This window comes from Phodopus roborovskii, unplaced genomic scaffold (assembly GCF_943737965.1).
Source record: "Phodopus roborovskii unplaced genomic scaffold, PHOROB, whole genome shotgun sequence".
NCBI lineage: Eukaryota > Metazoa > Chordata > Mammalia > Rodentia > Cricetidae > Phodopus > Phodopus roborovskii.
In genome coordinates, this window is record NW_026126482.1 from 23,754,256 (window position 1) to 23,826,344 (window position 72,089).

The 72,089-nt window shown below is 44.7% G+C and overlaps 1 protein-coding gene across 3 annotated transcripts; it reads right to left on the reverse strand.

Annotated features, from left to right (window-relative positions):
- Positions 1 to 3,792: 3,792 nt before the first annotated feature.
- On the reverse strand, positions 3,793 to 58,414 carry Rreb1 (ras responsive element binding protein 1). 3 transcript variants are annotated; one of them, XM_051194432.1, is made up of 10 exons: positions 58,211 to 58,414; positions 53,802 to 53,891; positions 53,126 to 53,289; positions 37,270 to 37,414; positions 36,345 to 36,481; positions 24,223 to 24,412; positions 20,602 to 23,512; positions 14,397 to 14,558; positions 8,240 to 9,016; positions 3,793 to 7,133 (listed from the first exon to the last, which is right to left on the reverse strand). In XM_051194432.1, exons 1-10 carry the CDS (start codon positions 58,379 to 58,381, stop codon positions 6,655 to 6,657), a joined length of 5,226 nt encoding a protein of 1,741 aa, XP_051050389.1. In that variant the 5' UTR covers positions 58,382 to 58,414; the 3' UTR covers positions 3,793 to 6,654. The 3 variants fall into 3 exon arrangements, with proteins under 3 accessions (XP_051050389.1, XP_051050390.1, XP_051050391.1); XM_051194433.1 differs by lacking the exon at positions 14,397 to 14,558; XM_051194434.1 differs by lacking the exons at positions 36,345 to 36,481; positions 37,270 to 37,414; positions 53,126 to 53,289; positions 53,802 to 53,891; positions 58,211 to 58,414 and adding an exon at positions 31,749 to 31,848.
- Positions 58,415 to 72,089: the final 13,675 nt, after the last annotated feature.

Genomic DNA, 72,089 nt, shown 5'->3' on the forward strand with positions numbered 1-72,089 from the left:
TTTTCTTCTCCAAGCTCCTGCCTGGGCTCCTGCTCTGACTTCCCTCTAGGCATGAACTGCGGTTTGGAGGTAAAAGCCAAATAAGACCTTTCTTCCCTATTGCTTTTGGTCACTGTTGAAAAGATATCTTGCTCAGGCTTTGAACCACCCAGGGCTGAAGTCTGGATCTCAGATCTAAGGCTTTCTCTTCTGTTCAGGATATCCCCAAGACTTTCCTGTACTTCCTGTCTCATTATGTCTTCAGGGAACAGCCTCACTAGTTGGTCACCATCCGGGGTTTCTGGAATCTATGTCAGTTTGTGTTCTTCAGGACAGGTGGGCAGCTGACCTGGCAGTAGTATGGATATAGGGAAAAAGATGGGCAAGCAGGTGTGGGCTAGACCCAAGGGTCCCTGTGGGCAGGTGGCTGGGGAGCCCAGAAGAAAGACAAATCTCCCATATCCCTGGAAACGGGCTCTTAGGTGCAATGCATTTTTCTGCCAAGATCATTTGTCAGGAGGGGGACCTCTCTTCAAAGCTAACTCCTGGTCTCCAGAGCAAGCCAGAGATAGCTAAGTGTGCCTGTCCTCAACTGCCCTGTAGCACTCACACTGGATCTGGTTTATCATCTAGTCTTGGAGATAATCCTGAAGTCCTCAGCTCTGTCTCAGCCAGGTGTGGCTGAGCATGCCTTTGATCCCAGGGCTCAGGAGGCATAGACAGGCAGATCTCTGTGAGTTTGAGGCCAGCCTGGTCTACAGAGTGAGTTCCAGGCCAGCCAGGGCCACACAGAGAGATCCTGTCATAAAAACAAACAAATCCTGCCTCTTCTCAGAGTCCTATAAGAAGGCACTACTGTGATCTCATTTTAGTGGTCTCCCTGTGTTCATCCTCGTCACCCCAGTATCAACATGAAACCAGAATCCCACAGACCTACCAGTCTACTATAAGCTTCACACCGTGTTCATTCTACCTGTCTCACCGGCTTCCTGCAGGGCTTGTGGCCTGAAGGCCTTCCTTCCTTCCTTCCTTCCTTCCTTCCTTCCTTCCTTCCTTCCTTCCTTCCTCCTTCTCTCCCTCCCTCCCTTCCTCCCTCCCTCCCTTCCTCTGTTCCCTCTGCAGACATCTGTGTGGGCGACTTCCTCAGGGCTGGCTCTCCCGTCCCATCCTGGTTCCTTTTTCCCCTTGAACTCACATCTTTATCTTCCTCATCTACTTCCTTTACTGTCAGTTTCCCTGTTAGAACTTAAATTGCCAAGACATCAGGTTTCTTCTATGTGTTTCTCTCAGTATCCCAGTCTGTGTCCTCTGGCAGTGGCTGCCAGGGGGAAACACTTTATGTAAGTGCTCAGTCAAGGCTAACTGGATCCTGGGGGAGGAATGAACAACTCAAAGGCCCCCCTGGTGCTCAGTGCAGTCGGTTCTCCCTTCCTTTCTTGTTAGTGTTGAGACAGGGTCTCTATGTAGACCTGTCCCTGGCCTGCCCCTGCCCCCGTCCCTACCCCGGTCCCCATCCTTGCCCTCCCCCCCCCAAGGCTTGAAGATGAGTTAGGGCATTTTCTTGATTAATGTGATTGATGTAAGATAGTTCAGCCCACTGTGGGCGGTGCCATCCCTGGGCAGGTGGTCCAGGGTGTATGAGAAAGCAGTCTGAAGCCAGGCGTTGGTGGTGCACGCCTTTAATCCCAGCACGCAGGAGGCAGAGGCAGGCGGAACTCTGTGAGTTTGAGGCCAGCCTGGTCTACAGAGCAAGTTCCAGGACAGCCCCCAAAGCAATAGAGAAACCACCCTGTAACAGGAGAGGGGGAGGAGGAGGGGCCAGCTGAACAAACCAGGAAAGCAAGGCAGCAAAGAGTATCTTCTAGTCTCCACTTCTTGCTCTGACTTCCTTCATAATGGACTGTGACCTAAGAGCTCTAGATGAAATAAACCCTGTCCTCCCCAAGTTGCTTTTGGTCATGGTATTTGTCACTACAGAGAACAAATGGAATACGAGCTGCAGTCCAGTGTATCCGGGCCCTAAGACCACACACACTGGTGTCCTACCCATCACCAGTGGTTGGCAGTGCCCTTCCACCCAGCTGGAGAGGTTGGAGGCTGTGCTGGTGAGCTGCTTGTTTTGGACCATTACCAGAAATTTTCTTTTAAAGATTTATTTATTATGTATACAGCGTTCTGTCTGCATGTATCCCTGCTGGCTGGCCAGAAGGATGCACCACATCTCATTACAGATGGTTGTGAGCCAACATGCAGTTGCTAGGAATTGAACTCAGGACCTCTGGAAGACCAGCTAGTGTTCTTAACTACTGAACCATCTCTCCAGTCCTTCCCCCCCACACCAGAATTTTAATCACTGAGCCATCTGTCTAGCCCCGTGGGACATGTTAGGATACTTGTTGGTATCTCATCAAAGCCAGTTGTTGGGGCCAACAGAGGAGCCTGAGCAGGCTGAGGGAGCCCGTTCCTCCTGGCACTTAGGACTGTCAATGACTTCATATCATAACCTGTAATTAGTCTCCCCACAGGCCAGCTTCTTCTAGGGTTGCCTTTTGAGGGCTACTCCCCAGTGAGGGGTACAGGGCCCTGCACGATGACAGGTGCCCCCACACATGGGTTTGATCAGCTGTCTCCAAGCCCTGGTTCTGCTGCCCCCATTGCTGGGTTCTCACTAAAATCTGCAACACTGAGATTTCAGCTTTCCAGAATGCTCAGCCTTCCCAATGCTGCTACCCTTTAATGCAGCTCATGCTATGCTGACCCCCCAACCATGAAATTTTTCCATTGCTGTTTCATAACCATAATTTTGCAACTGTTATAAACCATAGTGTAAGTATGTTTACTGCTTCGGTGACCCGAGAGCCACAGGTTGAGAAACACTGCTCTACTCCATACCAACTTGACCCTTTACAACCGAGTTAGTGAAGAAAAGGCCAGACATTCTCCTTATTAGTCACTAGCACACAGGAAACAGATTTGGTTGTGTGGGCCACCCCAGCTGTCTCTGCTGCCACCCCTCAAGTCTCTTTCTGGCCTCATCACAAAATTTCACCCCAGCTGCTGACATACCCACCCCATCTGCATTACCAAGACAGAAACTCTTAACTGCAGCTTTTTTTAATTTTTGTTTTTGAAGATTTATATAGTGTTCTGCCTGCATGTGTGCCTGCACACTTTAAGGGCACCAGTTCTCACTACAGATGGCTGTGAGCCACCATGTGGTTGCCAGGAATTGAACTCAGGATTTCTGGAAGAGCAGCTAGTGCTCTTAACTCCTGAGTTCTCTCCAGCCCCAACTGCCTTTTATTGATGAAAGTTTATTCATCTCATGTGTATTTTGCTCCAGTTTGTCCTTTTGTCCGACAGTCCTTTGTCTTTCTTAGGTGGGTCCTAAGGACCGGTCTCAGGCTGTCAGGGTTATGGGTGCCTCTACCCACTGAGCCATCCTGCCAGCACTCCACCGTATTTGAAGCAGGACCTCTCTGAACACTAGACCACCAATCTGGCTGGATCTGTTTGTTTGTATGGCCACCCCCCCCAAGCTGGAGTTAGAGGTGTGCCACCACTCACAGCTTTTGCGTGGGCTCTGAACTCAGACCCTCCACTCTTGTGTGTCAGGCGCTTTACTGACTGTGCCATCCCCCCAGCCCCAGCTGCCTTTGAAACATGCTGCCTGGTTGGGTACCTAGGCTTCTCAGGGATCACCAGTTGGGAATTAACCTTGGACCGCTCCCTGGTGCCTGACCATTTAGACCAGCCCTGAGTGGGCAGCAGGTTTGGAGATGGGACTGGAGGAACTCACAAGCTGGTCATGTGCCATTTTTTAAATATAACATTTATTGCTTAGATGGTTTGATACAGAACAGCTTTATTTTCATTCTGAATTTGGAAGTTCTATACAACTGAGTACAAAGAGAAACAAAAAGTACCAAAACCAAACTTGTGATTCTGTTCATGTGGCATAAACCAGTTTTGTATATGACATGTAGCAGCAGTTTTTAAGTTCCCTTTAGAAAAATATGAATTCTACAGTTATTATTGTTTCCTGTTTAATGCATGGGCTGAAATCATCAGGATCAACTTCTTGAGGAAAGAGAGAAGAGGAAAAAGACGAACGTAGGATGATCTATTTGAAATCGGCATCCAACTCACCGACCTTCCCCAGAGCTGCTTGGAAAACAGCCCCACGGGGTCTTTTTGTTTTGTTTTCACAGCCAGGTATTTTATGTAGTGATTGAATCTCAGCATTGTGTCCATTAATGAGAAAAACAAAAACAAAAACAACAACAAAAAAAAAAAAAACCAAGAAAAAATTTGCACCTCAAAAATTTCAGACGATCCATATATATATATATACATATATAATATATATATATTTGTAAAAGCCCTGAGGAGAAAGAGAATCAAACAAAATGTATAGAAACAAATTAGCTGGACATGCAAACTAAACTATGATTCACCCAGCGTTTAAACAAATCACAAATTTCACAGTTTAATATGTGGGGAGGAAGGCGGGCAGGACAACAAACAAATAATACATCTCTCAATCTCACTAATAAAATGTGGCAAGACCTTATTGACTATGAAGGAACAGATCAGACTAAATAAAGCTTTAAATCAATAGTGATTATTGCGAGCTGCAGCCCTGGCTATGGCTGCTGCCGGGAGCCAATCCCTGCTACATCTTACTGCAGCGTAGAGTTCAGTCATGGCTTCTCCCCACAAGATCATAAGTTTAGTGTGGAGAGTTGCAAAGAAAAACAAAACACAAGAAACCCCAATAATAACAATGAAAATAACAGTTGTAATAATAATAAAAAACTAAGGGATGCAGGAGCTGGCTTTAACTTAGAAGACCATGGGGTCATTGGTTCTGATTTCTTTCTCTACTGTAAATAAAATCTCAATTTTAAACTGGTTCATACATCCCTAGTACAGTTAAAAAAAAAATCATATATACCTCAACATTTTTCTTTTATATGCAAATATATCACTTTTCATTATCTCTAGAATAGCTGTCTTCCATTAAAGTCAGGGTGGTTGGATATCAGCCACTAGAAACCGGTGGACAAAAGGGTATGCGTGTCTCCGGGACAGAGGAGCATATGAAGCCACAGAGTGAGGGGAACAGGTGAAGCAGAGGAAGACCCCCCTAGGGAGGTCCCAAGGCTCTGCAGGCTAGGGACAAGCACAGAAACTCTAGTAGCAGTGTGGCTCAGGCATCCTCGGGTCTCCGCTAAAGGACAGGGCGCTGAACAGTGGTCAGCTACAGTAGGAGCGGTTTCTTTCTGCTGAGGGACATCTACTGCCTGTATAGGACACTCAGGGATAAAAGGAACCCTGCCTTTGTGCACCAGGGGATTGGCCAGTTAGGAAATCAAAAGCGCTGCTCTCTCCAAGCAGCAACCCCACAACTGCAGGAAGGTGCAGGAATACAGCTCCCTGGTCTAAACCTTGCACACGTAGTTCAGTTCATCACCAGCAGTAGTATCTCATTGCTTTTCAAATGACAGTAGCACAGCTGGGGAAATGGGGAAAGGCTTGGACCCGGCTCAGCAGGAAGACAGGGATGCCTTGCAAGCTATCTCTGAGGTGCCCCAGGTGTGGCCTGGTATCTCGGATGCCTGTTCCCCAACACACGTGCATCCTTGTCCCCTCTGATCCACTCCTTAGCCACGCTTGGAGGACCACTCCTGGCCCCTGCTGGCCTCTCTGGTCATGGAAGAAAGGCTTGTATGAATACAGTAGAAGAGCCATCTCACTGGTGTGCCAACAAAAGCTTCAGGCACACATTATGCGGGGACCAGGCGGCAGTACAGGTCTCCCAGGACAAATATTGCCCATTTGTTTCTGCTGAATGCAGAGCCCAGCAAACTGATGAACTAATAATAATAATAATAATATTAATAATAATAAAATATACCAAATGGGGAGAAGGGAAAAAAAATCAATATATGACATCCAGGCATGTCCTCCATTGGTTACGCTGTTGAGGAGGTCATTCTCTGTAAATTCAGAATTTGAACAGTAACCATTTCTAACATGGAGAGTGGAGACATGTGAGGTTGAAGCTAGAATCATTCCTGGCTTTGGCTCACACCGCACTGGAACTCTGTCTCAACCATATCCACTAACAACAAAGACCAGCTCACGGCTCCTCCACCAGGTGACCCAGAGAAAAAAGGTCTAGCTTAGAAATCAGCCTCCTACCCTCTTCCCTCTGGTCATGGACAGGAAATTCACATCATTTTCTTCCAGTTATTGGCTATGGGGATCCGAGGGCTAGGCTGTCTTCTTCTGTTTCCAGCTCACAGAACAAACAGTACTATCACAGGTTCACAAAAACAAGCTCCAACACACCAATACAAAAGGTAATGTTAATGCTTAAACGAAGAGGTCTCCCAACAATTCATTAAAATCTTTGTTAAAACGCCATTGGGGGCGGGGACACACCCACAATGACATGGGAGGACCCGTAAGTAGTTAAGGCACTGGGGCAGGGTGCATGCGCACTGGGTAAGGCTATGGCACGAGCTGGTTGGCCGCACTGCCTGTCTGTCTTGCCCTCTTTCCTCTTTCCAGACAGCTGAAGGACACTGAGAAAACCTTGTGAAATCTATAATCGGGAGGCTCTGCTAGCTGTGTCTGTGCGATGATGGACGGGGACAGGGCAAGCTGTCATTCCATCCCCACGAGCTGCGAGGCACTGTCGGTGGCTGCCAGGATTGGGGCAGGCCTCTTGGTGCACAGCTCCAGCAAGTCCTGTACAAGGGCCGCTGGGCTCTGGGGGTCTGTTTCACCTGGAGGCACCTGCTCCTTGGGGGTGTTGTGGCTGGGCTCAGCTGGTTGCTCTGCTTCAGCTTTCTCCTCCCGGCTACAATCCTTCCCAGAATTGGCCGAGTTCTCTTTCCGGCTCCTGGTGATGGCCACATGGTTGCTGGTGCTAGGAGCTGAGTCGGCCTCATTCTCTGAGACAGGGTTGTTAGCACTATGGGTGGACCCATCCTCACTGTCCTCCTCAGCCCGATCGTCCTTGTCGCTGTCTTTTCCATGGTGTTTGCTGTGCCTGGCTTTCTGGTGGATCCGCTGGTGTCGCACTAGGCTGTGCTTTAAGGTGAAGGTTCGCTCACAGGTCTGACACTTGTATGGCCTTTCTCCTGAGCAATGGGAAAAAGAAAAGGAGATGTCCATTAACATGAATGAAGGCCACTGGTTCCCAGCTCCCCACGCTACACAGATGTAGTATTCAGAACTAAATAAACTAAATAAACCTTGCTACTCAGGGAGAGTCATTTTACTTGTCCAAACTGGCAAGTCTAGGGTCACATTCTTTCCCCTGTTCCTCTCAAACTAAGTCTTCTATACAATGATTTTAAGGTCTACAAGGCCAGCAACAACCCCCTCAATCAAGGCACAAGGAGGTCCAGTTGGGCTCTGACTGGTAGTTTACATACCAAGTTGCCACATCTGACAACATCTCTGGCCAGAAGGTACTAGCATGCACACCTGAGTGTAGGGCTCAGCTGGCTATGCCAAGACCACTTATGCAAAGGGGGCCATGGCAGTGAGATCCGGACAAGGGTGCTCTCTTTGGAGGGATGGCGGAGGAAGGCTGTTTTTTAACTTTTGGCTTCATGGTTCTATCGAGGTCTCCCTTTCTGCTAAAGCTAAAATAACAAGACCTTATTTGAACACTGCAGCTCCAACCCTGCAGGTGGCAGGCCGAGCTCCACAAGGAACAAGGATGTGCCCATGTGGCAGCCAGTAAGGAGTGTGTCCCAGTGCCACCAGGTTGGTTGCTACAAGGTCAGGAACAGTACAGTCCCACCCACCTATTAATGGATAACACATGGGGGTCTTCACAACATAGGTCAGGGCAGCCCCTGACTTTCCTGGCACATATCCCTGTGTCCTTCTTAGGGTTTGGCTGAGAACTACACTGGATGATCTAGAAGCCTGTGGACAGGGCAGCCATCCTCCCTATCTATAGAGGACAAGAGTGGGGCTGGGAGGCTGAGGAAAAGTGCTTTCCAAAAAGTGCCACTGCAGAGGGACCACTCTCCTGCCCTGTCAAGGGCCTGTGCCACACTCTTTGGGCCACGGGAACAGCTCCTGAAGAGCCCCAGTTTCCCCAGATCAAAGGACAACCCTGCCACCTAGCCAGTTTTTTCACGGTTGCTGGGACTGACTTCCAGTCAGACTCTTGATGACAACACTAAGTGACTCTGGTCTGTATTGGAAGGCTGAGTTTGGTCTCTCATACCCGTGTGTGATCTCATGTGCCGGGTGAGGTCCTGCAGGGACCAAAAGCGCTTGTTGCACACGCTGCAAACCTTCTTCCTCTTGTCTGCCTTGCTGGCCATGCTTTTCGGGGAGTCTGCCTTTGGTCTCTTGTCACTGTCACCCCTCTTCTCGGTTGTACCTTCCCCATCAGAGGGACCCTCTGTCTCCTCACTCTGTTTCTCCACTGAGTCTATTGCTGGAGATTCGGCAGGCTTCTCCTCAGGCTCGGGGGAAGGTGAGGGCCCCTCCATTGCTCTGCCAGCACTGTCATCGTCCAGCAAAGGCGTCTCCTTCTCCTCCTTGGGTTCCCGGCAGCCGTGCGCCTTCCGGTGGCGGCTTAGGGTACCCAGGAACTTGAAGTTCTTTCCACAGGTATTGCAGGTATGCTTCTGGTCCTGCTGGGCGGTGCCTTGGCTGTCCACAGCGCCTGCCTCACTCTCTGCCAGCTTGAAGTCCATCAGTTTGCTGGCAAAGTCAAGATCCAGGCTCTGGTTGCTGGCGGTGTCGTCCTCCGGCGCATCTGCGTCCCCAGTGTTCTCTTCCATGCTGCACTCTTCCTCTGCCTTCCCTTCTTCACTCTTTTCTTCCTCGGTCTCAGGGGGGGCTAACTCGGCGGCGTTGGCCTCTTTGACAGTGAGGTCCTGTGTGACAGGGCTGAGCTCCACTGCTCCCTCTGATGGTGGCTGCTCTTTATCCCGTGCTGTGAGATCCAGCACCTCCCCTGGGGTGGTCAATGTGTCTGTGTCTGACTGGCTGTCTGTGTAAGCAAGCAGAGCAGGGAAGGGGTTCAGATGAGGTGACACCAAGCATGCCCTTTTCAAGCACTCACTGGGACTTGGCTGGACCCACCCCGGCAGCCTGGACACTAAACCTAGTGAGGACTTTTGAACCTGGAGTTGCAAGAAGGACAAAACCAGCCTCCACATTCCCACAGTTAGAACAGATGGGTTCTTGTGCCTCAGAATTCCTGACCTCCACTGAGTGGACACCCATGTTCACTCAGCTGTCCCTACCCCAAAGAAGGTGTGAGTGACTCAGGCAGTGCAGACAGAGAAGACGTGCATTCCAGAGACTCGAAGCACTAGGGAGGTTGAGGAAGCCAAGTTGTAAAGGGTTATTGTTCCAGTGCAAAGAGCTTTTACAGACATGCAACATACACAGGAACACCACCCCCCCCATCTTCCAAACTCAAGGAGTTCACAGAAAAACAACCCCACGTGTGGATTCTGTGTATATGGTTCACAGACACATCCCCAGGTAGAGGCCAGAGAAGATGCTCCTGTACCTGTAAACAATGCATGCTGAGGATCTTTTAACACAAACCTGGTCAAGAAGATCATGTGGGGAGGGATGGCAGGTGGCTCCAAGGGGCCGTGAGAGTGTGGGTGAGCATGATGATAGGGACCTAGAGGGCAAGTCTCTTGTCGACAGTGACTTCTTGCTCCCACAGCAAAAACAGATGTGGGAAGTTCACTAGCTTTCAAGGGCCTTAAACGAGGGCACCGTGGCTAACATTAATGACACCAAAGCCCTGCACATTGGAGCATACCTGCAAATCTCAGCAGACTAAAATAGGTAGGTAAGAGTTTGAGGCCAGGTTGGGCTCCAAGGTGAGTTCAAGGCCAACCTGGGTATGAGAGAATCTCAGAAGAGAGAGAAAAGAAACAAAACACATGAAAAATTAACCACATTTAACAGTATCAGGAGGTGGGCGGTGGTGGTGCACACCTTTAATCCCAGCACTTGGGTGGCAGAGGCAGGCAGATCTCTGAGTTTGAGACCAGCTTGGTCTACAAGAGCTAGTTCCAGGACAGGCTCCAAAGCTACACAGCGAAACCCTGCCTCAAAAAACAAACAAAAAAGTAACAGTATCAGGAACATTACCTGTTCTCTACTAGGGTTGAACAAGGACTTGATGGTTCTAACAGCAAAATGGAACCTGGCTGAGAACTGCTCTTTTACTGCAGACTTAATGTTCCATTCACTACTATGGGTTCTCTGAGCCCAAAGAGGAAATTCACTGTCTTATAGCACATAAGAGAGGTGCACCCTCTGACAGGCATTATCTCTGATCAGTGCTTGAGGCTGCAGAGATTCTTGCACCTAACCTGAGACTTTTACTTGCTGTGGGGAATAAGCCAGAAGGCCACCACATGCCTATCATTCCTTCTCAGTGTCATATGCTCCATCATGTGCCATCAAGGCGGGTCTTGGGGCTGGGGAGAGGTGCAGCCTCAGACTTAAACGTCATACCTGCCTGGGGCTTTGGGTTCTTCTGCAAATAAGTGAGGACATGTCCACCTGCATCAATTCTTTGGTTTCATTCTTACTGGGCTTGGTAGAAGTTACTGTTGAGTTATCTCAAGAGACTTCAGAAGTAGACAAGAAATCACAGTATGAAGATAGTTTGTGACAAGAAACAGCAACCCTGAGAGACATAGACTGATGCTTAGGCTATACTCGAAGGGAAACATCTATGCTCATTTTCTGGGATAACAGAGAGCATCTATAGTATGGATTTGGTTTAAACTGTACAAGAGAAGCACATAATGCTTTGCTTTCTTGCTTTGTGAGTAATTCTGTGTGTGCATGTATGTGTTTTCCTGCACAAGTTTGGGAACCAGAGGTCCATCAATGTCTTCCGTTTTCCTCCATTACTTTCTATCTTTTTTTTTTTTTTGAAACAGTGCCTTTCACTAACCTGAAGTTTGTTGAATGGCCAGACTGGCTGCCCAGCAAGCTCTCTCATCGTGTCTCTTGCTACCACAGTCCAGGGATTTTAGGCATAAGCCAACATTACCTGATTTTCTTTCTTTTTTTTTTTTTTTAAATGAGTCCTAGGGAATGAGCCATATCCCTAGTCCAGTTAAAAAATATGGTTATTTTCTGGTTAATTCTCCTACCCCATCACGTAGGCTGTTTGCGTTAGGGAGAATATATTTAAAATGATAAACTTCTAAAAATAAACTGGGCAGTGGTGCCACACATCTCAGCATGTGGGAAAGGGCAGGCAGACCTCTGAGTTTGAGTACAGCCTGGTCTACAGAGAGAGTTCCAGGACAGTCAGAGATACACAGAGGAAACCTGTCTTAAAAAACAAAAACAAACACCCCCAACCCACTTACAAAAACAAAAATAAATTCTGAAACCAAACGCAAGTACAAGCACTAAGACTGAATTATCCCATTTGTGATTCAGTTTTGAGGGTGGATACCTTCTCCCTATGTGCAATAAAACTCGCTATTTTGAACAAAAGTGGCTTCGTTGCACTCCAAAGTTCCACTAGGGGGAGTGTTTTAGCAGGGTAGCCTGTGACTTTTTTTTTTTTTTTTTATGATTCTCAGGAATAATAGAGTTAACCTCCTCACATATGGTGAGTGAGCAAGTAGACTACTTGAAAGGACTCATCCTCAAAGCCCCACTTCCAAATGGAGGCAGCTGAGCTCATCACTTCGATGCAATCTTAAAAGGATGTGCTGCTTCACAGTCCCCATGAGTTCCCCACTTAGTGCCCTTAACACTTAAGAAAATTGCTGGAGAAAGCAGAAGGAACCCTAGTAGTCAGTGAGTGTCCAGCTCCTCCTAAAGGACAGCAGATCTCTTGCTTCCTAGAAATTAAATGTCACTTAGCTAATGTGACAGATGCAACTGACATACACAACCTGATGGAAGGTTTTGCCTGCACTTTGCCTGATATGTTCAAGGATGGGGAGCACTTTTGGGTACCAGTGCACGTGAATGACAGGACTTTTGTGTTGGTAATAGAGCCTTTCCATTAAGGAATAGTTTTAAAACATTCAAGTTTATATTGTAACAGGTCCTGTCCAGCTCTACCAATGTGATACATCACTAAGAACCAAGAAGCAGAGTAGGCCACATCTGCCTAGCAGAAGGAAGAGTTTCAGTTTAAAACTGAGTATTTAATACAGCCCTTTAAGGGAAAATTGTCTCCCATCATAGTATTTTTAGCATTGGGTGTGGGGGAAATCTGGGGTGCATTTTCATGGAAGACCTCATATGGTTGGAAGTCACATGACAACATAAAAAAAAACGTGCTTAGGGATTTAAAAGAATTTAACCTACGCACATAAACCAAATTTCAAAAACCAGGAACTTCCTTCCTTGTCATCTCCTGTCTCTTTAATACAAAGTCTATCAGGTGATAGTATGCTTGCCTACCCATGATGATGGATCTACAAAACCTGGCATTGCCTCTAAACACTACACAAACCGGGCATAGTGAGATACTCCGGGGAGCACTCCAGACACAGGAGCAGGAGGACCCGAAGTTTAAGGTCATCCTTGAATTTGAAGATAGCTATCAAAGCCACTCGGTTTATAAATGTCTCAAATCCCTCAACTCCAATGTCTGCTGTTCTTTCTCTCCCTCCTAAATTTGTTCTCCCTCTCATCATGAGCTGTCTAGAATTAAACCAGACACTTATCCCTTGGATAGAACTTTCAGTGACTTCCTTTCCCAGAGGCTTTGTCCCTTTAAGAAAATCTATATAACTTTTGGAGCTGGGCCTTGGAAAAAGAAAACCTATAATTGTAAACTTAAAAAGTAAATACACCCACAGGCTAACACTTGGTGCCAATGCTAAGCTCAGACTATGGATTTTAACTGAGCTCTGTGTAAGCAGCAGAGATCATGTGAACATCCTCCAGCATGAGCAGGATGCAACAGACTTTTCCGAGGGCATGGGTTCCTACCCCAAAGAAACCCCCATGTCAACTGCCTTCCCTCCTGAACTGGTTTTGGAAGAGCCACGGGAGCGTTCTGTAAAGTAGGCTGTAAGAAAGCGTTCCAGTCTAATAGGTGCCCTGGCAATGATGGCTAATCATTAACAGGACAGTCTGCAGCAAAGACAGCTGCTGCAGTGCCTCAGGCTTCCTGGAGCTTGAGAAGCAGATCAGGCTTGGCTCACAGAGACTCAACCATGGCGGGATACCTTTCTTTACCCAAAGATCTTGGAGAACTATGTGAAAATGGAAGTCAGGGGTGGGGGAGAAGAGCCAGCAAACCAGCTGGACCATTCTGGTCCTTAAAGGGTTTGACCCAGGCAGAGGGATCCAGCGAGCCAAAGGCATTCCATTGCTTGCACAAGGCTGAGGGAAGGTGTGGGAAGGGTAGAGGTGGCTTCCCCACTGCGGTCAGCTCTCCCTGAATGCAATCCACTGTGATGTTTCATCACTGAGGTAAGGACAAGGGAGTCGAGGGTTGGGGTGTCTTCCACTTACACAGCACTCTATCCCACTGGAGTCTGAGGAAGAGAAGTCCCAAGACACAACTGAAACCCTAGATAAACATATCGGTGGCTCTGATTCAAGCAATGGGCAAATGCCAGCTTTCGCCGCCCACAGAGCTGGGCCTGCAGCGGCAGTACCCTCACTCCTACCGGCTTCACTAGGCAGCCTGCAGCAGCTTGGTTCTGGTATGGGGTGTTTTGGGGGTATGGGTAGGAGATAGCATACTTCAGCAGTTGGATTATAGAGTGTATTAAATAAAGGGCATAAGTAAATACAGAAGCCGAAGGGGTGAAGGTGGCATAAAAGGAACGGGGCAGTGTTAATTACTCTGTAGGGTTGGGGGGAGGAAGCACACATCAGCACAGGAGAATACCCGGATCCAGGTCAAGCAGAGTTGTGATTAAAGAAAGGACATGCAGAGTGCTTTTTCAAACAGGGACAGGTTTGTACTGGGAAAGAGTTATTAAAAAGAAACACCCTGCTTTGCCCCACCCCAACCCCCCAACTAAAAGCATGGGGGTCACAGCTCCTGCAGCATTGAGGCCACTGGGCAAGTGCTGCTCAAGAAGGCTGCAGAAGCTGGGTCCCCCAAACTTCAGAGCTTTGCATTTCCTTCAGGGATTTACACCAGAAGCCGAACATATAAAACATCCGCACATCCCACCTTCCAGGATCAGAACAATGGCAATATCTGGAAGGAAGGCACTAACATTCTTCCCCCAACTCCGCAGGCCTCGTGTCAGTCAGTTTAGGGTTAGGTGAACTTCCAGTCCTCCACAGAACCCTGTGTAGAGGCTACACTGTGAGTGGCCCCAGCTCACACAGCTTTAACCGAGCTCTGGGGAGCGCCCTCCTCTCTCTGGTTCTCCATCACCTGGAGGCTCTACCTGTGCTATCATGGGATCCAACATCACCCTCTTTTGGGGGAATAAGCCCGTTTCTTCTCAGGGAGCAGGTGGTAACTCCATGTTTGCGCAACTGGTGGCGTTCACAGTTAGATTTGGTAGAAAAGAAGGCATCGCATTTTTGACAAGGGAAGGGTTTCTGACCTGAAGCAGGAAAAAAAAATATGTGTTTATCTGGCTTTCTACTGCAATGGAAAAGTTGCTTTTGATCAGCTCTCCTTGGATCGCTGGCATTTGTTCACCCCTCCACCCTTTCATTTTAAGAAAGAGAAACACACTTGCAAACAAACAAACAAACAAAAAAAAAACTCAGAGAAACAACAACTAAAATAATCATTTCCCCCTAGCCTTCATGTAGCAGACACTGTCTTCAAGTGGCTAAAAGAAAGTTTATAATGAAAGCAAGATACACGTGTTTCAAGTAAGGCAGTGAGAGGTGTTGACACCACCACAAGGTTTTTAAAGCACAGTAAGTGACACCTACATAACCAGAGTAAAACCATTCATTCCCTTTCAGCCTGGCAGGCAGTACTGAAGGTGAGGGTGAGCTGGGACAGGGAGGGAGGCGCAAGCCTCCCCATGGGAGATCATGAACCCCTGGCAACTTTGAGGGTCATACTGAGAAGTCAGAGTGAGTCTTCCATCCAGTGTGGCAGCTCTCCCTCTTCTTGACAAAGCCGTCAGAGGAAATTCTGCCATGACCTCCACCCAGGCCCTACTGGCAAGTGACAGGAGGGCTCATCCCATGCTTCCTGGGTTTTCTTACTCTTGCTTTGTATGGATAGTAGAGACCTGCACATGGCCAAGTCTACATCAGCTTACATGCTCTGTTCTACAGAAGCATAGGGGATGCTAGGCCAGAGCTCAGCCCAGACTCCATGCCAACGCTAGGAATGAACAGGGTGACGTGCTGGGAGGAGAGGTCCTTCCTCCCAGAGGAAGTTTCTGCTTTTGCCTGCTTATCCCCTTATTCATTTGGTTCCCTTTGCACTGTAAACATTCTGTTTCAAAATGTGTTGGAAGCTCGCCTGTGGTTTGTCCTGGGGTTGTGTGGACTGATGTGGAGGGGAAAGGGCAAGGGCTCAGGAGGAGAGTATGCATGGTCAAGTAGGGCAGGAGAATGGGAAAAGATGCCATGGTAAAGAAGGAAGAGGGAGAAAAAGGAACAGAGAGGGAACAAGAAGGGCAGGGAAGGAAAGAGGAAGGAAGAGGGGAGAGGGGGAAGTGACAAGAGAAGGACAGCAGAGGAGGGAGGGCGGAGAAGGCGGAGAAAGGAGAGGTGGGAAAACAAGAATGGGAAGCACTGAGCTTCGGGAGACAGAAGGCAATGTTGAATTGTTCACTGTCACTGCTTTGTCCCCACCGCTTTGGCCCTGTTCCAGTTGCCAGATTCCAGGTCCCAGTCTCTGACTCCACTGGGCCATGGTGTCATCAACTAACACGTGTTTCTGCCTAGTGCTGCTATCCCGAAACCTTGAACCTGTAGACAACCTTTAATAACTGACAGGAAAGTCACGTGACACAGCCCCCTGGAAACACAAACCAGGAACCTTCCCTTTAGATTAATGCTTTAATGTTTGCAAAGCTTAGACTAGTGCAGTGTGCAAGATGGGCACTGCAGAGGCCTCCGGAGCTTGGGAAGAACCACAAGGGCTTCTACCTTCCAGGGGAAGGAAGGCCCAGAGTGCCTGTGCAATGCACCCGGGCAAGGGGCACCTACTCCCTTCTGAGAGCACACAGCTTGCAGACCTCCTTAGGATAGTGCACATGGGTCAGGGATAGAGCTCAAGGGCTTGTGGCTTATGAGGCTCTGGGCTTGAACTGCAGCATTGAAGAAAGCAGCAGCAGCATTCACCCACAAAAGCAGCCAAACAAAGACCCCTACCCACCCACCCAGCAATGTCTACTCTGCACAGTGGAAAGGCACACAAAAGGTGTATGGCGTTGGGGTGACAACACGGACATAAATGTTTGCATCAATCCAACCATTCTTAGAGACCCTGGGAAGGCCACATCAAAATCCTGTCGCATGTACTTAGAATGTACCAACAAGGGACCTATGCACAATAGTTGAGAACCCACCAGCTGCTTGGTGAGTCCCCTGACAAGGGTCTACAAGAGTTTTTCTGCTAAAAGCACAGAAAGCACCTTCATTTAAAAAAAAAAAAAAAAAAAAAAAAAAAAAGAACCATGACGTGACTAACTGCTAATTGTAGAGACATTTTTGCTATGTATTTTTCAGGTGACTGTTTTGCTTTTCATTAATGATTGAACACAGTATGTTAAAATATAATTATGAATAAACAATATAAAAACATAAATAAAAAAATAAAAACATTTAAAATACATTTTAAGATGTATTTTAAAATTTCCTTTGCTACTGTCAAAAAGCAAAATGGCAGCTTCCTCAGGTTTGGCCAGATGGGGAGGAAGAGAACTGAGGAGAATGAGAAACGAGGGGGCAGGGTTAGTGGCCGGGCATGAGCCATGCAGCACAATGAAGCACTGGTTCAAGTACCAGCACCAAAGGTGGGAGGGGACCTTAAAAAGGAAAAGTCAGAAGCTATCGTACTAGAACTTGTTCATGTTTTTATATGTGCCTGTGCATGTACACTGCACGTGTGGGAGAACCAAACAGAGCATGTCATCTCTTGGAGATGGGGTTACAAGAGTTTGTAAGATGCCCCGCGTATTACATGCTCGGGATCTGAACTCTGCTCCTAACCACCCAGCCCTCTCTCCAGCTCCACTATGCTGACATTCTTGATTTCAAAGGAAATGGTAGGTGCTAATCTCTTTTGTGATTTACTTTTTAGTTTTCATGTGTTTTTCCTTTACAGGTGGTTTGGACAGCCAGGCTTTATTCCCCGATGAAGAGTCCTGTTAATGCATGACAGTTCAGTGGCACCCAAGCTTTAGACCACAGGAAGGGCCTCAAACTGACAAGTAATATAATCATTTAAAGCTCACATGTTTGCCGCAAAAAACAAAACAGCATGCCTTGCAGAGAAGCAAAAATGGTGAGGCTCTTCAGTATTTTATAGTAGATCTGAAAAATCACCGGAGGACTTGACCCATATCGCATGACTAAAATAACCATTGGTAACTGTCCTCCTATATTACGTGTGTGTGTGTGTGTGTGTGTGTGTGTGTGTGTGTGTGTGTGTGTGTGTGTGTGTGTGAGAGAGAGAGAGAGAGAGAGAACAGCTGTAAACATAAGGAATTACTTTTGTACCCAGGGCTTGTATGTCCCCCACCCCAATGTGAACATTAAAGCCAGTCAGCCAATATTCATTCATGCAGAGCAGTCAGAAAAGGAAGAGGCATTATCTGAAGGGCACTGGGAACAAAGCCAGGCAGCAGAAGGAACAAGAGTTTGCTGAGGACAACGGGACCTTGTTTGTCAAGACCTAAATGGACAGCGGATGGGATAAAAATGTTCCCTGAAGAGAATCAAGGTTAGAACTCAGATGGAGTTCTTCGGATGACAAGACTGTAGAAGCTCAAGCCTTCCAGAACTTTCCACATGCTCTTCCCTGAGGGCCAAGACATCTTTCTTCTCTTTTCTTCTTCCTTTGCAGTCAAAGCTACCAATTAAGTAAAAGTGGTAAAAACTGGGCTGGAGTGAGTTTAGTGTTCTTGAAGACCTGAATCAGTTCTCAGCGCCTATATCTAATGGCTCACAAGCACCTGTAACTTCAACTCCAGGGGATCCAATAGCCTCTTCTAGCCTCCACAGGTACCTACCTGCACACATATGTGCAGTTATACATACAAACACACACACACTAACATACATTAAAATAGACCTCAGTAAAAGGCATCCAAGTACAACTGGTGCCAGTTGCTTTCTACATGGTGAGAACATCTCCCTAACTCAAACTCCAGTGATTGTTACCCATCAGCAATGGGTAGGAGGTGAGGGGGAGGAGCCCAGACCTGGCAAAGGAGCTCAAAGCACCCATGAGAAAGTGAGTTAGGGAATCCCAGATGTTACAGCTGGAGGGGATTCTCAGAGATTGCACCATCCTGACCCGTCACTGTGGGACAAGGAACCAGAGCAAAGGGAAGGAGGAAGAGAGAGGGCAGAAGCTAAAAGGGACTGGTTGTTTGCTGGCACTCTGTCCTGCTGTGGTCTAAAGTCACAGGACGAGATGCTCAAGAGGGGAACTGGCAGGAACAGTGCATTGTTGTCTCATGAGGTACAATGCATTCAGAGAAGGAATGGTGAGCCACAGGCTTGTAGAGAGTTGGATGGAGGAGGGAGGAAACTGAGCATGGAGAAACTACACAAGAGGACATGAAAGATGACAGCTTCTTCCTCAGATGCAGTTCCTGGAACCTAAACAGGGTAAAGAGCTAAAGTCATGTTTGTGCTGGCTGGCCCCCTATTTGAACATTTAGCATTTGGCCTCATTGCTCCATTGTAGGGCGTGGGTAAATTGGAGAAATGCGGTGAGATAAAGTATAGATGCTAGGATAATCCCACAGAGTAGAAGATAGGATGGAAGGAGGCATCTCTCTTTCTCTCATGATGTAGGCTGTCAGCTTAACTACAGCTGAAATTGGGTTTTGCTCAATGCTGTTGGCTGGAATTTATTATTTAAAAAAATTTATTCTCTCTCTCTCTCTCTCTCTCTCTGTGTGTGTGTGTGTGCGCGCACATATGCAGAGGTCAAAGAACAACTTTTCTGAGTTGGTTCTTTTCATCTACCATGTGGGTCCTGGCTGGGGATTGAACAGGTTCAGATGCTCCTAAACCAAAAATGATGGCACTCTGGCAATCAAAACCCAGGCAATCATAAGGAATGGCCTCTCAAGTGGGAATGTGCCTCTGGTATCTACAGACACCAGCACAAATCAGAAAGAAATGTATGGATGCTTCAGTTTCCAGGAAGACTATCAGTTTGCTGGGAGATGGGCCATCAATAGAAAATGTGCCACGCCCACTGAACCTAGAGCTCTCATTCATTTAGAGGAGAAAGTGGGAGGAGCTGTGGGAAATCACAAGGTCCAGACCACCTCAAAAGGCACAGCTGCACTATCAGTCCTACTTACAGTGTTTCTACACAGAACGCAGCTCACACCCACTCTCCATTACCTCCGTCCTTTACAATACTGTTATAAACTTCCTAACTACCTTGAGTTTCTATAGTTTGTAAGCGAAATGACAAGATGTCCCGTTAAATCTGAATGGTCATTCAAATCAACAAGTAATGCTTTCATATGTCCCTAACACTACCAAAATTACTTGCTGGCCTAAAATTCAAATTTTGCTGGTGACCTAGCAATTCTGTACTATACATATAGTAAGAATAAGTTTTTCAGTCTTATCTATTAGTATTTGAAATGTCAACTCCAAAAGGGTAAGGACCTCAACTCAATGTACATAGTCCAATGATAAAAACCCTAAAAAAATTATACTAAAAAAATTATAATTATGATGAAAGGTATATGGTTACTGAAATAGTCAAGGTACCTAGCATAAAATAATTTAACTAATATTCAATATTTAAGACTTCTAAAATTCAACTTCTAGAAACTGACATCTGAAAAATATTTCTGGAATACCATTTTGGTAATTTAACTCTGTTATTTAGAAATCTGAATTATAGTGTGTGTTTACCTCAGCAGTTGATGTCTTACAATAAATAAACTTAAAATTATTTCCAGTACCAATCATCTATGACAAATATTCAAAACAGGAGAAAAATAAAAAAAAAAAAAAAAAATAGGGGAAGGTGCAGCTTCAGAGAAGAGAAAACACTCGGCAGAATTTCCTTTTACATGTATGGTAGGCAAAGAACGCCATAGAATGTTCAAAATGAGAAAAGCGGCACTGAAGATCCCAGCGTGAGATTTCTCGTGTCAAAGCACTGAGCTCATTACCTCTCCAGTTCCACTTCTCTGGAACTGTCTCTATACTTAGTAGAATAGATTGACACTTGTCAGGCAAGGGATGTGAGGAGGGAAGAGAGCCTAAGACCACCGTCACCTGTGTCTGAGCCATTTGTTTCCCAGAAGCCCTCGGTGCCTCAGACCACAGATTATATGGAAAGTAACAGCCTGTGGCTTCTGAGACACAGAAGACTGGAGCATGAGAAAAGAGCCCCAGACTTTAGGCCTACCCCTACCCCTCACTCTCTTCTTTCAAGGCTCACCGCTTGGTGAGCCTTGAGGGCCTTACCAGTGTGTGTGAGCATGTGCCTCTGGAGGGAGCTGGCCCAAGGGAAGACCCGGGGACAGTGGGGGCAGTTGATCTTCTGCAGGCAGTTGGCGTAGGAGTTCCGCTTTGCTCTCAGCAGCCTGTCTTCTGCAGGGCTACCCTGCTCCTCATCACTGGGCCCATGGTGGTCTGCAGGGGCTGCAGACACCTCATCCTGAACATCATCTTCTGCAGTCTGCAGAAATGGACTGAATTTGTTGGTATCTGTGGTGGCCAGCATCTTCTCGATGCTAGCAAACTCCCCACTGGAGTCCAGGTCCACACCACTGCTGTTGGTGATGGGCCGGTTTCTCATTCCCCTTTTCCTACCCCTCTTCCTCGATGAGCTGGATGACCCTTGCTCAGTAGGCAAGGCTTCCTCTGGGCTGCTGGCTGTAGGGGGTGGGTCACTGGATTCTTTAGGGCTTGTGATGTCAGTGGGGGTGGTGATAGCTTTGGGGATGGAGCTTCCTAAGCTGTCTGTGGCCACAGTGGTACTGCTGGTGATGGACAGGCCAGGGTCAGCAGCCTTCGTTTTCAGCAGAGTAGGGGCAGAGGACACAGATGAGATGATCTGTGCAATGGAAGCCAGTGGGGGAAGCTCCTCTGTCACCGGGGGCTTTGGCAAGAGGAGGGGAGGCTTCGGCCGTAAGGGCCGAAGCAAGGCTGGGTTGTTCAAGAGGGCAGGGTTGCCCAAAAGGGGAGGGCTGCCGATGAGAGCCGAGGAATAGATGGGGACAGCCAGCTGCACGGAGCCCTGGAGAGGCTGAGTGTGGGGTTCCAGGTTGGCAGTGGTGGTGATGGCCACTACAGTGCCCGTGGGGTTTTCCAGGCTCCCTCTGGGCTCCACAGTCACTGACAAGGTAGGGCAGGGCAACGGGCAGGGAGAGAGCTGCTCAGTTTTCCCAGATTCTGGTTCTGGTTTCTTGGTGTCACTAGGCACAACTGTGTCCTTGTCTCCTTTCTTTATGCTCTTGGGGATGGATAGGTCAATGGGTTCCATGGAGCAGTCATAGGAGGAAGAGTTCGGCAAGGAGGACACATTTTCCTGTTTCACTTGGACCAGCGCCAGGCCCTTCTGTGAAAAGTCAAGGGGTTCGTTGAAGTCCATTGCAAAGCTGCTGGCTGGCTCCAACTTTACTGAGATGTGGGAAGGCAAGGGCTGGGTGGGGCTTGTGTGAAGAAAGCCATTTTGGGGCTCCAGGAAAGTGGCGAGGGGCTTGCACTCACCAAAAGCAATGCAGCTGCCCCCTTCTCCTCTGGCAGAGGCCTCTGTGGGCGCGTCAGTGGGGCCAAGGCCACTGTCTGTGGCAAGCACGTAGCTCTCGATGTCACGCTCGGGCACGTGCAGGTGCTGCTTGAGGATGTGATGGACACAGTTGCGCTTGGCTGCAAAGGTGGCATTGCATTCCTTGCACTCGAAGGGTTTGCGGCCTTTGTGGCAGCCACCCAGGCCTCGGCTGCAGTGTGTGCGCATGTGCATGCGCAGGGCACGGTAGTGCTTCAGATCCTCACCGCACAGCCGACACACGGTCTCTGGGGAGCAGAAGGCATCCACCAGCTCCGCTGCACTGCTGCTCACGTACTCTATGTTCTTTTCGATGTCCTTTCGGGTGGCCTTGAGGTGCTTCTTGCGCAGGTGCCGCTCGCAATTGGCCTTGACTGTGAATGGGTAGTGGCAGATCTTGCAGATATAGGGCCGTTCCCCGCTGTGTGTGCGAAGGTGGCGGATAAGAGCGGCCTTGTCTGCAGCGATATAGTCGCAGATGTTGCATTGATAGGGCGAGATGCCCAGGTGGGAGCGAACATGGGCGCGCAGAACTCCAGAGAAAGCAAACACCTGGTTACAAAAGCGGCAGGGGTAGAGAACCTTGCGCATGGCGGGGGTCTTTTTGCCACTGGGGCCTGTCATGATGGCTTTGAGGTCGCCCTCTGTTATCTCCTGTTTGATCTTTGCCTCCATGTTTAGGGGCAGCAGGGCCTCGATGATGCTGTCCTGTTCTAGCTGTGTCTTCATCTCGGGCTGGCCTGGCAACTCTACCCCAGGTTGCTGCAGGAAGAGCTGTGTGGTGGCGTTGGACTGGACCCCAGACTTGGACTGCAGCAGGTGAACGCCGGAGGCAACCTCAACTGACCCCTTGAGGAACTTCAGCGATTGTGGTGGAAGGCTCGGGCTGATACAGCCTGGGGATGCCTGCTGTGCATTGATGAGAGGTGGGGGTGTAGATGTGGCTACTACTGTCCGGGGTGTGACCAAGGGCTTTGGCTTCAAAGGAGGCATGTGTTTGAAAATTGCCTGAAGGGGGGTGGCAGGAGCCTTGGAAAGTGGCGGAAGACTGATTTGTGGTGGAGCTGAAGCTGCCATCTTTAGAATCTGTTGGATATCTGCTAGCTCAATGGCTGACTCTCCTGAAATAGGCTTAACCACAATACTACTGTCTGGCTGGATGATGAAACCCTTCTGGAAGGGCTGCAGGGAGAGATGCTTCAAGCTCTCCTTGGTAGCTGGGAGAACTGTCAGAGAACCACCTAAAGAAGCAGCTTCAAAAGGAGACAGACTCAGCACATTGGTGCATCCAGGGTCCTGAGGTAGCTGGCACTTGAGTGTTTGAAGCTGTATTGCTTGGTTGTCATCCGGCAGGGACTCCTCTGGAGGTGTAGGCCTGACATCTTTGGTGTGCTGCAGGCCCAGAAAGGTCATGAAGACCTTCTGGTCCAGGGTATCACCAGCCAGGGTCTTGGTCTGGAGCTTCTCCCGGCCCTGATCAGCAGGGATGTGGGTCTGCCTGTGCAGGATGAGTGAGGACAGCATAGGGAATGCCTTGTCGCAGGTGTCACACACGAACCGGTGTTGCTCGCTGATGCACCTCCGTAGGTTTGTTTCACACCAGGCCTAGGTGAAATCCACCAGCAAAAGCAAGGGAGGAAAGGTGAGGATTTAAAAACTGGTCCTAAAGGGAGATGTGAGAAGTATCTGTTGTATAACAGCAGCCTTTTCTGTTAATACAGAGAGGCAACCTTTCTGAGTGTGACTCTGAGACTGAAGTAGGAAAATGATGAACAGTGAGCATGAGCCTGGCCTACAGCCTGTGGGCCACATGTGGCCATGGACAGCTATGGAAGCAGTCCAACACAGAACTGGAAACTTCAAACATTAAGAGATATTTTTCTTCTGTCACTCAATTGCAATAGTTCACAAGTGTGAACTCTGTAGATAGCAATGTCCAATTGCAATGGTGTGTGTGTGTCTGTGTCATCCCCGCCCCCTCCGCCCCCCATTAAAATCCAGGCTGGCCTAGTCTGTCCTTCTTGGGATGAGAGGGATCTTTTATCTTAGGTTGTATTTTCTTTGAGTTGTTGTGTGGATCTAGCTCACTGGTGCCTTCTGCCCATTCTTCAGGCTTTGAGGTTTAAAGTTGTAAAAGTTGTAAATTCACCACCACTCTCAGAGTCCTGTTGTAAGTCCAAGAATACCAAGGAGGACAGATTGGGCCAGCCTGGACTTTAGTGAGAGAAAGGACATTACAGAAAATACTACTACCCTACCCCACACAGCTGTAGACTGTAGAGGTAGCTGCAGGTTGAATGGGTCCATCAGCATACCTGAGAAATCCGAGGAAACTTCCTACAGGAGAAATCAGTAAACCCTAAATCATGGAAGCCAGCAGGAATCGAAGGGTTGTTCTGGATGAAAGGCCTTCCCATGGCATCTCTGGGAAGCTGCTTGTGGACAAGTGCATTGTGGCGCAGTAGTCCCCGATGTGTGCGGAAGGTTACGCAGCAAATATCACATCTAGGAGGAAGGAGTGACAACCATGAGGAGGCATTTTAGTCAGGGCCTCCATGGTCTGTTAGCACAACTGCTGGTGGTTAGCGTTCTCTCCCCAACCCCAGCTAGTGGTGCTGGCCCATGCCTTTAATCCCAGCACTAGGGAGGCAGAGCAGGTGGATCTCTGTGAGTTTGAGGCCAGCCTGGCCTACAGAGTGAGTTCCAGGATAGGCTCCAAAGCTGCATAGAGAAATCTTGTCTCAAAACAACAAAACAAAAAACACATATTCTAATAACTCTGGCTACCAAATATTTGTATGTATACCATTATCCAAAGTCTGTGCACAAAGAGAAGACAGTTGGGATACTGAAGTCAACAAAACAAAAAAGTCTATGCTTCTGGGCATGATGGTACATGGCAAAACACAAAAGACACAAAGGCAAAACCTCTTTTCAAAACAAACACCACATGTCTACATGGCACTGGTGAAATCACACAGCACTCCTGGTATTTAACAGAGATAAACTATATTGGTAGTACTGCCACTATTATCTGAAAAATAACCACAGGCTGAGCTCATAATAAGTACAAAAGCCTTGCCTGGGAAGAGGGCCGTAGGCCAACAGGATTGTGGGTCCCATGAGCTCTAGATCTTCACTGAGTGAAATTTCAGGTGCTACAATAATGGTGTTATAAGCATCCCCCAGTCTGTACAAATTACAGCCACTTGACCATGTGGCTAGGTAAATGGAAACTCATCAAAATTCCTCATTCACATAGAGCTCATTGGTGGGGGGGGGGCAGGACAGATGTGCACAGCTGCATGGTGGCAGAGGGTTCCATTTACTTGTATAACCACATCTCACTACTCCCATAAACCCTGGGGGGGGGGAGGTCTTGTGTCTTGTTACCACTGTAAGTATTGCTCCCATTTATACTACATACGTCAATGGAAACTTCCTTTGTTATTCATTCTTTTCCAGAGAGAAAGACAAGGAAATCACCCATGTTGCTCCTGAGCTCATGCTGCTGAAATGTTGAAGGAGAAAGACTCTGTGCAGCCCTGTCAGACAGGCACCTCTTGCCTCTCCCTGGGAAATCTGGGAACATTCCCTAAGCAAGATTTAGAATAACATGTTCCCATCATCCCCTGGAAACACAATGCTCTTTTTGCAGGGGCTCTACTGAGCTTCCAACAGCTGTGGTCATGGAAGTGTTGGACACAGACAAGCAATAGCACACATGCAAATGCTTCAACCACGGGTTCCCCTGGTGTGGCTCCACCTTGAGAATGGGGCATGTCCAGAGGGGACTTGTTCAGGATCCATCCCTTGACAGAATACACATTAGGGGGCACTTAGTAGGGCAGCAGCATAGACACTGGTACTTTTGGCTGAAACAGGCTCCCGTTCTGAGAGCAGGCATGTGATGCTGACCTCAGAGGCTGAGGAAAACCTGTCTGGAAATGGGCCTCTAGCTTGTAGGCCTCCTAGGTTCAAGTCAATTGAACATGGTTACCAGCCCACCTCCTCACTGCTATTCTGGTAAAAGGATGAGAGAAATATCAGAATTAGGCAAACCAACCTCTGACCACATGCTTGTTATTATGAAATTGCTGTTAAGTTTTTGCATGTGCTTTAAATGCTTTTTAACATGTGCATAAAAGGGGAACTACTTTACCTCAAATAACTAGTAAGAGTGAGGTGAGGTTTTCTCACTTTGAGTCTCACAGTGATGACCTCTAGCAGCTGCTGAGTGTGGAGCAGGGCACATGTAATGCTAGTCATGCTTTCCTGCTTATACTTGGGAAACTATGAGAGCTTCTGGAAGGGGTGGGGAGGACACAGGGAATAGAAAGAAGTGCTAAGTCCATTGCTCAGAATGCTCTATCCACAGCATCAAGCTGCTGACTCAAGCCTATGACACTGTTGGTCTCTATGAACCAGAGCTAATTCAAGGGCAATGTCGAAGACAGAAGCTACACTGTGCTTCACTGAAAGGTGAAAAACAAAAACAAACAAACAAAAACCCTGAAAAGGGTACCATAGCAGGAGACCTGTCACTGGTGCTTCCGGTAGGCATCGCCACTTGCTATATTCAGGGACTCATTAACTCATTCTTCTTATGGTAATTTCCTACATTTTCCATAGTACTTGTAGAATTTGAAATGTCCAAGATACTAAGATCCTACAGCATATATCTAGGCTCATTTTATTGTAATTACAGTAGAGAAAGTATGCAAGAGTGGGCAATCAGTCACTCCTGGTAGTAGAATTATTCTCAGCAAATGCCTAGTTTGAGGCTGGCAGGCTTATACTTCGTAGAAGGGCTTGTTAATCAGGTAAAAAAGGTCTCACAAAGTAATTTATATGCACCTTAAATATTGTGTTTGAGATATAACATATAAATAAGTGATAATACCAAACAATGATCTGTATTGCTTAGGAGTTCTGCACCTTTAAATTTATGTACTAAATTAAATCCCAAATTAATACCTATGATGCTTTTGTGTTCATTCACAAATAGGTACAAAGCAATGACAAATCTGAGTTTGTCTAATAAATATTCCCTGCTGAGAGAAGAAGATACCACATGTGGCCTTCTTGTTCAGCACACACTCCCACGCACACCCCACTTCTCCTCAGCACACAGGTTTAATTTGGAGAAAGATTCATATGGAAAAACAAGTGCTCTCTTGGTCCACCCTCTACTCTAAACATCTACTTCTTTAGTCCTTGCCTGCCTGCCCTGGAGCCATAGATGAGAAGAGAACATTCTCTCCAACCTACATGCTTGGAACCTTCAAATCAAGTCTAAGATCTACTTTTCACACGTCCACAGCCTAAGCACCCCTATTTCACATTTTGAAATTCTTCCTTAAGAGTCTCAAGTACGTAGTCCTGGATGGCCTAGAAGTCTCCAACTCACAGGGTTCTGCCTCTTTTGTCTCCCAAGTATTGGATTACCCTGGCCCCCTCAAATAGGGTTTTCTGTGCAGACTCAGCTATCCTGGAATCCACCCTGTAGACCAGGCTGGCCTGGAACTCACAGATCTGCCTGCTTCTGCCTGCCAAATGCAGAGATTAAAGGGATGAGACACCACTGCCCTGCTGAATTTTGTTTTTTTGAAGGATCTCTACAACACCCCGTAGCTAAGACAACAGGCACCTTCAGCTTCCCTTCTGGAAAGGCTTAGAGTGGCTGTGGTCTCAACCCTCTTGGGGTTGCATATCAGATATTTAAATTATGATTTACAATAGTTGCAAAATTACAGTTATGAAGTAGCAATGAAATAGTTTTATGGTTGGGGGTCACCACAACAAGAGGAACTGTATTAAACAATCTCAGCATTAGGAAGGTTGAGAACCACTTAAGAGTATGTCACAAGTAAGCTGCTTGAAATGGAAGCTAAAAAGCAAATAACCAAAACCCCCCATATAACCCCCGAAAAAAAAATCCCCTTAAATAAACCAACCTAAACCAAAAGGCCACATCTGCTTTGGAACCATAAATGCATTGTGAGGTTGGCTAAATGGGGTACTCTGAGAAAACCATGTGCCTCTTTGCCTCACACTCTGTACCTGTTGATAGATTTTAAATAAAGCCAGGGAAGAAAACCGTCACCTAGAAAAGTAGGGCCTTTATCAGAGACAAGGGTTTAACAGCCCTCCCCAGACTGGGAAACATGGCTCTGCAACCTTGTTTCTAAGTGCTTGAAGGACAAGGGAGGTCACTGCAAATCTGGGGAGCCTGTGGCAGCAGGCAGGGCCTGCAGCTGGTGTTACTCTCAGGGTATCACAAACCTCGCTTGGGTTTATCACTCACTCTTCATTAAGGTTACAGCCATTTGCTGGGTGGTCCCCAGGACTCTGTTGTCCTCAACCTGGGTTTGTGGAGTATCTCAGCCCTGCCAGGAACCCATAAAGACAATGATTGCAAAATATTTAGAAGAGACAGAAACATACTCAAGAGTCACAGCGAAGGGAGAGCTGTAGGAGAATTTCATTTTGCAACAGACGCTGATGACGTGCCAGAGAGAACTTTTATACACCAGACGGGCTGTTTTTTGATTTTCTGGCAATGGAAAAGGCCCTATGTTGGAAACAGAGGACAGCTTTTCCAAATGGAAACCAACTTTGCTGTCAGTAAAATAAATGTGTATGGGGGAAAAATGGATTTTTTTTTTTTTTTAAACTCAAAGAAACTATAAGAGCTCACACTTCCTTCCAAAAACAAAACCATCTTGAAATAGGTTACTCCTGGGGGTAGGGGTGGAGGTTCATGGTGGAAAAACTGCCATTGAACAGTTTAAAGAGAGATTGCACATAGAACATAGGGTTAAATACAAAAGCAGATATTTGCCTGACTTTTCTACAGGCATGCTCAACATACTGACTGTCAAAGCATGGTGCTCACAGACACAGCTTTCTGCACCCTAGGCACAACACAGGTGCCGACTCACTTAGAAAGCACCCGGATTAGCCAGTGTATCGAAAAAGATGAGAATTTGAATTTGGCATGTTAGGACAGAGTCCAACATTTCCCCCAGCCACTGAATCTGGGGTCCTACCTCAGTGAGGAGGGGTGGGGGTGGGGTGGGACTTCAACAGTAGTTCTTGAAGGTGGGAGGAGAGGAGGGCTGTGGCGTTGGCACAACAGAGAGCTGCCCGAAGCTTATCTCTTCTCTCCCGGCCTCCCTTAGTACCACTTGTAATATCACCAATGGGGTTCTGGGTAGGTGTGAAGCACAGATAGGAAGGTCTGTAGGTGGGGTCCCAAGGACCGGAAACGCCTCCCAGCAGCAGGACAGGATAATCGAGCAAAGTTTTGATTGTACCTGCTGGTATGTGAAGTTATAGAGGTAGAACGGGGCTGCTGGAAAACTATGATCACAGAGACTCACAGTATGTGCTTATTTCAGTTGTCAAAGACACGGGGAGGCACTGTCACCACCATCTCAGAATTGATTCTATATGCCTGGAGCATAGCTGAGTGTAGGGCAGTTGTTTACCATGGGTTAGTTCTGGGTCCAATCTCCAGTCATAGGGGAAAAAAGTTCTGAATCTCTCTATCCATACTCCGCCCCCCCCCCCCCTTTCAGCAAGCAGGAGACCATCACACTCTAGCTGTGACTTTTGTACTTGGCTCCACAGAGACTGATGTCTACTCCAACCTCAAGCCATCAAGCTATGGAGGACCCAACCAGGCTAGTGAGCACTTAACCTGCTCAAGCTACCTCAGAAAGGAGTGGGCCAGCCAGCTCCACCAGGTCAAGAGAACACTCAATAGCTGAGGCTGTTGTCCTCTCAGTTCTTAAAAGACACTGTAATGACACAATCAATGTTGTTGTCCATACTCAAATCCACTCAGTCTTAAAGGAAAAGTTCAAGTAAAGATTAAAAAAAGCATTGAAACTGAGTGTGGTGAGTGCCTGGGGGGGGTGGGGGGGTGAAGGAAGGAGGATCAGGAGTTCAAGGACAGCTCTGGCTACTTATCAAGTTGGAAGCCAAGCAGTCTCAAAGGAAATGGCTAACTGCTGTATGCCACGTGCCTAATTAGGAAGGGAACTGAGGTATCTATCCCTTTGATGGCAAGCATCCCTGTAAAAATAGCAAGGAGGCATCCTTATTTCATTTACTTTTCTTAAAAACAAACAAACAAAAAACAGTGAGGCTAAGGAGAAATGTAGTGGTCTGTTATTATGGTGTATACATCCAAACCGGTTCCCAACGATGCAGCCCAAAATAGTTCGGGGGGAGGACCAGGAGTCTTTTCTCTGTTAACTTTGTAGCTAAGTGATTTCAGGATGTGCCTCTTCCACTATCTGCTACAGTAATATTTTATTCATCTGGTGACCTTAATGTTGTAGAGCAAGATGAAAACCCTGAAGTCAGCAGGAAAATTTCAACACGTAACCTAACAAGGTAAGCCACTCTTGATGCCCTGTGACCTCTCTTCTTTTGCAGTCCCACCCAGCAAGTGCACCTCCCGGGCAGTGGGGTCTGGGTCTTAGTCTGCCTGCCCTAAGAGTAGCACTCAGTCTGGACTATAGAGTGAGACCCTCCCTCCGAATGCAGGGAGAACTGCAGAGAACTCTGTGGTTAAGAGGTGGTGCTGTTCTTAGTAGAGGAATCCTGTTCGGTTCCCAGCACCATGCCAGGCAGCCCATAACCACCTATAAGCCCAGCCCCAGAGAGCCAATACCCTTGACTTCTGCCTACTCACACTCATGTGCACACACATTTAAAAAGAAAATAACTCCTTGAAAAAAAAATTAAATTGGGTGTTGTAGTCCACACTGTTAACCCCAGCACCTCTGAGGCAGAGGCTGGTGAATCTCTGCAAGTTCCAGGGCAGTTTGATCTACATAGCAAGTCCAGGACAGTTAGGGTTACATAGAGAAATCTGTCTCAAAAGCATAAACAAAAGGATAGATAGGCACCTCCCTCCCCTTAAGCATTAAAAAAAAAAAAAAAAAAGGCTACCTTAAAGAAAATTAACTACCCAAAAGACTACAGTGGCAAATTTAAAAATTAACTATTTTTTACAGCAGCAGGCTTCCTCAACATGCTACAAAAAAGGATGTGTGGCTCTCTTATTAGTAGGCATCAAGGTCCTTCAAGCTTCTAAATCTGCCTATTTGACAGTCTTATAAGGGTTACATTTACTCCCAGGAGGCAGGACTCAAACCCCATTTAAGTAGCTGCTTAGTGTTTACAAAAGCAAACCTTGATAAAAATGGCTCTTTATGACAACAAAGAGCAAAGGACAAATGCTTCTATCCTCTGTCAAGTCCACAGTTCTTCAGAGAAGCAGCCCTGGAATTTGACTCCTCTGTGTCAAGAAAGACCACACCAATTGTTAACTGTTGTGCTAGAGGGCTTACAATACTAAGATGAACACATGCAGGTTGGGGAGACTGCTCAGACATGACGACACCCCACCCCACCAAGCACCCCATAAAAGTGGGTATGATGTCCATTTTTACACACATGAAAGCACATTGCCACACAAACATGTACACACACAAAAATAAAAACCCTTTTAAAAACATGTTCTAACAGAATAACAAATTTAGTATTTGTTACAGTCCCAGGCCTAGATCATTCACCTCCATCCTTACAATCATCAAATCTATTTCCCAGATGGGGAAACTGAGCCTCTACTTGCCTGAGGCCACGGAGGTACCAGGCAGCAGGCTGGGACCACACTGTCTGCAATCCCATTTGCTCAGAAGACAGTCATTTGCAGAAGTCCCAGCTCCTTCTTGACTCGTGTCACATCCTCAATGCCTGGGCACTTTTCCTGACCACCGATAACGCCCCACTCCCCACAGTGAGCAGAGCCCCTACGAAATACCTGCTGGGAGGGTGACACTCAGCCAGTCCGATTCCCGGAGACACCCAATTCCTTGCTCATTACAGGGTTTTGATGGAGTCTGGCATTCCTTTTAAAAAGGGATTTCATGCTTCATTTTTCCTGCTCTGTCTCCAGAGGCCAAAAAGAATAAGTGCAAACAATCCATCGTCTAGAGCCCCACCCCATCCAGACATTCCTCTTCCCTCAGCCCACCCTCCCTGGCCCATCCTGGGGCATAGGACTAACTGACATCCACAGCTGCAGTAATCTCTCCCAGTTGTTGTGAGCAGCAATGATGGCCTGTGACAGATCCCTGGCTGGGTTGCCTTCCCTTGCCACATCCAAGCTGTCTACCACAGACCGGCACCCAGCTAGGGAGGTTCAATGAAGCCTGCAAGACACAAAGCAGGGAGGGAGTAGTCTAAGGGCTCAGAGGACACAGAAGGAGAAAGCTCTGGAGCTGGGTGAACCTGGTCTTTGCTCCGCTCTTGGGTGATGAGGAGGCTGTGAAAGGTAAGAGGACGAAGGAGCTCTAATTGCCAGGCCAGGGGAGTATCATCCCCTATAGGCCTCTGTCCTCACTTGGCTGATCCTCCAACTACTGGAGTCTCAATAAAGACTCTAATACTCTATTTACCTTTGCTCCTGTATTTAACATGTTGAGAATACGGGGTCAAAGACACACCAAGAGTCTCAGGGGGTCTTCGCAGGTGGTAGGTATGCAGTGAAGAGAAACAAAGACAAGAATGTCCTGGTATGTCTCACCAGGTGGCCCCATAGCCAGGATGTACAAAGGGGATGGCTGGCCTGCAGCTTGCTCTGGCTATGGTAGTGCTTAACTTCCCCTCAGAGCCCTGGGTGCTTGCCAAACACCCCTCTGGCTTCCCACATTCTATTGCCTGAATGATTTGAGGACACTGCCTTAAACTTTAAATTACCCCAAGATCAATAATATGACCATAATGATGGCCATAACCTGGCAGGAACGATAGGAGTGCCACAACAGTCAATGTCAGATCCAAAGCTCTTAGTCACTGTGTCTTTCCTGGCCCTGAAGCTGCCTATCCTCCCCCACCTGCCCTTCTTCTGATCAGCCTCCAGGTCCCACTTCAAACATCCCTGTTTTTCTCAAGACTGGTTAAATGCCTTGCACTGTCACAATGAGGACTAAGTCATTTGTTGGATATATTTTAACTAAAATAATGTTAAAATTACTTATTACCCAATTCCCTTTAATCAAGAAGCCACCTAAGATTATACAATAACTTGATCCAAGTTTGCTTTTGGCATCATGGTGACTATCCATCGCCACAGCTCACCCACTCTTGGGGAAGGCCTCACTGCCTTCTGGCTTGTCTTTAACCTGCTCTGTGGGTTGATCAGCACCTGGCATGGGACTGCTTTCCATTAAGAGGAGCTAGGACTGCACATAAGCACTGACAGATTTCAATTACTAAATTATAAGATAGCGAGAAGGTAAAAACATACCACCAATACCACTTTTCACTTCAAAATGTGGCAACTAGAAGATTTCAAATGACACATGGGTCATGCTGTTTGGCTAGCAGCACTGGTCTGCACACTGGTCCAGCTCACTACATCCCCAGCAGTGCAGCAGTCACTTTAACAACAAAGCAAGACATTCAGCGCCAGGCACATTCTCCCCTCTGTACCGACCTGCTCTCTGCACTGTCCCTCACCATCAACACTGCCCAGCATGTTCTATTCAGCTTTCTCCTCTGCCCTATTACCCCTTGCCCAGGAGCTAGATAGAAGGTCTCACAAGCAATACCCCATCTTACGAACAAGTATCTTTGCTAGTGACTTTGTATCTTCCTTTTGTTTGATGCCAGGATTTGATTATTTTGAAACACAGCAGAGTGGAGGAGAAAAGACTCAGCCTATGTACAAGTTTTTATTGCCAACACTTTATTAAGGAGTATGGGCACCTTGCCAACTTTGGTAGCAGGGGAGGGATCCGGAGAAGGGCAGAAGAAAGAAACCAACAGCTGTTTTAAGTTAGAGACTCTGGTTCTAAACTGGTAGCACAGTGACTCTACTGCCTTTTGGGATTTGAAAATGGAGTTGGTGTCTATTTTAGCTCTGGGTTAACAAGCAGTCTCTCCCATCAGCTACTGTTATAATGCACTACCCCAACTCGGCCCCTCCTGGCCCATGCCTGGCCCCAAGGCTTCCTCTGATAGTAGGCTATTATGTGGAAGCTGAGCAGAGAGGAGAAAAGAGGAATTAACTATGTTCTATAATCAACGCTTTTCGGTTTTCAAAAGCCAGCCCCACCCGGCCTCAGTTACTAGATAGAGCCATGAAGCCAGGGCTGGTCTGCTCACCAGGCACACAAGCCACCAAGCCACCCACTTCTTAGGAGCAATCCATGGCTAGCTGCTGTGGGGTTGATGGAATGAAAGGCTGTCTGAAGGGGCTAAGTCCTCTAATGCTAAGAAGCTTCTTCTGTGAACCCTTCACCAAATGGTGTCCCTATTAAGCAGGCAAAGAAAACTTCTTTGGTAACAAACAGTACAGGACTACAGAGCTTCAACCTCAAAGCCTATTTATGCACCATGGTGAAGATGGTTCTGGCCACAGACTGATTCATGTCTAATGTGATTCCCACCTCCATTTGCTCTGAGGAAGAAGGCTTTCTAGACCAGCATTTCAGAAAAGGACACTTGGTCTTGTCTCATCTCGACCACACCAGCCTCACATTACCTAGAAATCACTCACAAAAGCCAGGTTACTTCCTGGTATGATGGAATTTCCAAGAAAGGTAAAAGTAGGTTGGTCTTAAAATAGTACCTGATCCAAAATAAAATGTGAGGTGTGATGAAATATACACAAGAGCATTAAAATCATGGTGGCCTGGCAGGAATCTCCAGCTGGAGAACTGGTGTCTCATGTGCCATTCTCCTGTCTCTGCCCTGCTCTCATGGTGAGGCTTGTGTGTCATCTCAATTCAGTATTCTCCACAGCTCCACACAAGGCAGGTGCTGTGGGTAACGAGACTATGAAGTTAAGTTTCTGGCCAGGCGTGGTGGTGCATGCCTTTAATCCTAGCTCTCTGTGGGCAAAGGCAGGCAGATCTCTGTGTGTTCAGGGCCAGCCTAGTCTACATGGTGAGTTTCAGGACAGCAGAGGATATGTAGAGAGTTTGTCTCAAAAAACAAAACATTCTTGAAATTCTTAGAACCAATGGTTATTGTCAAGAGGGATAGCTATTTCTCAGTGGATAGAAGTTCAGAGACATATTTCAGGATGAGAGAGGACTGGAAGAGAACACGGCATTCCTGATCTAGCCCTACCTCAATGTGAATGGGGAAACAGATACAGGTGTAACTGATGGGAACCACGCTGAAGGAGATGACAGGCTTGGGTGAAGGACAGTAAGGATACTTTGGAGATCTTTCTGGAGTGGGCCCTTTTCTTCTCATAGAGGATGTAGACAGAGTCCCACTGGACACTGGCCAGCCCATGAGGCGCTGTCTTGAGATTGGGAAATTCCACCTAGGTACTTACACCATTCCACGGCTTCATACTTTAACCTCTTGGAGAAAGTTCTTTTTCCCACTCCAGTGAAAAACTGACATAAAACTGGTAAGAGAATTTAGGCAAACAGATACCCAAAACCTGTGTTCCCAAAATGCCTTCTAAAATCTTGACAATGGGCTGGAGAGATGGCTCAGCCGGTAAAGGCTAGGCTCACGACCAAAACAACATGGGGGCCTGCCCTTAGATGAAACTTCAGCTATTATGCTTGAACAGAGGCTCCCACGTAGCTCTTTGTCCTTTTTAATGATTAAAATCTTTGATGGAACATATAAATGACAGCAATTCTGATGGGAAATTTCTAAGCCTATTTGTTCACCTAGAATATAGGATTTTTTTTTTTCCTGGTAAAAATTATCAGAGAAGTTAGGCAAAGACAGAATTGCTCCCCTCTCTAACACTGTTGGAAATTATACCACCATCCATACATTTAACCCCTTGAAGCTGAGGATCAGAAACATGGTTGCTAAGACCTAACATAGAAGCTAGAGGAACAGAACAAGCAGTAAACACCTACACTATGTAACAGGCTTTCCTGCTCGTATGCCCAAGAGTTCTTTTTTACCAACAACATTCAGGTTTCTGCACTATCGGTCTGTTCAATTTAAGCACCTGGATCATGTCAGTGCCATTCTGAGACATGAACCTGGGGTGTCCCTGTCTAGACCATTTATCCATGTACAGCAGACATCATTTTGGTTGCAACACCTTTTGCAAAGAAAGTATGTCTGTTACACAAAAGTACCCCGGGACAGGAGATTCTTCAATGCCTGAAGACTCAGCGATTACTCAAGAGACCTTACTAAGAACAAAGCAAACACAGCCCATGGCTACAGCCATGCTTGCTCACCATGTTCAACCCAACCTTTTCTCCATATCATGCATGTGTTTCTTAAGTGTCTTCCCATTGTCCCAGTAAGAAAGCTCAGTTGCTGGAGCCCAGTTTGGAGTGATAAGAAATAAGAATGTCATATGCCAGAAGAAACAGTAACAAGTAATTTCCCAGACCACTGATATAATTCACCTTTCTCCTACCTTAATGGGTTATCTGAATGGGTCTCCATGTGGGTCTCTAGTCCATACTTGCAAACAAACTCCTTGAAGCACACTGGGCAGTGAAAGACTTCATCAGCTGTCTTCTCCAAATCACCCAACTGCCCATCTTCTACCATCTTAGGAAAAAGCAGAGAGGCATCACCAAGATGGTCTCCCACACAGGTTTGCTAACATTAGTCCACAAAGTTCTAAAAAGTATGTTCTTCACTCAGTAGCAAGGTCTGACTGACCAATCATCCACTCACCCACCCACCCACCCATCCATCCACTCAGTGAGCACTACCACTATACATCCACTCAATCCATTCACCCATTCCTTAGTCCCCTCATCTAATCAACTAGTACTTATGGACCACGTATATCTGCAAGGCATTAGGAACAGAGGTGAGTCCCTAATGCTGATGAAGTTTCCACTTCAGCTACACAAACAATGTAAAGAGCATGGGAACAACTTGGAAATTTCTTCATTTATTTCACCATGCACTACCTGGGCCTTCTAAAGAGAAAACACATATAGGTGCCTTTCCCCAGATACTTTATGATACCAGTATGGGGAACACATGTCAAAAGGCCTAGAATTAAAATGAGAGAGAGAGAGACAGAGACAGAGACCTGAATGATGGTGGCCCCCACTTTTATTCCTAACACTTGGGAGGAAAAGGCAAGCAGATCTCAGAGTTCAAGGCCAACCTTGTTCAAGATATCCAAGGCTACACAGAGAAACCCTGCTCAAAAAACAAAACAAAGCAAAAAAACAAAAACAAACAAAAACCCCAAAACAAAAAACCCAGAACAAAACAAGCCCAGAATTGAAGTCTTCCATGTCTCTACACTGTGATAAATAATAAAGATGAGATATTTCTGCCACACGATGGGGCACATTTGTGCTGTAAACGCAGAGGACCTTTTTTGCTGGTGCTGGGTCTTCTCTCTCTGACTCGGCATCATGACTCAGTTTCCGTTTGGCGGATAGCCGCCTACGCTTTAGAGGGGATGGAGGGGCTGCAGCTGTAGCATTGCCGCTGTCCTTCTCATGAATCTTCATATGTCTAGAAGGAAGACACAGAAAATGGGATTTGATAACCACCACCACAACCACAAGACCCACTTTATTTTATTTTCTAAAACATTATATGTAAGCGGGGCACTTGAAATTCCTTATCAGTTATCATTATTATTTTCCATTGTTGGGAGTCGAACCCACTACCTCGTACACACTAGGCAAGTGCTCTCTCACCGAACAATGGCACAGCCCTAAACTTATCAGTTAAAGGCATCATTCCTATAGCGCCTTCAGTCCTTGTAAAACTTCATCATCTCCTTGAATCTCTCTTTAAGATCTTGTGAGGATAGCCAAGAAGTGTTGCTCAATGTCTTGTTGGAAAAGTCACAAACTTGACTGGCATTAATAAGATGGAAAGGAACTATCAGGTGGTCCACTGTACTTGGACAAAAAGCCTATTTTAGGACACACCATTTTACAGTAAAAATAGAGCTCTCAGGCTCTTAAATCATTCCACTAGATCATACACCAAGTCCCAATTCTGTACTAGCCCCTAGAGACCACTTTCCCCTAACAGGTGTATTTGTCATTTTCTGCCTGTGAAAGCACCCAGGATTGTCAAATTGGAAGTGTACTGACAGAACAGATGTCTGGGGTGCTTAAGACCTATGTGGACTAATAGGCCATGAAACCATCTGGGCAGTACAATGAGTGCTTTATATGTTACAAGTATGATATCTACAGAACTAGGGTACACACACAAGAAAGCATGTCTTATTATAAGAGAGTCTTATTTTTATATGGCTTTATGTTACCAAGTTTTAAAGCAAAATCCTAAGGAAAGGCCCTAAGACATACAGACAAGAATGGCATTAGATCTCAAAAAGAAAATCTAATTTAGACATAAAAGGGTTTTAATTTGCTGATGACCACTACTACCATCATTATCAGGGTCAAGGTCAAACTGTGTAGGATGTAGGAATATAGCTGGAGCTTCTTAAAAATAGTTACTTAAATGGCAATTTTACTTGAGGTGTTCTAATCTTTCCTTGCCCCCACTGCCAAGGGCTGAAGACAGAACCAGGGCTTTGTGGGTACCAGGCAAGAACTCTCTACCACTAAGCTCTACCCAGATGACAAGCATTTGTTTTCGTAGTTCATTTTCACAGTGCTGAGGTTGAAGCTAGGGCCTCGTGCATGGTACTTTATCTACATCTGCTTTAATGTTTTTCTTTTTTGAGTCAGGGATTCACTGCTTCTAGCTTGTCTTTTACTCTACAGCCCACAAGTCTTTGAATCTGTGGTCCTTCTGGGACTATATGCTGGCACCACTGGGCCCAGTTCCAAGAATTTTTTTAAGAGCGGGGAAAGGGCATTTCTCATGCGCTGTCCCCTCGCTCTGAAAAGTGGCTTAGTTCATGTTCCTTAAGATACCTTCTTGAAGGGGACATGCTGAGTATGAAAAAGCTAGGCAGCTTGTGAATCAGCGGCAGGCTACATACGGAGGCTGATCAAGCCAAAGATTTGAGGTGGTTAGCGTGCTGTTTCTTACATTCAGCACCTGCCCTATAGCAACAGAAGTCCTCTTTCCTACGCTGGTGTTGCTGAGTGATGCTACAGAGTGCCACAAGATTGTTCTTTCTGTCTCACAGTTGTACAATAGAATTAGAACCTCCTGTCTAGATTACAGCCAACCACAGCCATCAGCCAAGCTGGACCCACTGAAGAGGTGACCTGGCTTTTGAGGACAGAGAACATAGACCTTGGGGAAAGAGGGCTCAAGTCAAACCTCTGTTCTTTTGTGGAAAGTAGTGTGGCAGAGCAGAAAGACCTAAAGTATCTAGTGGGAGAAAATAGGCAAGGATCTCAGACAATTAGACTTGGCCACATGAATAATCCCTTGCTTACACTCTGAGGGAAGGATGCTTTATTATTCAGTCCTTGGCTACCTTAAGCAATAAAAAAGTTAATAGACACAAACAGCTCTGTTCTAAGTACCAAAGTGATTGTGATTCAGGAGATCATCTCTTTGCTTTTGTTTGTCATTTTGTAGAAGGGTCTGACGATGCAGCTATGGCTGGCTTTGATTTCACTATGTACATAGAACAGACTTGCCTCAAAACCATAAAGATGCACACCATGCTGGATTTTTGCACCATTATGCCTCGTTAAACCATCTCTTTTAATATCGACATTTATGGATGAAAAAAGGCAAGCTGGTAAATTTCTTTTTGACATTTGCTGCATGATTCACCACAAATGTTAAGTTTTGAAAAAAAAAATCTAAGATTTGAAAAAGAATAAATTCTAAGGGATATCAATTAGTACCTATCTAGTCTTTCGATAATTAAATTAGCTAAATGAACATTCCTTCCTATACCTAAGATAGTAGAAATACTGGAAATTAGAGAATGATAGCTGTAAATCCTGGCCCATTTCAGGCTGCATATATTCTCAATCATGCTACAAACACATGAATATATAAGGCAATGCTGTATTATTTCACTCTTGGGATTTATGAGAGAAATTGTTTTCATGTCAGACAGGAAGGAGGGTCTGGAACCAGTATTTAGTGAGGGCCCAGTGACAACATTATTTAGATGACTGTCCTTTGTACAGGGAACAGTTCAGATGCAGGGAGGCCACAGCCTTCTAGCCAGAATGAGCAATAGTATAACCAACCTGACATCATACTCTTCCTATTAAGCGAGACAGCCTCCAAAGGCCACTCCAGGCAGTCCATTCTGTTCTGGATCACCTGATGGAAACTCAGGACCATAATCCGAACCTGAGCACTTCCTTACTGGTTTCTTGTGGCACAAGCAAAATAGCAGCGTATTTTGACACTCTGTCAATGAGCAAAACCTTCTGGTCATGGGAAGATCCATTTAGCAAGGCGAGCTATCCATAAGAATAATGAGGGTATCACTGTTAAATAGTACTATGTATAGTTTGTACAAGAACTGAATTAAGTAACTCCAGGATGATGGATCACAGCGTAGTGCTAAAATGCACCTTTCACTAGCTCTTGACATCTTTTCTATTATTTTCAAATACAGGAACTTTCTGCTGGTATTTCAGCAGATTAAGTAACCTGTAAATTATCAGATTTTGGCATGCAATCAAATGTTAGTTCTCTTGGTCTGAGCAGCAAGCAGGAGCTTTTTTTTTTTTTTTTTTTTAATAAAGGAGAATCTGTGAATTGCAGTGGCCTTGGAATAGTGATACAATCTGGATCTTAGATACTGATTTCTAACACCTTTACCTCAGATCAGCATCACCTGGAAGCTCTTCCAACTACAAAGCCTTTCCTCCTAGACCTACAGACTGGAGGCTGAGGCAGGGCCCACCCACCCTAGGGTGCAAGGTGAATAATATGAAAGCCTACTCAAATTCTTTAGCTCTTTATACTGCCTTCAGATTTGGTTAAACATCAGACCAGGATGTGGACAGTTTTTGAATATAAATGTTAACCCTCTCTCAGACGCATCTTCCAATATACCAGGTATAAATTTTCAAGGTAAATTGGCAATGTAACATCCTTAAAATTCTTTTGGACACTTTTAAATGGGACCAAAACTGAGATTCAGTCTCCCATATCTAATTTGTATCAGATGGGTAGTGCTCAGAAGAGATCTAGATATTTCCCGTGTATGTTAGCTTTCCAATTGTAATTTCCTCATAAGTGTATTAGTGGAGGGGTCGAAGTGTTTGATATTCTGGGCAAGTAACAGTAGAAGAAAGGTCACTCCATCACTACACTCTACATTGCTAGCTCTACATTATTGAAGGTGACTGGTTCAAACATGTTTTTAGCAACTGGGGTATAGATACATCCTCATCTACCTGGTGCTAGCTTTTCTTGCCTTTCACACAGTGCCTTGTGATAAGCCAGGAGGGAGCGAGTAAATCTTAGAAGCATCACAGCTCTACAACCTACATTTCTGACAAAGAAAAGCATGTCTCTACAAAGATCTATATTTGTTTTTGTAACAAATACCTAGCAGAGGAGTTTAGGGTAGAATGATATGAGTGATGCTTGCACTGTCAAGTTCTGTGCAATGGAAGGGGAATGGAGCATGAAGACAGTAGAAGATAGCTGATGAAGAGGAATGGGAAGACAGTGTGCCCCACCCGTTAGGGAAATGGCACCTTCTTACTAGAAGGTGTTGTTCATGTTCAGTCATGCTTGTCCAGAAGGCAGGTCACACCAACCATGCCAGGGTGTGGAGGAATATTTGATGATGTGTAAGCCACTGTGCTGATCCAGCCACCTGCCTTCTCAAAAAAGTCTAGAAGTCAGCAGGGCATGAGGCAAAAACCTTGTCTGTAGGCTCTCTGTGGGAATGTCTTGGCTGTGCTCCCAATCTTCTCTGACACTTGGGTCAAATGCCCCACCTGCACCCCACCACTATCCAGTTAGATCCCATGCCCTCTCATAGGACAATGGGGCCCAGTGAAGACCATAACAAAGCGAAACTCTAACCCTTAGTCCTAATACTGACGTTTATTCCCACTTTGCTTGCACAGGAGACACCTGTAGAGACAACATTCTCCATGATCACAGACTACTTTATTGAGATTCACTTTCTCCACAACACTCAGGAAGGAACATATCCCCAAAGTAGAGCACATCCTGATGATGCCTGTATAAAGGAAGATCTCTTACATTTAGGTTAGGGAATCTTACTTCAAATGAGGCATGCAGCACTTTCACATTCCTCATTAACAAATGCTTCTGGGCACTACTTGTCAGCCCATGTCCTCTCTCTAATCCTAAATTGAGAGTCTCAGCCCTGAAGAATGGACCACTATTTCTGGTCTCCTGTGTCATGTACCTTCCAGAGTTTGGAATAGTCAATTCGTATCTATATACTGACAATTTGTTTCCTGTCTTGGTCCTGCACAAGACCAGTCCTGGTAAAAACACATTCTCACTGATGAAATGAACTGCAGTTTTGATACACAAGAGGTACTATCCTTTGGGGAGGGAAAGAGGACTTACATCTTTCTTTCCCTTCTTCTTCTTTAAAAGAGAAGTGGATGGCATCCTCTGGCCATCATCTGTCTCCTTAGAAACAGGGGGCCCTATTAGTGGCTTCTACAACTAGCTCCCTCTTGTTCTCCTTGACTCACATCCAGGAGGTGGGGGATTGGCATGCAGCCCAGGTCCATCCCTTTAATTTTTAGACATCCCTAACAGCCAGGCCTCTGCTTCCTTAGACCCCCCTCCCTTTCCCTGTACTTGTTTCCTAAAGTAATTTCTCAGTTACTACATTTTGTATAGATAATTTGTGCATACTTATTGATAAAATTAGATGTTTAGTTGGGGGGGGGGAGATCAATGCTTACGGATCTAGGTACTAGAGAGGCCAAGGAGGCCAGGAATTTTACAGACAGCCCAGGCAGTAAACTGTTGTGGTATATTTGTTTACACTGCATAAAGATGTGTCTATGTTTTGCCTCACCTGTCTAAGGCATCTGATTGATTTAATAAAGAGATGAATGGCCAATAGCGAGGCAGTAGAGAATAGGCGGGACTTCCGGACAGAGAGAGGAACTCAGGTATAGAATGCTACTCTAGTAAGGATGCCAGCAAGACATGGAGGGAGCCAGAAATACAGAAGAAAAGTTAAAGACCCATATGGCAAAATGTAAATTAATAGAAACAGGTAAATTTAAATTACAAGAGTTAGTTGGGAACAAGTCTAAGCTAAGGCCAAGCTTTCATGATTAATAATATGTCTGTGGGTCATTATTTGGGGGCAGGTGGTCCAAAAACAGTCTTGACAACAATAAATCTTCCCTCAAAAAACTAACAAAAACAAACATGATGTTTTCTTGAAAAAACAAAGACACCAGAAGTTGCACAAGTTGACTTCTTTCTACCAAACAGAAGTTTTATTCATACAGAACTGAAATCACTGGTTGGGATCATCCCTGTGTGAATGCAGACAGACTGGAAGGAAGCTAACAGCTAACAGTCCCTAAATATTTTAGGGAATTTCGTTCCCTAAACTAAAGTGTCTGCCTCATTGTCCTTAACTTCCCCATTATAGCCCAAAGTCCAAAGTATATACCCATAGGGAGTCTTGTCCTGAAAATGACAGTCTCAGGTGATGGGTCCCCAAGTGAAGTCACTACTCTCAAAGTGGCCTCACTGGCTCAGAGTCATTACCTCTGTGGGACGTCATTGCCAACTTCACCACAGAGAATGCCTGTCTGTGGCATGGGCTAACATAACAGTGTCAAACCAAGCCCAAACCTATGCGCTTCATGGTAGAATGGAATGCTGAAGTTACTGAGACCACATCACTTCAGCCTGTCAGGAGGTTCTTAGGTTTCTCGAAGATGGCAGAATCTCATCATTCATTCATCTTCTTTTTGCAGAGGAGGGAAAAGATAACCATCTTCATAGTAAGCCAGCAGTGAACCAACATTCACCGCTCCCCAGCCCTTCTAGAAGAGGAACAAGAAACGCTTAGGTTGGGCCCTTCAAGATGGACACCTCATGCCCAAGAGGAAAAAATGGAGAGCAGTGTTGTGGGTGGAGGGGAAAGAACACTGTGATAAAGCAAAGCCTCCACTACCTGGGGGCACCTTGTCTCGTTCAGGAGCCAGTGAGAACCAACAGAGAGAGGAGGAGGAATCTGGATCAGGAGAATGATGATGACAAATGAGCTTGGAGCATCATCAACTGCCAAAACCGTGGGGCTCCTTCTCCAGGCCTGCAGCAGTCACAGCTGCCTTTTATCTTAAATGGGACAGATGTAAGGCACAGATGGCCTCTGCTTTCCAGAGATGACACAATCAAACGCTGCACTCTGAGGGAAGAGCTGCATACTGTTCTAATTCGACAACCCGAGGACAGAGGGGACCTTGGAAGAATAGCTTATAATCTTGGTCCTCAGTTTTCTCACCTGTAAAGCTGGCACGGCCCTCTGAGTGAGCTGGCTTATATAAGCACGGAACATAAGAATGACCTGCTGACACTCTGAGCTGTTATGAAACAGTCTGATCTGAGGAAATATAAAGTCTCCATGGAAGGCCAATAAGTTCCCCATGTAGGCTTGCAGCACCCTGCAAGAAGTAAAGAGCAGTTCACTGGTGCACACAGGCACCAGAGAGAGAGATGCTGATTCCATGCCACAAACTGATGGGCAAAGGGTTCCCTGCTTCTTGTTCATTTCTTCATCAAAGGGGGTGAAGGGAGTAGATGCTGCCCTTCTTAACAAATCAGAAAAAAACGTTGATGAGTGGGCACGTTTCAGTGTTTGCTAGCACCAGCTTGCACAGGCCAAACAGGTTGGACAGGTTGGATATTTAAACAAAGGTAGAAAAATGTGTGGTATAAAGCCCAGGGAAGTGCTGCCCTGGAAATGCAGCCAGCACCCTTGCAGGTCTCCATCTGAGCTAGTGCTGGGAGCCAGAATCCTCCTCCATGCTGCTAATTTCTTGTTATAAAACTGAACTGGATACACACCCACGGTCTGGGCCACATTCTTGGAACACTGGGCCAATGGCACAGCAGAAGAGAGTAGGATAAACTTCTCATCCACTTCTCACCCTGCTCCCAGCACACCTATCCCTTGCCTTCTGTGACCCAGTTCTCAGCTCTTCTGGGCTGCTCAAGTACGGGCAAGCATGATGCTCTGGGTTTTGATGCCATCCACTAGTTTCACCTACTATGACTAAGCTTATGAAATATTTCAACAGAATGTCAGAAACACACTGTCTGCATTCAAGAGGAAACTTTGTTATTTACTTCACCTCCAAAAGAAGATGAATAAACATTCCTAGTGCCAGAAGAGAAAAAAGGTTGTTAAAAAATATTAGCTTCTAGACAGCCAACTGATAAAGGGTTATGAACCAGATCATGAATTTGAGAAGAGGCCCTAAGAGAAGAAGGCCTGACTGCTGTTTAACACACCCTGTGCATGGACAGTTTTATGAGCTCTTTCCCTCCCTTCAACCTAACTGAACACCAACTGGTCTTTCAGAAAGAAATAAAAAATAAGCACCAGTCACAAGTACACTTTTAAATTATTCACTCAAAAATAAAACTTTAGTGAACCTTTAAAAGTATATTGGAGAAGAATAGGACCAAAGTGAAAGAAAAAAAAAAAAAAATGCAATCTCCAAACAGCTACTCAAGAGATTCAATCAGCATTAGCTAACTTTTCTGCTTTGATGTTTTCTCATGCATTTTATCTTATTTGAATAATAAAATTAAGTGAGAGGTCACTCTCGCCTACTCTTTCTCAGAAAATAATAGCAGTGTTCTACTACTTGAAGATTTCTGAAATGCCAAGTAAAAGCACTGAAAAGAGCTGCAGAATAAATTCATCTACTAGCTCAATGCAAATCCATACCCCACTCTAAACAGAAAAACATCACAGAACAAGCAGAAGAGATGTATTCAGATAATGAGGATATGCGCAATTTTAAAATGGAGACTTGTGCATCTGACACATAGCTTCTGTGCATCTTGTTGCCCCGTTTTTAAAGGGTACAGAGTCTATTGTAAACCTGTGTGCAGATCTGGCATGCAACACACTGTTGGGCTCAGTATCTTAAGAGAAGGTGTATTGGGACAAGTTGTTAAGCATCTAATGTAGGCTTAGCTCCGAATCCTCCTGGGAGACTCTTCTGGCTATTCCATGAAGACCCCCTTCCTAGCAAGCCAGAATGGAAGGAAGATTGATCAAAGGCAACAGAAGCAGACCAGAACAATGTCATCTTTATCAAAGCACCCAAGTCCTAAACCTAGCCACTGGGATGTCAACAAAGGCTAAAAATGTTTAAATACAACCAAACAAGAGAACTTTAATAAAGTAAGAAAGCTGTTTGTTGAAAGCTTAATAATGTAAGCAGGGAAAAACTGGTAACTTAAGAATTCTCCTGTAATGAAGAGATTAATATTCATGTTCATTATCCATGGGAAAACAGCAGACCATTGAATCATGTGGACACTCAACAGGATGCAAAGGGGAATGAGTGATAGAGGATAATGTTGATGATACTTAGTACTATCACCATAAAATCACCACTCATTGTGTACATTAACATATATTCAGTGCTGTTAATATTGTGTATTGTATATACAATTAAAATGACACAAAAACCTTTGGTGTTGCATGAAAGATAACAGAACATTTATATGTGATCTTTTCATCTGTTTTGTTTTGAGACATGGTCTTACTCTATAACCCAGGCTGGTGTGCAACTCTGAGATCCTTCCAACTTAGCCTCCAGTGTTAGGATTAGAGGCACATGCCACTGTGCCCAACTATAATATATGGTCTTCTAAGCCAAATAAAAGGTATTAAGATTTCCAGGCAATTTTCTTTTACTTGTCTTGTTTCCTCAAAATAGGTACCTTCTTTTAAAAACTTTCTTTCCTGTAGCACTATTGTAAGGTCAGGTGTCTATAGTTGCAGCTACTTAGGAGGATAAGGCAAGAGGGTAACTATAGCCCAGACAGATGTTTGGGACCAGCCTGGGTAGCATAGGAAGACCCTATCTCAAATAAACAAACAAGAACAGGTAGAGGATATTTATAGGAAAACAAGATTTCACAGTCTTGTCCTTGGTGGAAACCACTACAGATTTTTCTCATGGAACTAATTTCTTTCTTGATATCTTCATTCCAACAGCGGAACATGGTGGCAGAGTGACAGGTAATTAAGAGACATTTTTCAAAGGGACTGGTCACCTCCACACTTGAGAAGCAGTACATGCCAGGGTTCATTACAGGGAGTCCCCAGAAACTCAATATGACTATGGGAGAATTTCACAGGGCTCTTCCTCTTGGTGGGAACAGGGTAAATAAAAAAATGACTGTCCTCTTGGAGATACTGCCTCACCTATGTTCCTTGTCTTGTTTAGTACTAACCACCTGTTCTAGACAGCCAAGTTTAGCTATGCATGCCAGCAGCAGGCTTAGTTCAAGCACCATGGAACAGCATTCTGACTCAAGGCTCTGTGGTCTCATTTATCATAGAGTATGACACATTTCTGTGCAGCTAAGATCTTCTTTAATTATAATAGGAACACATAAGCCTCTATTCATGAAGACTATATGCTATCGAGCAGCATCCTCAGGGTCAGGTAATAAAGTCCAAGGGAAAGAAACTAGTGAATACTCCAGGATTTTTTCTTTCATTTTCTTTCTTTTTATTTTTGGTTTTTCTTCCTTCCTTTCTTTCTTTCTTTTTCTTTTTTTTTTTTTTTTTTTTTTTTTTTTTTTGGGACAGGGTTTCTCTGTGTGGCTTTGAGCCTGTCCTGGAACTAGCTCTGTAGACCAGGCTGGCCTCAAACTTACAGAGATCCACCTGTTGCCTCCAGAGTGGTGGGATCACAGGTGTGTGCCACCACTGCATGCCTCTTTTCACCTGTCTATGTTTAGAACACATCCCTGCTCTTCACAGAGTAGAGGGAAAAGGCTGTCATGAAAGTATCTGCCAAGGTCTTCAGCATGTCTTTAAGCCTAATAAACACGTACAACTATACAGTTTACAAGTCTGGGAAATGAACAAAGTGGCAATGAGTTTCTTGATTTGTAAAGTTATGGTCTGCAGGGTTTTGTTTGCCCATTTTTATTTTGTTTTTTTGTGACAGGGTTTCTCTGTGCATGCCTGGCTGTTCTAGAGCTAGCTCTGTGGACCAGGCTAGCCTTCAACTCACAGAGATCCACCTCCCTCTGTCTCCCAAGTGCTGGGATTAAAGGTGTGTACCACTACTACCTGGCTTTTTTTTTTTTTTTTTTTTTTTTTTAAAGAATACTCATTTTTGTAGACACTTCAAATAAAGTCTGCCCCCATCTTCTCTTTCAAGGCTCCGCAACTTACGGCTTCCTGAAACAACTTTTACAAACTGAAGATGCCCTTTTTCCTATATTAGTCTAACCTGGAGGATGTGTTCTGGCTTGGTTTCCTAAGTTTGTTTTGGAAGGCACATGCTGTTTAACCCAAATTTTCAACATGAGAGCAGCTGATAAAGAGTTTGGGAACATGAGTGGCTGGACCCACAGTGATGCTTCTGTACATTATTTTCAGTGCTTGATGGTTGTCTATTATTCTGCTCATAAACTAAGCTATGGATTTGAGATTAGGAATTTTAAGGGAGCTGGGGAGAAGGTTCAGTTGATAAAGTGTTTCCTAGAGAAGAATTAGGACCCGTGTTTGGATCCCCCACAGCACACACCTGTAGTAGAACCAGTGCTGCAGAGGCAGAGGCAGAGGCAGGTAGACCCTGGAGCTCACTGGATGGCCAAACAGCCTGGCTGAATTGGTGAACTCCAGAGTCAAAGAGACCTATTTCAAAAAGTAAGGTAAAAAGCAACTGAAAAAGCAACCTGACAATCTCTGGCCTCCACTTGCATATAAAAATATAATATAAGCATTGCTCTCTAACCCCCAACCCCCACTGCCCCAGTACATTTTCAAACTTCAAAAACACGAGGACTGCAGGACAGGAACCACATACATTCTTTAAAAAGTCTCTCATCCAAACTCACAATGTCTTGACTCTATCTACCTTTACTTTTAAGATATTATGCTGGGTGTCCTGGTGTGCACATGAAGTATTAGCACCTAGGAGGCTGAGCCAAGATGTATAGAGTCCTGGGTAATATATTTCAATGAATGAAAGAGTGAATGAGAGAGTGAATGAACACACACATTCATGCACAGAACAAACTACCATGCAAATTTACTTAGTGTCATGAAAGTATAAGAAATGTAAGCTCTATGAATGCTGTGAAGCCAACTGTCAAGGTGACTACTCTGAATAGTTTAGCATGTTATCTTGACTGTGTTTATTTTACTAACTTAACAATCATACAGTTAAAGGATTGACTAACATTAAAAAGAAGAACAACCAACACAGTCATAAAACTGCCAATGGCCAAAAAGTGAAATATTCCATTAAAGATGCCTCAATATCAGCTAAGAATACCCTGGAACCTGGATCCTTACTTAAGACCTTATGTTGTGAGATTTGTCATGCTCCCCACCCCTAATGTTAACAAAAAAATCCTGGAATATGGCCTAGACCTGTCTCACAAGACAACCACTGGAAGGTCAGAGTTCATCTGCAAGAACTGTGCACACATGGAGGCACATCACGCAGACAGCCTACAAAGCAGAAAGTGCAGGAAGGGTTCTCAGTGACATTGTGTCCTGCCTTCTCATGGACTGAAGCCCTCAAAGAAATGGAAATCTACATTTAAAAAGTCTGCCAACCATATCCAACAAGCTATACCTGAGATCAAAAGAAATGGAAATATAGAAATCAGGTCCCTTCAGATCATATGGCCATTGTTACGACCAGTCATAAATACATGTCAGTGTGGTGGCACACATTAATAGCTTGGGAGGCTCGATCAGGAGTAATAAGTAATAGCTTTGATGACATAGCCAGACCCTGTCTTAAAGTAAAAAACAAAACCAAGATGGAACTAGGATACTCAGATGGGGGCTCACAGGAGCCCAGGGAAGCCACTGTGTAGGTCCTCTGGCAGTGTGGCTCAGAGTAAACTCTGCATCCCCCACAAAGGAGCTCCTGGATGCTACTCACTCCTGATAGGTACCGAGGGACCCCAGGAAGCAGAAGCAACAGCAGGGAAATTGGGGGGAAGATTTTGATATAAAATACCAAACTCTCAGTTGATTGCTTCTTTCCATCCATTGTCAGCAGAATCTCAGGTTTCATTACTGTTTTAACTCCTACAAACATCCCAGGACAGTTTTAGCTCCTGATTAATGTAGCACAGGTATGTGGTTAGGAGAGATCACAGCTAACCACTGAAGTCTCAGATTCTGGAATGGATCCATCCAGGCAAATTAATCTAACTTCACTCTGACACATTTTTGTGAGTGTTTTCACATTTTTTAAATTAATTTTTTTTGAAAGTACAGCTTTGCCAACAAATGAAGGTGATAATGACTTTGTGATTGATAGCAAAAATTAAGTGTTCTTTTAACCCATCCTTTACAAGTTTTGGTAGTATTATGACCCAATGAGCAACAAAATCTGGGTGACACATCTGTAGTCCTTAGGACAGGACAGACTGACAAAAACATAAAGGCAGACAAAATTCATTAACAAAATCTAACATCCTTTCACTATAAAAACATGCAACAAACTTAAAATAGAGATGAACTTCCTTCAGCTGGTAAATTTTATCTAAGATAAACCCACAATAAGAATTACAGTTAGTGGGGAAGGAGTGAATGCTTTCTTCCTAAAATGAGGGAAAAGACAAGAATGTTTATATGTTTTACTCCCATTTAGCACTGTCCTAAAGGTCTGGTGCATCCAAGAGGTAACACAGGAAATCAATAACATCCAGAATGGAAAGAAGAACAAAGCCATCTCTATCGCAAATGCCATAATCTTGGGAGTAGAAAATCATAATGAATCTACTAAATAACTCTTAAGAAAGAAGAAAAGAAGTTTAGAAGATTGCAGAAAACAAGGTCATAGCATGAACTTGAACTGTTATCTACATACCAGCACTGAACTGAAAACAATCCTACTCAAAGCCACCACAGGGAATAAAAGAGGAATACATCTGACAAAGCATAAAACCAATAGTCTGGGGAGAACCCTGAGACACTGATGAAAGACACTCAGACGGACCAAATGAGTGGGAAAGCAGCCTATGTCACTGCTTACTGGACATAGACTGGATACTGTTAAGATGACAATGGAGCTGGGGTGTAGCTCAATGGTGGGTCGCCTGCCTAGGCCCAGGGTTTGACTCCTAATCCTGAAAAAAAAAAAAAAAAAAAAAAAAAAAAAGTAAAACAAGCAACCCCAAATCCCCCAATGATGGCAATTCACCAAAACTGAATGTATCCCTACTCTTTCTGAAGAAACTGACCATTTGTTCCTAAATATCATACCGGGCAGGGTATAGCTCAGTTACAAACTACTAGCCTAGCATATTGGGGCCCTAGAATACCTCAAAACAAACAAAACTAAATTATCCAGATAGAAATGGAAACAAGTCAGACTAATCAAAACAAGCTTGAATGAATCCGGGCATGACACTGGGGCTCAGAAAGCAACTTTAAAAAAAAAAAAATACTTTTTGGGAAAGGTCTTTAGTTGAAGGACTTGCACTTCCTTATTGAAGACTAATCTAAAAGTCAGGGTAACAGACACCCTGTGATCATGGCATGGAAGGAAGAGCACACCCTTATATTTATAAATTTTTGACAGGAGTGGCAAGATAATTCAACGAGGAAAAGAAAAATAGGCTATCCATATTTAATGACTCAAAATGGATCATAAACTCTAGTGCCCCAAGCTGTGAAACTCCCCATACTGCTTTACCCCTCTTTGGGTAGACAGTAAACACAGTGTTTGGGGAAGGCAGAGTTTCACTGAATGCACTGATAGAGATATCCTTTGTCAAAGACAGCAGCTATATCTTTAACAGGTGTGTTTGATGCTTACAATTTAATCACAAACATGATCCCCAAATGAGAAATATTTAAATCAGAGGTGACTGGGGTGATGATCAGAGATGTACAATGGAAGACCACTACCCAACAGAAGTGAGGGGCAAAATAGCCCCATGGAGGATTCTTCTAAGCAATGTGTCTCCCGCCACATGCCATTTCTTACTGCCCACACAGAGCTCTATTCAGTAGAAGATACAGAATCATCTAAGAGAGAAATAGATACCCCTAGGACCAGGCTGAGCATGGAAAGTGAGGGACAGACAAACGAGGCAGAATAATAAAAGGAACAGGCTTAAATGGAAGTCAGAGATACCAACTGGCCAATATTGTGGTAAAACAGCAAAAAGCTACAATGTAAAATCATGCATTAATACCACATAATAACAACAGATATTGAGTGCTTACCATGTACCTGGAACTATTCACTACACTCATACCTTATTAATCCTCATTCTAATCCAATTAAGTAGCCTGGATTCAATGCCCAGCAGCAAACAACAATTTACAACTGATATCCAAAGAGATCAAAAAAGATTTGGATTCTGAGGTATCACTGACTATGAGAATGTGATATTTTGGGTCTCTTTTCCTAACTCCACACCATTCCTAAAATGTTCTTGTTAGAGAGAGAGAGAGAGAGAGAGAGAGAGAGAGAGAGAGAGAGAGAGAGAGAAGCCGTTTCTGTTGTAAGCGCTCGAAACATATGCTACCTACTGCTCTGTAAAATATATTCCCCAGTACTTCGCCTCTCAGCATTTAATATCCACCTCTGTTCTCTATCTCATCCCTGAATCCAGGAAGTCATTTCTTAGCATTTATCAAATGTTCCCCCCATCCCCATCCTCCTTCTGAAGCCTCAGAACCAGGCCACTTAACTATTCAAAGGCTCCACATTTTGTTTGTTTGAAGGAAAACCTTTGTGAGATCTGGTAGGCACATGAAGATATTGTTTAAAGTGAAAGGCTGCATACATGATGCATATAGTCCTAAGGGTGCTTTTGTATGCAATAATCTACCCACCTCTGGCTTTCTTACAAAGAAAAACCCCAAGTGGCACAGGGGAAATAACCCTGTTCCACCCCAAAGAACGCAAGGGCCAAAGGTGTAGTCTGATCCCCTGAGATGCTTTGAACAGGCAATTAAAACAATCTTAGATTTTTCTCTGTGGAGAACAGGGGGAAACAAAACAAACAAGCAAACAGAAAACCTCTGAAGCTTTAAGACTAGTCTACCAATGGCTCAATGGTGCAGTCAGCCACGTTAGAAAAGAACATGTCACCTACCTGTGCATGTTCCCATTGGTGGTGAAAGACTGACCACACACTGTGCATTTGTAAGGCCTTTCACCAGAGTGCACCAGCATGTGACGATCCAGGGAGCTGGCAGAGCTCAGTGACTTCCCACAGATGCTGCATGAGTGGTCAGCTCCTCCGGTTTCTGTGTTGTGCTACAGAAAGCAATCGGTGCAATGGTTACATGAGATGGCATTAAAAAAATACAGATCTGGGGCTTCATAAAAACCAGTCAAGTTTCTCAACTTTTACCCCGTTTCTTTTTAAGTGTCTTTGAAAGAGTTCAAGTCAACATGGACTAGGACTATATGTAAAGATCCCCATACTTGGTCCCCTTTCTCCAGACAAATATACAGAACCAAACCAAGTACAGGGAGGGGTGGGGGTAGGGAGACTTACAACTATACTTTTTTATCATAAGAGATATATTTCATATGTTACAAACAATAAGAAGAAAACTGTGCCAATAAATGCAATCTAACTGTATGTTCACTATCTTTGAAAAAAAAAAAAATGTATCCTTAGACTTTCATAGAAACATGACCACACAAAAAATTTTTATTGAGATCCCAAAATTGCTAAAACCCCAAATTTTAGACATAGATTACAATTTACTAGACAATTAAGGTCAAATCATCCTGTTAGAGATATGCACAAGTAGCGATACCTGACGGATGTGCATGGTCAGCTGGTGCTGGGTGTTGCAAATCTTTTCACATAGGGGACAGTTATAAGAGGACTTCTCTTCTTTCGTCTCCTAAAGTGAGTAAAACAGAACATGAATGTCCAATCATGGAGAACTGGTACCTTCTGTTTTGTAACAGGCCCATGTCTAAGCAGATGTAATCATTAGACTGGAGCCTGTCCAGGTGTTTGTGCATGCCACTCGCCCATCTGTCCTCAGTTTCCTTGCTTATAAATAGGAAAACCAACATTGGTCACACTGTTAGTGGACAAAGAGTAGGCTACAGTGCTCAGCACAGGGGAAACTCTCAGTGTGGTCTATAACACATCACTTCACTAACCCCAGTGAGTGAAAAACAGGGTGCATTTCTCCAACTCACACCCAAGCTCCAAGTCCTATTTGGCCTCTAACTCCTTAAATAGCCTAGGCTCTCTTTAACTCTGGTCTCCACCTTGCATGTATTGAGACAGCCTGTTAGGAACTTAAGGGAGGTTCTGAAATCCTTATCAGAAAAATCCAACCTACCCATGAATGGATTCCTTTGTGGCCCATCAGTAATAACGTGAATAACAAGGCCCTGCATCTTCTTACCAGCGTCCATAAATAAAGAGAAAGAATTCTAACCCTGTCAAAACCAGTCAGCATGACAATCCAAACTGAAGACTTCCATAAGAGGTGATTTAAAAAAAAAAAAAAAAAAAAAGTCAGCTCACTATTTTTCCCTCAAAGCATACAAACATACAGGGCAAGCTTCCTTCAAGCAATATACTCTCTTACTTTTCTAAGGAAAAGGCTAACTTCCTTCACTGACCCTTTCTTATAAGTTCCTCCTAAGGAATTCATGGGAAATCACAAGGAATGCCCCGTCTTCCCTTCTTACCCACCCAGAACTAGACAGAATGGGTCCCTGTCTATGTTCCTAAAACTAACAATTCACAGTTGGGCAGCTCTCAGGAATTAGAATGCTCAAACATCACCATCACTGGGCTTCCTAAAGCGGCAGGACCATGGAAGCTCCGAGCAATATAAACTTGTAGACTCTTTAACTAGTCCAGGGTTGCAGGGAACACCCAAGATCTTTTTGTCTTACATTTTCCCCAAAAGACTTTGATGCACTTGGGTTTAGGGACAACTCATTACTCGATCAAGTGATCATGAGCATGTCCATGGAGAATTCATGAAGAGTTGGATCCAGAGTTCACACTATGGCAAGTACAGCCAGGAGAAAGCATTGGGGGAGGGGGAATAGATAGTAGTGCTAAATAAAATGAGAGGCCAGAGAAGAAGTGTGCCTAAACACCTTGGTCAACCTTTATATCCTTTTCTGGTCTCGGATATCTTTGCGTAGATTTCTTTTCATTTGCATTCATTTGAATGAGTTTCTGCTTTTTCACTGTTAATACCAATTATTGAGCACATGGCAATCAGTGAATTAATGGCAACATCTGGAAAAGGAAACTTTTGAGTACAGAGGGACAAGGAACTTGCTCCAAACAGAACAATTATGAAACTGACACCAGCTTAACACTCAGACTAGCTGGCAATAGCCCATTACCCTAAATTATAAAGTATGACCCCACAGCACAGAAAAGCACCACCACCCTTCTGGTTGTTCATGAAATATGAAAAGAATAAAAGTTATCCTAAAGACTGTAACAAATGGCACCATGAACCACATGGGTGAAATGAATATGTGATGATGTCTTGTTTGTGGCTACCTTCTTGCTTTTTTTTAAACCTGGGGAAGCAGGTTGGAGAACTAGGGTAGCCAAACATTTTTTTCACTCTCAAATTCTAAGGAAGTTGAATATCCCAGAGACAAACAAATAAATAAATGGATAAACAAATAAATAAATGAGATCTACTTCACCCAGTTATCTATACTCTTCTAGCTCTCTCAGAGCATGAGAAGATGTCTCACAGCCAGGTCAAAATTTTAGGCAAAAATCAAGCTCTGAAGTATTTATGTCAAATCATCAGATTGACAATACTATGTAAACTTTTTATACTGAAAAGATTCACCAGTAAATGTAGATTTGTTTACTAAATGTATTAAATGCATGTTTAAGAAGTCTAAACCCAACCAGATATAGTGGCTCATCTCTTTAGTCCTTCAGAAGACTTAGGCGGGGAACTGTTTAAGCTCACATGTTCATGCCAGTATGGGCAACACAGTGAGACCTTGTCTCAAAAAAATCTAGGCCTCCAACTGGCCAATCACTTGAGGAGACATGTTTTAATAAAATCATCTTGTGGTCACCTTGAAGTAGACACCAGGCACATTGTGTGGAGGCACACAGAGCTGACTGATATTGACTCTAGGGTTGATCATTAACCTCTCTGCCCAGCCTGAAGCTGGTAATGCTACCATGCAGGCCATATGCAAGTTCACAAAACCGGAGGTGGTCTATGGAATCAGATTCGCTAACTTTTAAAGGCGAACAGAATAGTGAAAGAGAAGTGTGATGGTGGAGAAGGCCCACGAACGACGTCTGAGCCCAGCTGCTGAAAGAAACATACTTCCTGAGCTGAGAGATAAAATTAGCAGCTAATGTGATAACTAACCAGTCCATAATGAAACAATCTGGCACCCTTGTCAGCATCCGGCTATGGCTAATCTCCGCTGGAATGCTAGGGTCACATGGATGCAACCTTTCCCAAGGCGCCCTTTTTCTACTCACCCTGTTCAGTTGTCAGGTAAAGGCAGTTCCTCTCTCCCTGAGCTATCTACCCACTATGTTTTCTTTTCTTATTTTGGGTGCTGTATTTAGCAGGTTACCTCTGGCCTAAGCCTCCCTTCCAAAAACAAAGCCAGTGTATCAGAACCCTGAAGGAGAAAGGATGACAAGTGGCCCAGTTACACTGCACATTTGACTTCCTCACTCCTGGGCAACCGCCTTTCCTCAGTATCCAGAGATGGAAGGAATGGGAGGTGTCTTCCCTAACGGTCTTTGAACAACTGGGAAAGGATCAGAGCCTGGACTTGGGGCAGCTATGCAGTGCTATGCTATTTAAGGAAAGGCTCTTCCCTGTCAATTCATTCTTGGTAGAGCAGAGTAGGAAGAGTAAGTAGACAATGACCTCTCATTTCTTAGTCATCCCTGAATGTTTGACACCTGGCACAGTAGCTAGCCAGAAATAGAAGCTGGGCCTGTTGTTAAATGAGTTGATAGACAGAGAGACAGATGGAGAGATGGATGGACAGATATATGAGTGGAAATAAACCTTTTTTTCCCAGGGCTAGCGCTCCTTCTGTACTCAGGCTGAGCATTTTCTCAGGCACCCACAGGAAAGAGGCACATGAAGGCAAGGGAAAAGAGAGGGAAAGAGAGAGAGAGTTATCAATGCTCCAAACCTAAAATATCCCTGAGCTCTGCTGAGCCCTCAGGCTTGAGGTGAGGAATGGAAGCATGCACACTTACACACCAGAGAATGTGGGGCTGCTACCACTTCCTAGAGGGCACATTGTACTAAAAACCTGAGAATTTTTAAAAACCCATTATTTATGTGCCATCCTGGCACCCAGGCAAGCTGAGAAGAATGCCTTGTCTCCAAACAAGGTGTTAGTGTAACTACATTATACCATAAAACAAGAAACTAATGAGGAAGTTGGGTCACACATTTTGATTTCAGAAATGGACTGAGAATTATTTGCCCTCTGCCTCTTTGTTTACAGAGTGGAAAATGTTGCTATGCTATCATGACAGCAACAACTTTTCAAAAGTTCCCCATTTGTTCATTAACCGAAAAAAGAGAGTACCGTGTTCTATTAGAGGAGATGGGGGCTTTTCTAACAGCATTCCTTCCAATTTCTGTAGATGCAATTACTCTTTCCAACCTCTCCTGATCCTGTGACCCCTGAAAATTGAAAGACTAAACAGGGCCTTGCACTGCTATGAGCTGAGCACAACCGTTTCCATTGGATGGACCTTAAATGAGATTCTCTGAAGCCATAATTGCATGTCTCTAAAATTGGAAAGCTGAACTCTGAACAAACAGGAACTTATTTGCCACCTAATCTGAAGACACTTGGGAAAAAATAAAAAAGAAATCAAGGAGCTACTAACTAATCAGCTGTGTAAAAAGAAAAGAAGCCACATCATAGCACAGGCAGTCAAGTTCACTCCTTTAAATGTAAGCTTGTGCTTAAGTCAAACCACAGGTTAAGGAATAGCAGTGCTTTCCCTGAAAGACACAATGGCAGAAATTTCCTCTGTACAAGGATACAAATCATTTTTAAAAATCTGCTCCTGAAATATGTCGGAAACCTTTGGATGTATCTTTAATACAGAATGTGTCCTGGGCTTCCTCTTAGACAGCTAGGGGACGTCTCCCTACATTCTCACAAGACGAAGACATGGCCTACCACCACCCAACCCACAGACCCTTACCTGGTTCCTTCTGCCAATCCGATTTGGTCCTGGAGGCTTCATAGGGGACTTGATGCCCTGGGGGCTCCCACCATTCTCAGTGACATTCCCTACGCTCATTACTGCTGACATCATGGTGTTGATGGAAGACAGGTCTGAGCCTTCTAAACCAATGGGTGAATGTGACGTCATCTGGATGGGGTTTTATGCATTTAAGAAGTCTCTGCTATAGAACTGAAAAACAGACATGACTGTTATTTTCATGAGACTTTAGGTTTGTCACAGTCACATGGTGCTAATCATAGTAAGGGAGGTGGAGAGAGTGCCCAATACTCCTCCTTTCCTAGTTCAAGCCCATACCCAGAATAGAGCTAAAAATGACTTTTGTTTATTTGGTTTTTGAGATAAAACTTGCTATGTAGCCCAGGCTATCCAAACTCACTTTGTAGAAAAAGTGACTCAGAACTCCCTGATCCTCCTGCTTTAGGCTCTCAAGTACTGAGATTACTGGTATGAGCTACCACACCTGGTTCTAAAATCGTTTGAGCTTTCTTCTACAGATATAAACTGCTTCTTTTCTAGTGTAGGCCACCGACTGAATTCAAGTTATCTGAAACAGCATTATTTAGCTTTTCTTTCATTTTTTATCCACATGTATTATGTATGGTGTGTTCTGTGTTTGCATTAAAGTGAGTGCATGTGTGCCTATGCATTGTTTCCTTAATAGCTGTCTACTTTATGTACTGGGGAAGTGTCTCCTGCAGAACCCAGAACTTGCTGATTTGGCTGATCTACCCCACTTGTCCAAGAACCCTGTCTCTGCCTCCTGAGCACTAGGATTATGGGGATGGAGCTAAGGTGCGGGTGTACCACACACACCTGGCTTTTTAATGTTGGGGATTCAGACTTTGATCCTCACACTAACAGGGCAAACAGTTTATCAGTGAGCCATCTCCCTAGCCCACAATTTTCCTGATCTTTGTGAGCAGAGTTTGACAAGAGGAAACAGCTGCCATTTGGCTACCACATTCAACTCTGTATTTGCTTTCTTCTATTTAAATGTTCTAGACTTAAGAACTAGTCCATAGGAAACTTCAGGTTTACTCTAACTTCATGGCTACAGTACAGTGATTTAAAGGTGTGTGCATGTCAATTCTAGAAACCAATCCTGCCAGAATTATAACCCAACTTACAACTAAGATTAAAAACCCTGTATCTTAAAAAATTAAGTAACCTATTGATGGGAGATGTCATTCTGTAAATATGTTTCTCATACTAGTTAATGAATAAAATACTGTTAGCCAATAGGAAAGCAAGATAGGTGGGTCTAGGAAACAAGGAGGGTTCTAGGAAGTAGTAGGGAGGAGTCAAGATGGTGGACTGAGAGAGCAGAATGCCAGCCACTCTCTCCAGTAAGAGTATGTGGAAATACTTAGATTAATAGAACTGAGTTAATAATTAAGACAGAGCTAGCTGATAAGAAACTAGTACCTGGCGAACAGTATTATATCAAATATAGAGTCTCTGTGCGTTAATTGGGGCTGCCACCGCGGTCCAGACCAGGAGAAAAACCTAACTCCTTATATATGGCTCCAGTCTGTCGGCAGAAAATACTACTCATAACAACCTATAACTCATAAAATAGGAAAAAACAGTGCCTCCACTGAATTACCTCCATTTTCTGTCCCAAGTGATGGTTTCTTGCAACAGCTGTCATCCACATGGAGTGGGAAACGACTCTGCTGAGTCCTTTTCTTCTCTTTACACTGGAGGAAAAACAGGGGACATTGGATTAGTTAATTCATCAAGGAAAATTACTCAGTACTGGCTGGGAGTACATGTATATGTCTATGACCCCAGGCACAGAAATTAGAGGGTCTGAGAATCTGAATTCAGTGCTAGCCTGGCCACACAAGAAACTATTTAAAAAAAAAAAAAAAAAAAAAAAAAAAAAACCAGATTCAGTCTTTGCTGTGATTTTTAGGTCACTATACTCACAAAATACTAGAGCAAATGAGAGACAATTCTATGTCAGCCTTTTCTTTATTCTTTCTTTCTTCTTCTCCCCATGGACTCCACAAGACAAGGTTTCTCTGAGCAGCCTTCGCTGTCCTGGAACTCTGTAGGTCAGGCTGGCCTCAAACTCAGAGATCCATCTACCTCTGCCTCCCAAGTGCTGGGGTTAAAGTTTTCGCTGCCACGCCTGGGCCTAAATCAGCCTATTCTTATAAAACTTTGTGATGTAGCTGGGTGTTGTTGATGCACGCCTTTAATCCCATCACTTGGGAGGCAGAGGCAGGGAGATCTCAGTGAGTTCAAGGACAGGCTGGTCTACAGAGTGAGTTCAAGGACAGGCTCCAAAGCAATACAGAGAAACCCTGTCTTGGAAAAAACCAATACTGCCCCCCCCCCAAAAAAAACCCCAAAAACAGTGATGTGGGGTTCCAACCTAATGTTCCCTACTATCCTGCCTGCCACACTCTCAACAGCCAAGGAATTTTTCCAGTAGTTACTTTCTCAGCTACTATTTCACTCCAGTTTTTCTTTTACACTATATCCTATTTCTTAACAGATCCCCACTTTATCCACTTCATTTCTCATTTCCTAAGACCTCAGAGTCTAGACAATATTAGGCCACATCTAGAAGACACCTGGGTAATAGGAAATGAATGGCCAAAGGGAAATCCATAGCCTGAGACACATGACAATTGACTTCATTCCTGAACTACAAGAACATAGGTTATATGTTCCTCACATTTTTGATCTGGTAAAATATTCTAGATTGGTGGTTCTCAACTTTCTTAATGCTTCCTCGTGTGGTGACTCCCAAGCATAAAATTATTTTGTTGCTACTCATAAGTGTAATTAAGCTACTGTTAAGAATCATAATTAAATATATGATATGTTACCCTGGTGATAGGGTCATCTGACCCCCAAAGGGGTCACAGTCCACAGGTTGAGAACCACTAGAGTACATGAATTCCTGCTAATAATAACTGTTGGTATCCTGATGAAGCAGGAGCCTAAGATCAAGGCCATCACTTCAGTTTCCAAGCAGAAGCCTGAAAAAAAAACTGTAAGTTTGTGCTTCAACCTCAAGGGGATATAACAGTGTATTACAGAGGTCTTTGTCCAGCGCCCCCCCCCCCCTGCAAAAAAACAACTACCATAGCTGGACAGCTTTGTGGCAGCAGAGCAGGAAAGACCTGGGGACAGAGTTTTATAAAGTGGTACTTCTACCAGCTGAGTATTATCAAGCTCAAAATCCTGCTCCAAAGGCCAGAGTATCTCAGAAGCAGAACTTTTGAATGTCAAAAAATAAAACATGGGAGCCACTCAGACATACATGGGACTCTGGATTCAATCCCTAGCACTGCGCTCAAAAGACAAACTGTACCTCATATGATGCTAAGATCTTATGTGTTCCCTCAAAAGTTTGCATTAGAAACTTAATTCTCAAATTCATAGGCTGATGAATGGTCTTTGGAGGCCTCCACTGAGATCCAGTGAGGAGGAGTGGCAGAGGCCTGAGCAGACCTACTCTGCCTCATCAAGGGAAGAAACAAAACTCAAACCTGAACTGCTGCCTTTTCATGAAATTTCCCTCATGCTTGAAGACCACTTAAAGTTATTAAAAACTAACAGTGTTTGGACTTTTTTTTTTTTTTTTTTTTTTTTTTAAGGAAAAAACATGACGACAAGAGGGTGTAAAAGAATGCACTCACATACTTCTTTTTAGTAGATTAAAGATGGGCACTATCATGCCCAGCCCTACAATGGGGCTATGTTCTACCATGACCAGCTCAATAGGAAGTTGACAAAACATATTCACTGGACAGAGGCAAATTACCAATAATCCCAGAGTCATAATATCAAAGATGAATTCTTTCAAACTATCTTAAGTATTTAAACATAGGCTGTCCATCCAGTAAGAGTACTTATAGCTAGCTATCTAGCACCACTTCCCTACCTGGTAAAAAGAAAAGCCTTGCAAATGTTTTCCACTGTCTTGGCAGGAAGACACTGGTTACATTTATTTCCTCCTTGGGGATCAAGTGAAACGTGTGTACTAAGAACCCCTTCGTTTACTTCCTTTATGTATTTGAAATGTTAAGTAAATAGCAGTATGCCTTTTAAAAGGACCTCTCATTTCTGATGAGAATGCAGTTAGCAAAAGGGAAGGAATCTGAACCTATCCCGAAAGGATGTGCTCCCTCAGAGCTGGAGTACAACTTCATACCAGTTAATTCTTGACTGAGTCTGGCACTGGAATTTTCCTTTGGGATCCTGGAACAGGTCAGAAGAAAAAGACTTCTGCCTTAGGGGAAAAAATAAAAACAACATCTATCTTTACATTGAGGCAAGGGTGCAGGAACATTTAACCAGAAACAGGTTGGCTAGTTCTAGTTGATCCTATGTAACCTAGCAATAATGAACAATAACCATCCAATGAAAACATTTAAACTTGCTGATACTCGTGTTATGAAAGTCAAGTTTTCTCTTTGATTCTCCCACCCAGTCTGGTCCCCACAGGTACAAAGGCATTTCCCATGTATGCCCTCTCCCCGCCCCCCCCCACACCCTCCCTGTGCCTTGAAGAAGATGCTAATGCCCAGGTCAGAGAGAAGCCTGTGCTTGTACCTGAGGGGCTGAAATCCCCCACCATGTGGGGTTAAGCTGTCAGGAAAGACCCTCCTTCCTACTGGCCTAAAAAATGGTTTCAATAGTTTAAGATCCATTTACAGTATTTTTTGTTTGTTTGTTTGTTTTAACCTCATATTTACAAACCTAGAGAATTTTCATTCTCTCTCCCACACAATTTCTTCTCCTATGTGCTGCATCTAAGGTCATTTAAGATTTAAAATAAAAATGATAAAACCTGCTCAGATGGCTCTATGAGTAATGGTGCTTGCTGCCAAGCTTGACAACCTGAGTTCAACCCCTAAGACCCACATTACAAAAGGCATAAACTGATAAGTAGGTAGTCCTCCAGCCCCCACCCCCGACACACACACACTTTAAAATCTTTAAAATAACAGTCCCTGGGTCTCTTCTAATACAAACGCCTCTAACTGCAATTAGAGGTCAGGACCCCAGATGTCATCCCCATGTCACAGAAGTGTCGGACCAGCATTATCACCAGGCTTCCAGTTTTACTCTTCTAGCTTTGAATTTGCAGTTTGGAATGGGAGTGGGGAGGAAAGGAGAAAGAGGAAGGAGTGTCTGCAGTTTTGCTTCCTGTGATGCAAGCCCAGGCACCCTGAGATCCCTCATCCCACACCAGAGACTCAACAGCTCAAGAAGAACAAGCAAGTTGCAGTCATAAAGTTAACTTTATTTCTCCCTACACTTTGGGAAGAACAGATTGGGTGTGTGAAAGAAGATACAATAGGACAGGACAGATGGACTTGGAAAAGCAACGGGGGTCGGGGGGGCACAGAAGACTAGCCACTTCTGTGACTCAAGGAAGACAGCCAGTAAAGAGTAACTAACCTGTTTTCTTCTTACTGAGGAGCTGACACAGACTGGGGCCAAATGTGGGCAGGGTCACACCTCAAAGCTACCACTTCTGGAGCACAGAGTTGGAACCTGAAAAAATACAAGAAGGCAACATTAAAAGGGCTTAAAGGGGATAATTCTGCTTCTGTATCATTTCCTCTACTCAATGCCACCATGATGAGGACAATTTCCATCCCCTATCTGTAATGTAAGCAAACTGTTAGAGGATTCCATCGAGTCTACTCTTGTGCTGCTGAAAATGAGTGTGCCTTCTTCAACAGCCAGGACCCCTATATTACCTTTATCAAAGTACATGCTACATTCCAGCATGTCTGAGGGCAATAACATGTGAGAATGCTCGGTCTGATGGCTCTCGGGGGAGCTTTGAACATCCTAGAGGCATGGTGATGGTCTTGGGACAGGAGTACAGCCCAATGGCACAGCACCTGCTTAGTATGTATAAGGTCCTGAGTTTTGTCCCAGCACCACAAAGACAGACAAAAAACAACTTAATACATAAGAGTGATCCCCCAGCATAGATGGGAGCAAAAGGGAGGCAGCACTAATGGAAACAGGAGAGAGAGGAAAGAGAGCTGAAGAAAACAAGAAATATGAAACTAACAGTAACTTAAAGTAGAGATTACTATGAATATGTGGATGGGGGGCACTGCTTAAATATATTTCAACTAAGGCCAAATACATGGCTTTCTGTTTCTACAGAAATATAAAAAACATCTCTATACATTCCCTTCCAGATCTGGGGCTCCAGAGGCCCCGAAAGCACGAATGTGATTGTTGTGCTTGCTCCTCAATGCAGAGGAAGACAGGATGCAGCATGCTCTGGAGCTACAACTCACTTGCCTCTTTCTCTCAACACAGCATCTCTGCTGAAGCAGAGTGCAAACTCAGGCAGAATAAAAACTGGGGTATATCATTCAGTGGGCCAGTATCTGCTTAGCACGTGCAGGAGCTCCAGGTTCTATGTCCAGCACCACAAAATATGTGTGTGTGTGGGGGGGGGGGGTGTGGGGCCTATATAAACAAGAATACCAAGACTCAGTTGTTCAGTACATTTTCTCACTTTATCCTCTTACAGAGCATCTGGAAACAAGCTGAATAAGTGTGTCATATAGCTACCATCTCTATATAGCTACCGCCTCCCATCTTATTTGGAGTCATCTACGAACAGCTCCCAAACACCTTGGGCAGGACTGATCTGTGTGGATGAGAACACTCCATCATCCTTTGCTGTCACAAGCACTTCCTGGGTGTTTTGACACCATGACCCCCCCCCCCAGCATTTTCCTGTTTATACTTCAGTGACTCCATTCATTTTTTATTTATTTTTTTTATGTTGGTATCTTTAAAATGATGTCTGGATTTTAGAGTACTGGAAAACAGGGAGCAACTCAGGGACATCTCTGAATGAACCGTAGAGATGAGACCCTCAAGCCTGAAGTACCTGATATATCCTCAATAATTCTCCCGGTAAAGGAACTGTGAATCCTTCCACAGAAGGATTCACATTTTTTTGTTCACTATTAATAATGATATATAATAGAAGATGCCTACCTATGGATAGCAGGCTAAGGGTATTTGTTTTACTGTCTTATGACCCTTCTTAAAGCTCCTTTCGTGAAGCATTTGCCTAGCATCCTTTGAAATACAAATCAAAGGCTGTACTTGGTAGCATACACAGACGTGGGTGGATTTTGGGGAGTCTAAGATAAATTAATAAAGCTCCCATCCAGTTTTCAGAAATGTCCAAACAAAATATTCTTGCAGATCATCCCTACCTACCTAACTTCTCACTACCTAGAGAGAAATGAAAGATTACTTTTTGAAAGAAAAAAGTTTGGAGTACATAGCTTAGTGGTAAAGTGTTGGCCTAACATTCTTGAGGTCCCAGATTCATCTCTTCCTCCTATGCCATTGTCAGAAAGAGAGAGGGGGGGAGAGGGAGGGAGAGGAGGAAGGTTGGAGGGAGGAGGGAGAAGCAAACTTTTCCTGATAGTAAAAGGAGGCCATGGATATAACTCCCATGTAGAGTATTTGTCTAACTTAGACAAATACAACGCCCACAATTGTGGAGGGGGAATGTAAGTGTGCAAAACAATTTTTAAAATGTAATGACAGATACAGTAACATAGGGTCTAGTAGAAGTTCCTACTACTTTCCAGTAAACTGCCACGGTCTCCAAACACATATAGTGCACTAAAGCATGCTCCTGAGTCACAGAGTCTGGAATTTCACATTTACGGAACCGAAAAGTCCTATTAAAACTTAGACCCACTTCCTTCTCTCTCCATTAGACACTTAAAAAAGCAAGCCAGCCCAAGTGGCTTCCCCACAAACACAAAGAACCAAGAGGGAAGCATCCACTTAAAGCAAAGGGTCAAGATGAGACTTGATTCTGAAAACCGCATCCCTTGACCTTAGATGTAAATAATTTTGGATACAAAGAATGTCGAACAATTCACCTGAATAACAAGAGCCACCTCCCTGTTTGTTTTGAGTTCCAATAGGTCTCAGGAAGTCATAAAGCTTGGAGGATGGAAAAGTACAAGGCAGATTTTTTTTTTTTTTTTTTTTTTAAAGAAACTTCAAGATACCCCTTACCTCCATCACTACCGCTTCAGAGAAAAAAAAAAAAAAAAAAAAAAAAAAAGGGGGGGGGTGTTATTGTTAGTTATGTCCCAGAAAACATGACAAGGACTAGCTACAGCATGAGGGTGGGTCTGGGATGCTGACTATCTGGATCTCTCTTCCCAGAAGGCTTGTGCAAGTCAAAGAGGCAAGATATCTTAGAGAAGGCAGAGGCCTCTGGGAAGAGGGGTGGGGAAGGCCAGCCCCACCTCCCACCCCCCAGATAAGGGACAATGCTATGTAAAGCCAGAAAGAGAAGATTAAGGAACCTGTCTCCTGGTCCAGGGAGATAGCAACAGAGAGATGCAAGATAAAAAGCAAGAATGGTTTAGAAGTTAAGGGCGGTACCCCAGTTTTTGAAGATGAAATCTAAAATCTGTCCTTAGGCTCCCAGTTGAAGTAAACTGAGATGCCTAGGATTATGGCAGAGGCCTTGGCCTTTATAATACTTGACTGAAAAGGCTACAGTCTGAGCCCCTATAATGTCCACAAATACTTGGGATGATTTGTGAGGGATGTATGAGGAGAGAGCTGACCTGACCAGTTCAGGTCAATCCAGAACAAGATACAAAGTAGAAGATAGAAGAGTAGACATTCAAAAGTATTGAAGCACTTGACAAACTACAAAAACATCTAAAGGGTGGGCTAAGGAGCTGGGGACAGAACCTAACCTGACTAGATAAACCACCATGTCCAAGCCTGCCCAGCCCCAAGCCCAAGGCAAACCTGTATTTGCTAACCAGGATGGCCTTGTATGTGCCCTGAAGGCTGAGAGAGCTAGGATGGAGGCTCTCTAGAGTTCCAGGAAGTTGATGTGTTTCTTGGCTTAGGGGCTAGGCTGTGCCTTGGATAGGGTGCCAACACACCACCTCATTGGCACAGGCTTTAGCAAAATGAAAGCTAAAGCATCATGTAGCAGCACCCAACCCATGCTTGACTGAGCACTGTGAGGTTCTATAGCCAACTCTGCATTGCTTCCCTCTGAGTAAAGATGGTTTGCTAAGAGATGGAGAATGTCCCTAAAGTAAAGGGTGGGATGGTCATCCAGGGATGAAAGAAAAATGCACGATCTTCATCTGTGTCTTCTCTACTTTCTACCTCTCAAGTCTACAGGAAATGCTCACTCTTTAACCTGTCACTCAGAAGCTTGCTTGAGCCCAAGTTTGCTTTCTAGCCTTGCCACCCACCAGTACCCATAGCTACCACTCTACTCAAGTTTCTTGCCCCTAAGTGTGCATGACACCTCCTTAATTCTTGTGCTCTACCTTAAACTCACAACCATGAGGAAAGGCCTAGCAGCCTGTCGGCATCGTTCTCCAGGGGATTCAACCCTGAGAACTAGCTCATAAAGGTCACAACAAGGTCAACCCCCCCCAAGCCTTTCTGAGAGCCCCGAACAAACACCAAAGCACTGAAGCAGAGGTTAAGAATCCAGTTCTAACTTTGAGTCTACTTCCTACAGTGCAACTAAATGAGAAAAGGGTAAAGGAAATCATCTACACAGGGCCTTGTTTCTAGGTTCCTCTGGATAAATAGCATAGTAGACATAAGCTTCAGACAGGGTAGGACTGGATTACAATGCATGGCCAGCAAATGGTGTCCTTCAAGCCTATGCTACTCCTTGAATATTCAGTTTCCTTGAGACTTTGGCCAGGATTTCTGTGGACCTGAACAACCTCCCTTTGTCTTTCTTTTTCTCCTGGGCAATAATTTTCAACAAAGGGTAGAGGGGAAGAGAGCAGAGTTAGAGAGTGCCTCCTACAGCCTTAGTATTAGCTTGGGATTTACTGAGGTGTGTGTGCCTCTTCTTAGGACTTGAGGAGGGAGAAAGGATGGGAAGAAGCAGGGATGGAGAACACTCCTCAGGTACCTCAATGCATATTCAGCATCCATGAGACCCCTGTGTTCTAACCCTAGCACCACAAAGATGAAATTAAAACCAACAAAATGTGGATGCTTGGCTGAACCATCACCACAGTGGTCACTCTTCTTCAGAGGAGGTAGGCAGCACCTTCTCTGATCACATGCTTTCCTGTAAGCTCACAGCACTGTGAAGAAGCTGACTCCTCTCTTGGAGGCTCTTCTCCAGGGAGCACATCTTACAGACAGGCTCTAACAACTGCCAAATTCACAAGGCCTAGATGCAGCTGCCACCTGGCAGCCATTTGTCACCCAGCACCCTCCTCCCCAGGGAGGGGAACACGGGTGGCCCTTGGCACCAGGCTGTGAGAAGAAGTCGTCCCTGGCCCTCTCCCCAAGCAAGCCAGACTTTTCCTAAACACCGTTCTTCTGCTTAGCCACTAGGTCCTGGTATTTCATCGCTTTCTTTTTTCTTTTTCTTTTCTTTTTTTTTTTTTTTTTTTTTTTTTTTTTGGCCTAGCTTAACAGAAGCCTGTACCATTTTCTATTTTACCAAGAGCTGAGGGAAAAGGGGGTGTGGGGCCAAGGTGGTCTGCATTGGTACAAGGAAGGCCTGTGCAAACAGAAGAACAAGAGAGACAAACACCCTTACCTATCTCTGATTTACTTCTACCCCACCTCCTCCAGAGTACTTCCAGCTTATTAGGTTAAAAACAGGTACAGGAAAGCCTAGGGAAGGACTTCTACAATATACCGGGGTTGTAGAATTTAAAACTGGAAAAGACAGAAGCCTACTTGTATTCAGCAAGTGATACTTCCAGAGAACTGGGGTATTTCCTGAGACATAAACTCTATGCCAAAATGCAGTAAGCAGTTTATATGTATTTAATCCTCTTCCAAATCCCACAGGTCCATCACAAAGAAATGGTGCTGGGACCTATGGTTCTTTAGATCAGGGCTGTCTGTTTGTTTGTTGAGCAGTAGTGTTTATTTCAGCCTATGGTTCTGGGTAACAGTTCATCAAGGAAATAAATCAGGGCAGGAGCCTAAAAGCAGGAGCTGAAGCAGACAGGTAGCGGTGCTGGCGGTGGTGGTGGGAGATGCTGCTTACTGGCTTGCCCTGGTTTGGGCTTTTAAAACAAAACATGTACTTATTGTGTGTAGAAATCAGAGGTCAACCTATAGGAGTTGGCTCTCCTTCCATAGTGAGTTCCTGGAATGGAACTCAGGTTTTCATGCTTGGTGGCAAGCACCTTTATTTGCTGGGTCATTTTGCCAGCCTTAAACCAGGGCTTTGAAAGAGAACAACTGTTGGATGGAATGAGGCCCAGTCAGGTCAGTCATGAGCTTGCTTTTTCTGGGTGTATTCAAATGGAATGGGTAACCAACTAGACACACAAATATTAAGAAAATAATTTTAAAAAATTACCAGTCTGGCCAGATTATATAATTCTTCTGGCTGACAGGTTATATATTTCTGAGCCTCAGACCTCCTATCTGAGAGTGAAGTGGACTTATTCAAATACATGGGAAACAGTATAGCACCCCCAATCTGAGCTACTGACACTATGATTCTTCACTCAACATTCCCAGTTATTCCCACCCATCTCCCCCGGTGCTAAGTCTACCTTGAGTTGCTTCTAGCTTCTCTTATTAGATTGGCAAAGTTCTGACAGCAGCCCAATTTGATGATCTTTGTTTAAAAAAAAAAAAAAAAAAAAAAAAAAAAGGATCCCATTTCAGCCCATAAGTAAGACAATTAAAAATAAAATAAGCTGGCTTATCACAAATGCAATCCCACTGACAGCAAAGAGCAGAACAGAACAGCTGTTGACTCTCGCCATGCTGCATGGCAAGCAGGGAATAAAACCCATCCGGCTGTGTGCACTGCCGAAACTCAGCTCCACAACTAAACCAAGAAAACACACTTCAGGCACCCATGGGGACAGGGCCATGGCTGCCTCTTCCTTGTGCTCCCCAAAACACCTCTTCTCTTCCATCTGCAGCACCTGAACCTGCTGCCATGCACAGCCAGCAACCCTCCCTGTCCACTCAGGCAACTACACTGCAGTGATAGACTTTTCTGGGTGTCTCTCTGAAATAGAACTCATTTTCCTGTTACACTTAGAGCTAGTGGGAAAGCTGGGGTAAAGTTCAGTAGCAGTTTGCAGACTTTTGGGCAATATCCTGCAACTCTTTCATGAACCACGAGGTCTCAGGCTGGCTTTTTTTTTTTTTTTTTTTTTTTTTTTTTTGCTATGCTAGAGAAAGGACACAATAGAATCAGGCATCTCTGCTCTTCCCTGAGGAGGAGCCCAGTGCAAGCTAAGAACCCCAGGGCAGGTGGTTAACCTCAGATCAGAAGGGGCTGCACATCCCCAGAATTCAGGGCAGTTGCAGGATGACTCTCCTAGGAAAACCAAAGTGATTTTTGTGGAAGATAAAAACTACTGTGTGTTTGAATTGCTCCTCCCCTGGTTGCTTCTAGAAGGCACTGGAAGGGGGAGATTCACATCTTTCATTTGCCCACTGGAAAAGTGGTTAGCTGTGGTCAAAATTTCACAGTGGGTAATCAGACATTACCAACTGTCAGCTGAGAGTGACTGTGCTGAAGAAATGACGTGCCCTAGCTCCCAGGGACCTGATGGGAATGGAACAGATGGTCGTTCCTCCTCCCTGAGAAAAGAATTTACCACTGCATGTGTGAAGGCAAACATATTCTGAGATATAAGTAGTTGATAAGTGTTTATACACAGTACAAACCAAAAATCACTGGCAAGCAAATGGCTTTTCTTAAACTGACTGAGTCAAATGTGACTACTATGGTGCAAGATGTGTCCCTCCTAAGAGAACTTGTGTCAGGAAATCATGGCATACTCTGAGTAGTAGCAGGCTAGTCCAGCCCAGCTATATCCAGACTTGGGGAGATTAATGCAGTAATGAAGGAAGTCTGAGGCTCTCTCTGGCCCTCACAGCACTGGCCTTGAAGGTCAGGAGGGTGATTAGCTCATGGCAACTGTACTGCTTGAGTTGGGACAGAAGGATTAGGTTTTGGTCTTGGTGTTGTGAAGGGCTGTTCTCACTCCTGACTGGCTCCGAGAGAAGCCTCTGTCACAAAAGTACATAGGTTCACTTGCTTTAGGTTGATTCCCTATCAGGTGCTGAACTTGCACAGGTTTCCAAATGTCAGTTCACATCTTCCAAGCCCCACCCTAAACAGACAGCTCCTTTACAAAGAATTGAATTCCCACCAAGTGTTACAAAGCACACAAAGAAAACAGAAGGGGAAGATAACCCCAGAGAGACAGGTCCCTTCTTTGAACTTTCTCATATCTAAGTAACCACTTGGCCAACACTGAACCCACAGCTAAAAGGGATGCCCTGCCCCCAGACCCAAGAGGATCCCAGACATATGGGACATAGCTGGATGGCTAGACAATTCCAAAAGAGACAGATACCTGAGCATAAAGAATCTTCCTAGCATATAGGTTTGGTCCATTTACATAAGTATAAAGTGATTTACACATTCTCGATCAAAAACACAAGAAATTGCTTTCCCATCTATGGAACAAAGTCCTACATCTCAAGAAGAGTCCAAGCATGTGATAAAGATGCTCTCCTGAAGTTAAAAAAGAACATCCCTACTTTCTTTATCTTCCTTTCACAGTTTGCCATCCAGTGATAGGAGGGAGGGGCCTAGCCTCTAACAGTCCATACTTTTATCTCCTACTGACCACTCAAAGCCAAGGACTGGACTTCCTGTCACTAGCCTGGAAGAGCTGCTTGACTTGTTTCAAATACTTGCCTCTCCTGCCTGTTGCAATGCCTAAGCAACACCTACCCAACATCCACTTCAGCAACCCAAACTATGCAATTGAGTAGCACACTTAAAAAT

Excerpts from the sequence above, each read along its gene's own strand:
- Rreb1 (XM_051194432.1), bottom strand. The coding sequence starts at position 58,381 with ATGACGTCACATTCACCCATTGGTTTAGAAGGCTCAGACCTGTCTTCC. Across the intron at positions 23,513-24,222 it reads AGTTTCCTCGGATTTCTCAG|GCCTGGTGTGAAACAAACCT; the intron begins GTATGCTGATGG and ends GATTTCACCTAG. Across the intron at positions 9,017-14,396 it reads TGGATCCCATGATAGCACAG|ACAGCCAGTCAGACACAGAC; the intron begins GTAGAGCCTCCA and ends TTGCTTACACAG.